Source organism: Lolium perenne, chromosome 6, assembly GCF_019359855.2.
Source record: "Lolium perenne isolate Kyuss_39 chromosome 6, Kyuss_2.0, whole genome shotgun sequence".
Lineage (NCBI taxonomy): Eukaryota > Viridiplantae > Streptophyta > Magnoliopsida > Poales > Poaceae > Lolium > Lolium perenne.
Window position 1 is genome coordinate 29,310,483 of NC_067249.2, and position 60,948 is coordinate 29,371,430.

Consider the following 60,948-nt stretch of genomic DNA (forward strand, 5'->3'; position numbering starts at 1 on the left):
ATGCTTTACAATAGTATTAATCAAGATTATGATAGTAGCATGTCACTTCAGAAATTATCCTTGTTATCGTTTACCTACTCGAGGGCGAGTAGGAACTAAGCTTGGGGATGCTTGATACGTCTCAAACGTATCTATAATTTCTTATGTTCCATGCTAGTTTTATGACAATACTCACATGTTTTATATAAACTTTACATCATTTTGATGCATTTCCGGTACTAACGTATTAACAAGATGTCGAAGCGCCAGTTCCTGTTTTCTGCTGTTTTTGGTTTCAGAAATCCTACACATGAAATATTCTCGGAATTGGACGAAACAAAAGCCCACAGTCCTATTTTCCACGGAGCCTTCCAGAACACCGAAGAGGTGACGAAGAGGGGACGCGAGGCGGCCACACCATAGGGGGGCGCGGCCCCACCCATAGCCGCGCCGCCATATGGGGTGGGCCCCTCGAGCGTCCCCCGACTCTGCCCCTTCGCCTATATAATCCTTCCGTCGCAAAAAACCTAGTACCGAGAGCCACGATACGAGAAAAGTTACTGAGACGCCGCCGCCGTCAACCCCATCTCGGGGGGTACTGAAGATCGCCTCCGGCACCCTGCCGGAGAGGGGAATCATCACCGGAGGGCTCTACATCACCATGCCCGCCTCCGGACTAATGCGTGAGTAGTTCATCCTTGGACTATGGGTCCATAGCAGTAGCTAGATGGTTGTCTTCTCCTCTTATGCTATCATGTTTAGATCTTGTGAGCTGCCTATCATGATCAGGATCATCTATTTGTAATGCTACATGTTGTGTTTGTTGGGATCCGATGAATATGGAATACTATGTCAAGTTGATTATTGATCTATCATATATGTGTATTTATGTTCTTGCATGCTCTCCGTTGCTAGTAGAGGCTCTGGCCAAGTTGATACTTGTAACTCCAAGAGGGAGTATTTATGCTCGATAGTGGGTTCATGCCTCCATTGAATCTGGGACAGTGACAGAAAGTTCTAAGGTTGTGGATGTGATGTTGCCACTAGGGATAAAACATCAATGCTTTGTCTAAGGATATTTGTATTGTTTACATTACGCACAGTACTTAATGCAATTGTCTGTTGTTTGCAACTTAATACTGGAAGGGGTGCGGATGCTAACCCGAAGGTGGACTTTTTAGGCATAGATGCATGCTGGATGGCGGTCTATGTTCTTTGTCGTAATGCCCTAAGTAAATCTCATAGTAGTCATCATGATATGTATATGCTTCTCTATTTGTCAATTGCCCAACTGTAATTTGTTCACCCAACATGCTATTTATCTTATTGGAGAGACACCACTAGTGAACTGTGGACCCCGGTCCATTCTTTTACATCTGAAATGCAAACTACTGCAATCATTGTTCTCTGTTGTTGTTTGCAAGCAAACATCATTCTCCACACCATACGTTTAATCCTTTGTTTACAACAAGCCGGTGAGATTGATAACCTCACTGTTTAGTTGGGGCAAAGTATTTTGATTGTGTTGTGCAGGTTCCACGTTGGCGCCGGAATCCCTGGTGTTGCGCCGCATTACACTCCTTCACCAACAACCTTCACGTGGCCTTCATCTCCTACTGGTTCGATAAACCTTGGTTTCTTACTGAGGGAAAACTTGCTGTTGTACGCATCACACCTTCCTCTTGGGGTTCCCAACGGACGTGTGCTTCACGCGCCATCACAAGAGCACATGATCGTCAAAACATAAATTTGCGGAAGTATTTTCTGAATTTTATATTGAACCCATTGGGAGTAAGAATGCAAGTATTATTGTTTTGCAATTCTGCCACACCCAAGCTATCATGTTTTTCCAGTGAGTTGACTACAAGTATGAAGGTGGAGGTGGTGAGTAGGAAGTAATAGTTGAAAAGTAATTGAGCATAAATAAAGTGTAGTTAGTAACGAAAACAAAGTACCCGATAATGTTTGGAGATTCCTGCAGATGAGAGTTCCGGCATGGAGAGGTTTAGTTCATGGAAATGGTGAGTGTGAATATTGTTGGATATGGTGCCCTTGAGGAAAATAAGAATATTTATTTTATATATCAATAGTTCATAATAGTTTCATGCCATGCTATAACTTTATTAATTGGAAACATTGATACATGTGTGGTATTGTAACCAAACCAGGGTCCCTAGTGAGTATTTGCAAACTAGTTCATTGAGGTCAATCGATGATCGAGGTTTCCCGATCATGGATACACACGTCAATGAAAATTGAGTCATATCATTTGGTGAATGATTGGTGGATATTCCCAATATATATGTATTGCAAAATGATCAAGTCACAATGTTCATGTTGCTACACTAGACCTAATCCTTAGACCGTGAGACCATATCTAATTATTGTCACCGACGGCTGCTTAGACATGCATCATCAACGACCACATAGTAACAGGGTGGTTATGAAGGTGCTGCTCAGGCATTCTAAAGGGATGGGTTGAGGCGTATGTGTCAATAGAGGGATTTGTTTATCCGCGTGACGGAAGATACTTTGGGCCCACTAGGTGATATTACATCCAAGTTGCAACACATGACTAGGTCATGAGGTTGGAATCACACGGGAATGAGTTGAATAGTCTTGTCGGTAATGAGATCGAACTAGGTATGATGATACCGGTGATCACATATTCAACAAGTCTAGTATCGAAGTAGCAAAGGGAATAGGACTCAACGTTTCTGGTTCAACGACTTTGTATTCATAGAATGCATCGGGATCGCAATTGTTTTACAGAACCCCCTGGTGATCATTGATCGCAGAGGCTTCTCGACCATGTTTTTGTTGTTCTCGGACCGTAGGGAAACACACTTAAGGGTTCAACAAAACTTAATATGGATTTGTATTCATTGGAAACACGAAGAATAGAGTAGAGAGAACCGGAAAGGACTCCGGGAGAATCTGCGCGATGTTCGGAGTGGTCCGAGAGGTGTCTCGGACCATCGGCGATTAAATAGTAGGTATTATGTATTAATTAAGGTAATTAAAATCTAATTATATTATATTTAATTAAAATAGGTGAATCCTACCTTAATGGGCCCCTCTCCGAGGGGAGCCCATCAAGGGGCATGCCGACCCCCACATAGGCTTTTATGGTGGGGCGCGTGGCTAGGGTTTTGTATGTGGGGGGAATGGGCCTGTAGTTAACTGCAAGCAAGGTAGTTGATGGAAAATACCATGAGTGTGAACCTTATTAGCATGCCTTGCACCTTGAAAGACAATTTTTCATATGTGTCGGAGAAAATCAGCTATCCTTCTTATGAATAAACTCTTTTATGTTCACATTTGGTTATGAATGATTTACTCTTATCATATTCCCGAGGATGATAGATTGAACATTTATGAAAATCTAAAATGTAAAAAAATTCCAAACTTGATAATGACATCATTTTCGAAAGACACTACCGTTTAATTCATATTGGCATTGTGTATGTTCAGATTCGATGAAACACCAAAGTAATTAGATGCATAATATTTTGACACATGTAAGTGATGCCTTATGAATAAAACTCTGCATTCTGGTAAAATCGAATGTGCACTAAAACTGTTTGAGTATCATACATAATGATGTATTGGTTTTCAACAAATAGTGGATATCATTGTCTTGCAAACTTCATTGTTGATTTAAGTAAATATGTGTATTTACTAAATAGAACATGAATCTAAAACCACTTGACGGGCTCAAGGAATTTAAGAATAAAGAATGGTTCAGTTAACAAGAAAAACGAGTCTTTGCGATTTGATTAAAGTGATATAAGTTTTGAGTTGTGGTTTTCTGCATAAAGACTTGTGAAAGATGTTCCACAAATTCCGATGTTTGAAATATATCAAGGTGTTGATATGTTTAAAATATTTCAATCATACTCTACTAAAATATTGTATGGTCATTATCTCTTATGGTGTTACCCTTATTATTAATTAGAGTCGTCATTTAAAAGAATAGCAAACACTGATTTAAATAGGGAACCATCTAAATTTCATGGAAATTTTGTGTTACGGGATAACAAATTAAATTAAGATGAATAAAGTCTTTGTAAAGTATTCTCAATTAATTATGAATTTTCAATACCTCTTTCGCAAAACTAAAGGTGCAAAGTTTGCATTTCTAAACATTGTACCTTCTCGAGAAAGAGGTTCTCGTGAAGTGTGTTGGTGGAAGAAAGTAATGCTAAAACCAGTGTAATTAACCTTACCTCCAAGTGTCAGAGTGGCACAACGGAAGTTGTTCAGGAATCAAAACTCTGCGAATAGAGCAGAGACAAAATGATAGTGATCATATCTTCTCAATTAAAGTTTTACTAAAGTGGGTAGGATTCAAGAATGTATTCTGCCTCTTTGCGGAAAGACATACCTTCGAACTAGAAAGAAGCGATGGTGGACCTAAATACGAGAAATGACTTAGAGTCATCAATACCTATATTAAGTTACATTTAAAGTTGCAAGATATTTTGATACTGGAGCTATTAAGTAAAGATGTTACTTGATCTTCCTATGAAGAAATGAAACTTTAGGAAATACATAAAGTTCGATTTGTCACAAAGGATGTTTTGACAAATTCAAAGGGTTGACTACAAAATGTAGTGATGCTTAAGTCATTAGGATTTTGACTAGCAATTACTTCAATACATGAACTGATAAAAACATCCACGATCAATGGGAGGTCGCGGAGTTGCTAGACAACAAGTGTTCATCTATGTAGATCTTTGGATCATGTAGTAATAATGACAATAGCTTGCACAAATGAATGAAAATAGTAATAGGCACATCGCATGTCACCAATTCCTGCATCTCCCACGCCAAGGAGATTTACGCACACATGACAGGGAAATTGCACACAGATATAATGATACTAGAAGGCATTGGCGCGGCGGCACGCCACGCCCGTAGCTCTATATTTGTAGGGAAGGTGGTTAACCTGAATAATTGGATCGTGGAGTTTGAATGAGAACCATTTGGTCAGCACAACATTTATTGGAAAAGGATCGTTGTTAGTGAATGAATAAATTGTGATGGAAGATGGGCTATCATCAGTGATAGCAATAGCTTATGCTGCCGAGTATAAACAGTCAATCGTATAGAGGGAGACTTCTATGTGGTGGAATTTTCACAATCCATTACATTAGATTTTACATATGTAATACATTACAGGACTGCTAGCCATCTAGACATGTGTGACGGCGTTTAACTCGCAGCTGTAGCAGCAGAATACATGCGACAACATCGGTCACTCACGGGGTAGTGGCCATGCAAGGCGAGGTGTCGACGCTGGTGGGGCACATTTTTTTAGTGGTTGTACATTTCGTAGATAGATTGTGCGGTGGGAGCAAGTGGTGTACACAGGTAAATCTGAAGATTCAGAGCGACGACACGGCTACCGGCTAAAATCAGTCATACTCTGTTTTAGGTTGTGGGAAAACGGAAAAAGTCCATTTCAAACCCTGAATTTGTAGAGGTTAGGCGAATCAAACCCTGAAGTCGAAATCCCTGTCGTTTGCACCCTAAACTTACCAATCCCGATCTAAATCAAACCCTGAAGCCGTTTGGAGCGACCGATCCCGGCCGGGATTACACCTACTCTCACTGACGGTAGGGCCCAACTATCATATTCATCTTCTTCTCTGGTTTCTTTCTTTTTATTCACCCCAAATCAATCACGATCTACTAGCTGCGTCGGCACATGGGGGCGCGCGAGAGGAGCCAGATAGTGCAAACGACGTGCGAGGACAGCAGCACGCCACCGCGTGACGGCTCGGCCCGGGCCGCATCGCAGCACTGCTTGCAGCTCGCAACAGGGGAGCTCGGGGTTGAGGTGGTGACTGGCGCGGGGTGGAGCTTGGGCTTAGGAAGCGACGAAGCGGCGGCGAAGCACAACTTGAGGAGGGCACAGGTCTGCTCGGTCGCGATGCACCTGGTTCCTTGGAGCTCCCGGGAATAAAGTATTCTGACGTGTGGCATGTCCGTCTATACTTTGTACTACCCATACAGACATAACAATTTGATCTTAACAACATTGATACGTACTCATTGGATTTGATCTTAACAATTTGTACTACCCATACAGAGTAAGTGGCAAGAGAAATCAATTAGGTATGTTTTTGGAGGTTCTGCAAGTGAGGTGATCTCTTGTGCTTCATGATTTTAGCCTGGGAAAATGCGTGACAAAAACTGCAGAGACAGTAGCTTTTAGACGCACCAGCGTGTGAAGGCTTGATGAGAACGTGGCGGGAACTAGACGCACTAGCTCGCACGTGTAGGTTTGGCTTAAAGGGACATGTCAGGTTGGATTTCCACAAATAGAAACCGCGGGTCAATCTTTTCTTTTTCGGGCGATGGCCGGGTTCGACTAACCAGCCATCGTTTGCTCCCGGACGTCTAGGGAGCAAACGGAGGCTAGTTTGTCTAATCAAGCCCTCACTCTAAATATGGAATGTTTGCACACGGACGAACATTAAATGCACATTACTACATGTAACTATTTAAAAAAAAGTCATAACTCATACACCGTATATCGGAATTGTGATCCGTTTTCACCGTTGGTCCTCTCGCGCCAAGATCTTCGAAACTAGATATCATTTACATATGTTTCGATAAATTTTTTTTTAAAAAGCAACTTAGTGTTGCGGCAAAAGCAACTTAGTACAAAGAGTTGCTTACATTATTATTTTTTGTATTTTGTAGTACACTTATTTTGTAGGGGACAATTTACCATTGCAAAGTGCAACTTAGCTCATGTGTGACAACAATAAAAGCACCCTCAGAATACAACTTAACACATGTTTGAAGCAATAATTTGCAGTCTTCGTGGAATCCGATGCCGCGAGGTACAACTCCACCTCGACCCAAAAATCATCCCTAGGGTATACAACTTAGCGCAAGTGTGAAGCAATAATTTACTATCTACGAACGTGCCTAATGAAATGTGTGAGAAAACAATTTATTGTATAAAAAATACAACTTACCTCCTACATGGAACAATAATACCGCCAAAAAAATACAACTTAGCACATGTATAAAGAAAAAAATTGTTGTATTTATGGAAGCCACCACCACGAGTAAAAACTCCACCTCGATCAAAGCACTGGTGTTTTCTTGTTTCAGCATACAATTTTGCTTTGTTTCAGTTACAACCTAGTTGGTAAATGGATGCAACTCGGGATAAAAAGCAACATGTTGCTAGTGGTGTTTTAATTGCAGCCATGCCGGGGTATGCAACATAGTAATAGGTGGTATACAACTTAGCAATAGCGGGGTATCTAACTTAGCACAAGGCGGTATATAACATTGCAATAACAAGGTATGCAACATAATAATAGAACCTACAAAACTATCCCCTCCAAAAAATACACTCCAGGGTTGTTCAACAAATTAATACATTTCAGTAAGCAACTTAACACATTTTCAGTACTAAGCAACTTATGTAGTAAAGGTAACCAAACTTAATTGAAGTTTATGAGCAACTTTAATTGAAGAGTAGTAGTACACTAGTACGTAAGTTAAGTACAATTGAATAAACAACTTGGGTCAGACTGGAAACACACAAACTAATAACAGAACATTCAAAAACTACCCCTCCGAAAAATACTCCATGGATAGTCAGCAACTGAACATATTTCAATAAGCAACTTAACTAGTAGAGCTAAGCAAACTTAATTAAAGTGTATGGGCAACTTTGATCAGTTAGGGAACACAGTAATGGATCATACTGCAACTTAAAATAAAAAGTGTAGTGAACTTAGTCTATATAATACATTTGAGGCTTAGCTAAAAGCTTGTTTAGCTTAAAAGTTTTGCGGGGGACCCTCGATTCTACCAAGCTGCACAGAAAATGGAATTGTCAATCTTCAGATGGTTTCGTACAAAACAACAACAAAATGTGAAGAAAAGAACAAGGAAAAAAGTCTACAGATGCAACTATAAGTAATCAACTTAGTTGAAATGGTGGAAAGCAATCTAACCAAGGTGACAAAGCAACTTAGTCTACTTAATGAACCTAACATACATTTGGAAAATCGCAAACTTAATTGTGTAGACAAAAACAAACTTGTCTAACTTCCAAACCAACTTACCAAAATACTGAAAATCAACTTTGTTATGGTAAAACCAACTTAATTCATTTCGATAGCTAACTTAGGCATGTTGAAAATACAACTCAATTAACCGAAAGTAGCAACATGTGCATGTTGCTCCCAAAAAAAAGGAAACTGACTAGACTAAAAAACATAACTTAAGCATGTCATTATAACAATGTTAATTCATTTCGGTAGCTAACTTCGGCATGTTGTATTTCCCCTTGGTCGGATTCTAGCATAATACCAGCGTTTGTCCTGGTAACCGTATTTTGCCGGTGAGGCCAGTAAATCTACTTGGTTGGATGCTTTATTTTTCCTTAGCTCTTGGTTTTACCGCGGAAAATATCGCACAACGAACGAGGTTCGTTTTATCTCCGGTTATAACTGTTGGTGACTAAGACCCCCCAAGCGGGGCCTTAGGGAGCAAATTTCCGAAGTTGGGAGAAATTATCTTAAGCTAAAGTAAAGGATGCACCTTCATAATTTTACTACTAGGCAAAAAAAAAAAAGAGGTTCACGTCAATTAGCATTGCATGTAGGGAAAAAAACCTACTGTTATGAAACTGGGTTTAGATTGCCACAAAAATTATCAAACCAAAGTGAAAGCAAAGCATAATATGCATAGACGAAAATGTACATGTAATTCACCATTGCAGTCATAGACCATCCAGTGCCCTTCAAGTTCATGCGCTCAGAACTCTGAAAGTGGCCTCAGTATCCCCATTGAGAATTCGTGGGACCGGAGCCACTCTGACTGCCGAGGGAACTCCTCATCATGGTCAACCACTACCCCATGAACTGCACCTGTGTGACCTTCCTCGTATTCTCTAATACAATTTTATTTCAGTTCAGTTCCAAATGCAATGGAAGTGGAAATCCTTTGCTATGAAAATTACTGCATCAAGCGTCTGATGTTTATGTTGTTTAACACTGATGCCAACTGAAACAATAAAGCAGGCATGGGCAGCAACGACTCTGTTTCAACTAGTCACTAACATGTGGACGGGGTGATCCAGATGTATCCCCATTTATCCCCGGTCGAAACAAAAGCAAGGCATGAGCAGCACTTATGTATGTCGCTAACAGAGATGGAAAGGAAACTGAATGCGTTGGAAATTAATGATTGATTGTTGCTCACCTACACGTAACACGAGTCGCTTGGGTCGTCGGATAGGTCCCCAGCAGGCCAGCACTAGGGCTGCTGGTTTGGACCGCTCCAGCACCAGACCTCCAGATCCGTGGGACTTCTTCCGCGATGAGGTAGTGCTCAACCTCATGGGGTGGGGATGAGCAGCACCAGGCCCGATACGTCCACGGGAAGCCGGAGGCGAGAGACGGAAGCGGCTGGTGCGGCAAGGGATTTGGGGGTAGCTTGCTAATGCTTGAATTCGGAGCGCGGCGCTTGATTTCGGGGCTTCACCGGTAGAGACTAGAACACTGGCGGCGGCGCAGCTCCTCGGAAGCGGCGGCGAGGGCCATGGCTGGCGCAGGCGAGCGGCTGAGAGAAAGGGGATCGACGGGAGGGATAGATGCGCGTGCGGGAGCAAGTGACGAAAGGGAGCGTTTCGTGGGACCCTCAGGTGGAAGCTGTCGGGGCGATCAGGCACAGGACGCGTCATTGAGAGTCGATCGGACGGACACAAATTGAGGGCTCGTTTTGACAAACTGGCCACCATGCACTTATTAGCACTTGGGATAAAAAAAGGGAACCAGAGGAGAGAGATGAATATGATAGTTGGTCCCACTCAATGAGAGTAGCTTGTAATCCCAGCCTGAATCGGTGCATTCCCGGTGCTCCAAACAGCTTCAGGGTTTGATTTAGACCGGGATTAGTAAGTTTAAGGTGCAAACGACAGGGATTTCGATTTCAGGGTTTGATCCGCCGAACCTCTACAAATTCAAGGTTTAAAATGAACTTTTTCCTGGGAAAACGCAATCAGGGCGTGTAGGCGCGTAGTAATCTGTGCACGCGCAGCACGAACAATGGGCTAGCTAGGCGGGCCGCGTCGACAGTAGCTCAGCCAGGCAACAATATAGGTGCTGATTATCACCGATGGACCGGCGTAGCGAATGTGGCACACGTGTGCAGATTAGTCTGATGACACCCTTCACTGTATATGACACGGAGATGGGACAACACAGAAAAGAAAAGCAGAGTGATCAATTTGGGAAAGCAAAATGGCAAAAACACTGTGAACGGGAGGGGGACGGAGAAAGCCGCCATGAGACGGTGAGAGTGGCCGGTCAGCAGCTCCCTGGGCGACAGGCCCTCGATCGCTTCTTGTTCAAGGCCGTGGTCACGGGGCGGGGTGTGATGGCGGACCGATCAGACGCAGCAATGACGCTCCGCCGTAGAGGTGCCGACACCGGCAGCGTGGGCTCCTTGTCAAGCTGGGGCGGATGGTGCTGCAGGAGCGGCGGTTTGCCTCCTTGCCTGCTGCAAAGCGGCCAGTTCGCTAGTAAAGCATCAGTGAGCATGGACTGAGATAACAACGGTAGGTATGGTATCTTTTCACATGTTGTCTTTTCAGTACTACTATTTTTGTTGTAGCTAAGTACGGTAGAATCAAAGTCACCGCCTCTAAGAACCTGAAGTGTAAATGGTAGAGGGTGAGAGTAGCTTCAGTATCTTGAAACCTGCCATTTGTTTGCTTAGCCTGGTGAATTTACTCGATAGCACCACAGCTGGTAACTAAGAACCGAGGAAGAACAAATGGTAATTTGCTCACTTGGGTGAAATTAGTCGACAACACCTGTGACGTCACAACCGTGAGGCACAAATTTACTGAACTGAACCCTACCAGCACCATTAATTTCCAATGATACTCAGCATAAAAAGAGCGAACATAAAAGCAAACTTTTCATGCATTTGGGTACCACAGATATGCAGGATAATAGACAATACGAAACAAACTGTCGGAAAAAGTCGTTCAGAGGTCATCGAATGCAAATGTACAGAAAACAAAAGAGTAACTGTGTACGTTTTGCACTCCCTAAAAGCAAACATGAAACTAAGCAATGGTTGTATCCATTAAACAACTTCAGGTCTTGAGCTTCTGCACATAGCTTTTGAACCGAGTAACATAAACAGGAACATCCTTTTCTTTAGATGGATCACTGAGTATGACCTTGAACCTGCAATTCACCTTGTATGGTCAATTCTGAACATGTGCATTTTAATAGAAATAACATAGGTCAAGTAGAATCTAAGAGGTAACCATAGCAGCACCTAAACATGAGGAGTTCCATCTATGGTAGCACCAACAACTTCATCATAAAACAAAACCTAACCACAAAAACCGCTTAGTTTCGACAAAGCACCATACGAACAGAATAGTACAACTAAGATAAATCATACATAGCTATATAGTAGGAATCAGCACAATGGAACTACTTGTTTGTGAAGGTCGCATGTAGATCAACTGTATTATATACATGTAATTCTCTTACAAAGATACAAATTAGAGTGTGCATTCAACTCTCCACTTGGTCAATCTATCTTGTATCTTGTAGCTTCTCTTCTCCTGTTAGTTCAGTTATTGTCGTCACCAGAACGCCACTTCAGGTCATCCATATGAAGGAAAACTGCATATACATTCTCTGAGAAATTCAGAAATTCACACGTTACATGTTCAAAAGCAAAAATAGGACATGTAATTTGCAAAACAAACCGCCAAGTTAATAAGATTTCTCTTCCAATAATTCTCTATTTTCTAGTGTAAAACAATCAGACAACCAATATAATTTCTATTGTTCATGATTACAGCTATGCCATGGCACATGTATACCGACTCTACTTATGAGCAAGCTACATGATGGCATCACTTCTGAGAAAAGGTTGATGTATTTTAAGTCTGAAAATATGAGATGCAAAGGATGCATGAAACCCAGTAGTTTCGAGTGAAATATCTTTGTTTGCGGAATCACTAATGCTCTAGTGGTAGCTTCCTAACAAATATATTTCATTTAAAATATATGTTGCTACAAAAAATAGAAATCAAACTTGATAGTTGTCTTCTAACCTATTTAGTCTACTTTATAATGCATTTTTTATTAAGCAAGGATCTGATCCTAGAAAAGGGGGAATGTCTAAATAAATAGTGGCACTGTAGAGTAATTTTGGCTGCATCATATTCTATCTTCTCCTTACTGCCTTTTTTTAAAATGAAAGTTAAATGAAATGTTGTATTGTCATTGTTCATGTGAAAATAGCCTACCAAAAAATATAACTTGTCACAGTATAAGAACCATGAGAAGATTCTATTGCATCAGAAACAAAAGATTCATTATTAGTGAACCATATAATGAAACCATTAGCTTCTCCCCGACCAATGAAAACAAGAAATTTGCTTTTGCTTATATAACAATAATTTCAGTTGAACAATAATTTTAGTTGATATAGAAGAGCAAGAATGTTAAATCCTGCAGCTCCAACTTCTTCATTTGGTTCTCTTGCTTCTGCCTCCTCTCATCTTGTTGGTGCCTCCTCTCCTTTTGCTTATTCAATCTACACACAAATAGGAGAAATAAAAAAAACAAAGAATAGCAAATACCGCGATGACATGGAGAAAGAGGTACTCACTTCTGGTGGCTCGTCACTCGAATCTCACATCCAAGGAAAGGCGCAGCAGAGGATAGTCCTTGTGGCAAATGGCGGGCATTTGAAGATATGCAGAGCTCAAGCTATGTTGTTCCAAGACAAAGGACATATCTCTTAGTTTCCTGCAGGTCCACAACCAAAAATAATTCAGCAATCTTAGTCAAGATAAATCTACTTGCAAGAAACCAAGGAAAAAAAAGAAAGGAAGATGTCCAGTAGAAGCCTGACTTCTATTCTAGACAAACGAAGCAGATCAAAGATTGGGAGGTGCCATGAGAGATGAAGAGAACGGCATCGGCGGAGAGAAAAAGGATGGCGACGGTTTGATGCAACCTGGGACGTCGGAGGAGGATCTGACCCATGCCACGGCCGCCGCCAGCGTCCACCGCTCGATGCCTTTCTCGTGTCGCTGGAGCCCATGCCGCCGCCATCGCCACCGTATCCTCTCCGATCTCAAGATTCGAGGCCCGCGACCTAGGGGCGGTGAAAATCGAGAAGATGTAGGGGAAGGGGCGGTGGAGATCGAGAAGATGTAGGGGAGACAAACTGGCACGAGAGTTTCCAGAGAATTCGTCTAGTCAAAGCGGTGGAGAGTGGGGTAAGATCTTTTCCTTCTCTTTCATGAGCCGTTCGTGGTAACCGGCAACCGGAAACCACCGGATGAAATAAACATGCAAAAAAAAAATCACGACCATGCAGTTACAGGGATAGATAAGAAAACTACCGTGGAGAGGCCTACGTGTCATCAAACATTTGAAGGAAGGTGAGCAAAATTAGGCCATCTACAGTGGCCAAATCAATATGAGATGGCCTAAATTGATTAGCTTTTATATAGGGTATAAGTTCATCTCCATATTACCGTAGAAAGTCACAAAGAAGATCAAACCAAATCCAATCTGAAGAGTCTCAAATGTGAATAGAGTTTACAACCTTAGTTCTTACAACGATGAAGCTCTCTCTCTCTCTCTCTCTCTCTCTCTCTCTCTATTTGGTGATGATGATGGTGAATGGAGGATCTTGAGGAGGACGATCACGACAAAGATCGAAGGATGAGTTCTTCTTCTCTGGATATTTTCCTCAATAGTTATGTACGAACTGTGGCATCTGCGAATGTTTTTTATGTATGTTGCCTTTACAAAAGTTGTTCCTTTTGAAGAGGTGGAGACGACGCTAGGTGCTACGGTCACGTGACCGTACCAATGATCGTTAAAGCGTGTGCCACCTGGGATGTCAATCTTCTCAATTAAGGACTTGCCCAATTTCCTCCAAACCTTCATATATGACTTTACTTCCTTCCTAAATCAGCTATTTCCTGAAAATATAAAAAAAACACATGGAAATGCAAAGTTCATTGTATTTTGGAACTTTGCTTGTTAGTTAGAAAGCGAAAACCAACGAATCTAAATAAAAACCATATAAAAGCACATCGGAAAACATGTCATTTTTAGGAGCTATCACCCAGCGGGAGGCCGAGACAACAAGGCTAGCCAGGAGGCTAGCTACCCCGCCGCATGCGCACTCCCCATGGGAGGAGGCGCTCTGGCTGCGAAGATGGCTCCCTGCGGCATCTTAGCCACCAGGTTACCTAGCGTGTCCTGTGTAAAAGCTGATTTGAACCTTGTCGGCTTCCCGCAGACGAGGTAACCGTGAGCTTCGCTTATGTGCGCCGCCCTCACCGGTTGCAGTGTCAAACCACGATGAAGAAGACGGGATGGAGGGCATCGCTTTATTTTTATTTAATTTCCCATTCTATATTTAGTCAAAGTCTAACTTTATCAAGTTTGATAAAAAAAATATAGGAAAAAATAGCAACAACAATAATATCAAATACATATAATATGAAACTTTATAACAATTATAATAGTACCTCCGTCCATAAAAGGATGTTGCAAATTTTGTCTAAATTTAGATGTGTCTACACTCTTTAGTGTATAACACTCCGACATGATCCTTTAATGGGTGGAAGGAGTATTATACATTGTACATCGTAGATGTTAATATTTTTCTTTGAATATTTGATTTGATTAAATGTAAAAAGGCAAACTAATTATGAATGGAGTGAGTAATAAGTTTGTAAAATGGGCAATCAGCATACGGAGACCGGCGCCATTTGGGGTCGTACTCATCCGAATCCGAACTGATATCCAGTAAGATAACACCATTATATATCTAGCAAGATATGTCGACCGTTCAATAGAAGACCTAGATAATCATCATAGCCTTACGCGCGATCGGAGGCGGCGGCCATGGAGAACGTGACAGCCTCGACGCACCGCTTGTCGACCATCACCGGCGTCCACCTGTTCAAGATCGCCGGGCACTCCCTAATCAAAAGGGACGATATCATGATCGAGTCCAACCTGTTCCGTGTGGGAGGGCACAACTGGGCGATCCAGTACTACCCCTACGGCAGCAAGGAAGCCGCCAGACAGCATACCTCGGTGTTCCTCTACTTGAAAGACGCCAGCGAGGTCAGGGCCAACTTCTCGTTCTGCCTCCAAGACCCCGCGCTGCCGTCGACGGGGGAGAAGCTCAAACGCAACTGCGCCACGCATGACTTCAAGCCATGTTCGGGATGGGGTTTCGCCAAGTTCATAAGTATAAATGACCTGGCCGCCTCCGGCTGCCTCAAGGACGATTGCCTCGTGATAAAGTGCAACATCGAGGTCATTACCGCCGATCGATTTGATGGCCTGGGACAAGTCCCCACCATCGTCATCCCACCCTCCGAACTGTGCCTGAATATCGGGGACCTCCTTGAGAACGGCCTGAAAGCAGACTTGACCGTCAAGATCGGCTGGTTCAGGAGGTTCAAGGTGCACGGATGCGTGCTGGCCGCGCGGTCGTCGGTCTTCCGTGCGCAGCTGTGCGGCTCCATGATGGAGAGCAGGCGAAGCAGTATCAGCATCAAGGACATTTTTGAAGCCCTGTTGTATTACATGTACAAGGACTCACTGCCGGCGTTCATGGATGACCGCACCCAAGAGGCTGCAAACATGACGGTGCATTTGCTCGTCGCGGCTGATCGCTACGCCATAGAAAGACTGAAAGTTATTTGCGAGAGTAAGCTGAGCAAGCTGATAGATGTCAACACAGTGGCTTTTACTCTTGATTTTGCCGAGCGATACCACTGCCAGCAACTCAAGGATTGTTGTGTTAGGTATATGGTACACAACGGAGAATGGTGCAGAGCTATCATGGAGACCAAAGGTTTCATGGAACTAAGGGAAAATCACAAATCCCTCGCGCGTGAGGTTATTGACAAAGCTTTTGGTACTTAACTAACCTGTTCCAAAGAGAAACAATCGATTAGCACTTTCATGTATGTATAACCGACGTCTTTCCTGGATCAGCTCACATTCTTTTTTTTTTTTTTGAAAGGGGGCAAAAGCTTTGCCCCATTCATTGAATAAGAAAGAGTTATGGTTTGTTACAAGCCGAGTACAAACTCGGAAAACAAAAGATCACTCTCGCGGCATGATAGAACCCAAGTGTGTAGCACCCGCCGCGCTCCAAAGAGCCGCCTCTCCTTTAATTTTAGCTACAACAACCATCGGCATGGTGGAAACCTTACGGAAAACCCTCGCATTGCACTCGTTCCAAATTTCCCAAGAGGTGAGCATGATGAGAGACGCTAAGGATTTCCGTCTTGTGCCATTGACGAAGATGAAGCTTAGCCACCAATCTTCGACCGTCATGAAGTTAGGCCAATTAGAGATGTCGACCGAGATGATCCCAAGCCAAGAAAGTAAAGAGTTCCAAATCCTCCGGGAGTAGCGGCATTTGAAGAGGAGGTGTGTTGCGGACTCGGGTTCCCTCATGCATAATTGGCAAACCCCGCAATTTGGCCATCCACGCTTTTGGAGCCGGTCGGCCGTCCAAACACGATCTTGCAATACGAGCCATGCAAAAAAGCTTGCACTTAGGAGGGGCCCAGTTGTTCCACATCAATTGGGGCATAGGGGAAAAGGTCATGCCCTCAAATTGGGCCTTGTATGCCGACGCGGCCGTGTAGACACCCGAGTTAGTGAACTTCCATTTGATGTCATCCGTAGTGCCCTCGGATAGGCGAACCTCATGAACCCTTGACCATAGATCCACAAACTCGGAGATGTTGTTTGTCGAGATGCCCCCGGCGGTGTCGATCTTATCAATCCAAAAATCAAGGTGTAGCCCTTTATTGACGGTGAAGTTCTTGCGTTTAGAGATGGCGAAAATGGATGGTGCAATGTCCTTAGGCTTCACACCATCAAGCCAAGGAGCATGCCAAAAACTCGCAATGCGCCCATCTCCGATGGTTATGGTGGTAGCCGCATAGAAGAAATTCATATCCGCGTCATCACAAGGGTGGTCCGCACCAATCAACGCCTTAGAGGGATCTTTCCAAACAAGCCACGGCCACCTAAGCCTCAAAGCTCTCGCAAATTTATCCAAGTCGATGATGCCGAGAAGTTGTACACCAAAACAGAAAGTAGAATAAATCAATGGGTTTCAGAGTCTACTATGTTTAGGCACACTTTTGTACTTTCGGCTATTTCTATAAGAAACAACAATTCGACAGTAACACGGCACTTCAATTCACTACGGGAGAGCCGGCATGTGCCGACGGCCACCCGATGTGCCGACGGCCAAATGTCGGGGCCGTCGGCACAGAAGCCCTCGTCGACCGGCGACGGAGTTGACCGTCGGCACAGGCCGGCCGTCGGTACACTGCATGTTACACCGACGGTCACCATCGGCGCAACGATGGCAGTCGGCACAAAAATATGGATCCCGAAGGTCACCGTCGGCACAGATTCACCCGTCGGCACAGGCACTGATAGGTGGGCCCAGCCGTTAGGCTGTCACGACGCCGTCTAGGCTGTGCCGACAGTGGCCCACGGCGCAACCGCGGCCGTCGGCCCAGAGCCTGACAACTGGGTCCCTTCTCCTACTGTGCCGACGGCTGCCCACGGCACAACCTCGGCCGTCGGCACAACAAATGATGCCCCACCTTTTTTAACATTTTTTACTACATATAATTGTTAATCCCAATCATTTTTATTTGTTTATTTCTTTCTTACTGCTAGTTTGGCGAACCCCTTTGCGGGAAACCTATATATGTATAAGGGCGGTATAAGGGCACAAAAGTGATATACTTAAGAACTTAAGACCCAGACACGATACAAAACACTTAAATAACTAGACTCACACACATACCAAAGCGCTTACAGAACTAGACCCACACATGAACCGAAACAGTTAAAGAACTACACCCACACACAGGAACCAAAACACTTAAAGAAACTACACCCACACACAGGAACCAAAACACTTAAAGAACTAGACCCACACACAAACCAAAGCATTTAAAGAACTACACCCACACACGAACAAAGCACTTAACACTGGGTCGACACATGACCCGCTAGACACACGGACTCGACACACACACATATTAATCAGAGAAGTCGAAATCTTCATCCTCGCTGGGGGTGTCCTCTGAAGCGGTGGTTGTGAGGTTCCACGACCACCGTTCATCATCCTCCCCCCATGTCGACGCCTCTCCTTTGGCGTACTCTGCTTCAACCTCGGCCTTCCTCTGCCGCTTTCCCGCCCCCCTCTCTCTCCTGTACGTCTGCTTCTCCTTCCAGAATGCGCGCGTTGCCTCGACGTCTCCGGGATGGTCTCTGCGCCACTGTGCCATGAACTGCTCGTCCGCCTCGGTGGTATCAATCCGCCGCTGGCCAGCCCTGTACCGCCGCGCTTCACCCTGTGAGCGAAGTAGCGGCTCAGTAGAGAGACTCTGGGCTTCCGTCAGAGACCTGACCTCCGGGAAGTTCATTCCGTGGCGCGGCCGGCCAAACCTCCAAGCCGCAACGTCGTATGCGAGGGCAGCAGCCTCCTTCGTGTAGAAGGTGCCGAGCCACACACGCGTACCACCGGCGGTGATTTCAGCCACGAAATGTCCCGCAGGCCGCAGGCGAACGCCGATGAAGCCCGTGTTGCTACGGCGACGAGGAGCCATCTCAGCGGCAGCTCAGCTCAGAGGATTTTGTGGTTCTATTGGATGAGAGAAGTGATGAAGGGAGAAATGTTGCTGGTGCTGTTAGTGGAGAAGACATGGCTATATATAGGCCGACGAGGGGCTGAAACAGCAGGAAAACATGGCGGGAGAGAATGGGCGAGAAAGGGTGGGCGGGAAAAAAGGGCGGGAGAGAAGCAGCGGGAAAGGGTGGGCGGGAAAAAAGGGCGGGAGAGAAGCAGCGGGAAAGGGTTGGCGGGAAAAAAAGGGAGAGAGAGAAGCAGCGGGAAAGGGTGGGCGGGAAAAAACGGCGGGAGAGAAGGAGCGGGAAAGGGTGGGCGGGAAAAAAGGGCGGGAGAGAAGCAGCGGGAAAGGGTGGGCGGGAAAAAAAGGGCAGGAGAGAAGTAGCACGAAAGGGATGCAGTCTCAGGGAATGGCCCCAAAAGTTGTGTGTGTCCAAATGGCATGCACAAAAGTGATTTGAGATGGTTCTATATCCAATGCTACCCCCTCCGGGTGTGCTCGGCTTCTCGGACATGGGGTTCCTACACTTAGGCAGATTCTGCATGTATAGGGGGGAACTCCCTCGGAGGTGAACCGGAGAGAACCTTGGGATCATATGGGATGATCCTTGTTTCCACATGTACCTATGACCTAACCAAGCTCAAACGTAGGCATACGCCCACCGGGGGAACCCCGATGGGATGCAGTCAAAGGGGTAGACGGCGCGGTCAACAGAACTAGGGTTTCATCAGAAATCGAGCATCAGATCTAGGGAATGGCCCCAAAAGTTGTGTGTGTCCACATGGCATGCACAAAAGTGATTTGAGATGGTTCTATATCCAATGCTACCCCCTCCGGGTGTGCTCGGCTTCTCGGACATGGGGTTCCTACACTTAGGCAGATTCTGCATGTATAGGGGGGAACTCCCTCGGAGGTGAACCGGAGAGAACCTTGGGATCATATGGGATGATCCTTGTTTCCACATGTACCTATGACCTAAACAAGCTCAAACGTAGGCATACGCCCAACGGGGGAACCCCGATGGGATGCAGTCAAAGGGGTAGACGGCGCGGTCGGGTTTCGTCAGAAATCGAGCATCGGATCTAGGGAATGGCCCCAAAAGTTGTATGTGTCCACATGGCATGCACAAAAGTGATTTGAGATGGTTCTATATCCAATGCTACCCCCTCCGGGTGTGCTCGGCTTCTCGGACATGGGGTTCCTACACTTAGGCAGATTCTGCATGTATAGGGGGAACTCCCTCGGAGGTGAACCGGAGAGAACCTTGGGATCATATGGGATGATCCTTGTTTCCACATGTACCTATGACCTAACCAAGCTCAAACATAGGCATACGCCCACCGGGGGAACCCCGATGGGATGCAGTCAAAGGGGTAGACGGCGCGGTCAACAGAACTAGGGTTTCGTCAGAAATCGAGCATCGGATCTAGGGAATGGCCCCAAAAGTTGTGTGTGTCCACATTGCATGCACAAAAGTGATTTGAGATGGTTCTATATCCAATGCTACCCCCTCCGGGTGTGCTCGGCTTCTCGGACATGGGGTTCCTACACTTAGGCAGATTCTGCATGTATAGGGGGGAACTCCCTCGGAGGTGAACCGGAGAGAACCTTGGGATCATATGGGATGATCCTTGTTTCCACATGTACCTATGACCTAACCAAGCTCAAACGTAGGCATACGCCCACCGGGGGAACCCCGATGGGATGCAGTCAAAGGGGTAGACGGCGCGGTCAACAGAACTAGGGTTTCGTCAGAAATCGAGGATCGGATCTAGGGAATGGCCCCAAAAGTTGTGTGTGTCCACATGCCATGCACAAAAGTGATTTGAGATGGTTCTATATCCAATGCTACCCCCTCCGGGTGTGCTCGGCTTCTCGGACATGGGGTTCCTACACTTAGGCAGATTCTGCATGTATAGGGGGGGACTCCCTCGGAGGTGAATGATACGTCTCCGACGTATCGATAATTTCTTATGTTCCATGCCACATTATTGATGTTATCTACATGTTTTATGCACACTTTATGTCATATTCGTGCATTTTCTGGAACTAACCTATTAACAAGATGCCGAAGTGCCGATTCTTTGTTTTGCTGTTTTTGGTTTCAGAAATCCTAGTAACGAAATATTCTCGGAATCGGACGAAATCAACGCCCAAGTTCCTATTTTCACCGGAAGCATCCAGAACACCCGGGAAGGACCAGAGGGGGGGCACTGGGCCCCCAGACCATAGGCCGGCGCGGCCCAGGCCCTGGCCGTGCCGCCCTATGGTGTCGTCGCCCCTTCGACCCTCCTGCGCCGCCTCTTCGCCTATTTAAAGCCCCTGGATCGAAAACCCTGAGGCGTTCGACGAAACCCACAGAAACCTTCCAGAGCCGCCGCCATCGCGAAGCCAAGATCTGGGGGACAGGACTCTCTGTTCCGGCACGCTGCCGGAACGGGGAAGTGCCCCCGGAAGGCTTCTCCATCGACACTGCTACCATCTCCACCGCCATCTTCATCACCGCTGCTGCTCCCATGAGGAGGGAGTAGTTCTCCATCGAGGCTCGGGGCTGTACCGGTAGCTATGTGGTTCATCTCTCCCATGTACCTCAATACAATAATCTCATGAGCTGCTTTACATGATTGAGATTCATATGAGTTTGTATCACAATTTATCTATGTGCTACTCTAGCAATGTTATTAAAGTAGTTTTATTCCTCCTGCACGTGTGTAAAGGTGACAGTGTGTGCACCGTGTTAGTACTTGGTTTATGCTATGATCATGATCTCTTGTAGATTGCGAAGTTAACTATTGCTATGATAATATTGATGTGATCTATTCCTCCTACATATGCATGAAGGTGATAGTGTGCATGCTATGTTAGTACTTGGTTTAATCTGTTGATCTATCTTACACTACAAGGTTACTTAAATATGAACAAATTGTGGAGCTTGTTAACTCCGGCATTGAGGGTTCGTGTAATCCTACGCAATGCGTTCATCATCCAACAAAAGTGTAGAGTATGCATTTATCTATTCTGTTATGTGATCAATGTTGAGAGTGTCCACTAGTGAAAGTGTAATCCCTAGGCCTTGTTCCTAAATACTGCATTACTACTGCTTGTTTACTGTTTTACTGTGTTACTACTGCTGCAATACTACCACCATCAACTACACGCCAGCAAGCTATTTTCTGGCACCGTTGCTGTAATATCCCAGGATTTGGGGTTACAAAAAGAGAGAATAGAGAAGTGTGCATTGCATTCATGCATAGAAAATCCGGGGAATTTTCGCGCTTTCGTTTAAAACTGGCAAAGTGATCGAGGTTTCTCTTGCATCGGTGGAATTGAGTTAGTCATCGATGTGAGTGCGATAAATCTCGACAAGCTTAAGCTCTTAAGACAATTGAAATATCAAAGATGGGTAAGACAAATACTTCAACTTGATAGTCATCAAAAGTTAAATTGAACCTCATATTGGAAATTTGAATTGAAAGAGCAATCTACATTTATTGTGGTATTTAATAATACTAAATTAAGGAATTAAACTATTAAGAACCATAGAATTCTTGGAATACCAAAATGGGGAAAACTCAAATTTCCAATATTATCATATAGAACAATGTTCCATAATACAAGTTATGATTAAACAATAGGGATTAAAGACAAGTAAATAAAAATAGGAACTAAATATTACAAATAATAAATACTCATATGAGTAATCTTGCAACAATTATCAAAGTATCACCATTCACAAATGAATACAATTACTAACAAGGAAATTAGAGCTTTATTGATTGACACACAATTATACAATGTCTTCACAAAAGAATAGTGAAAAATGAATATAAAATACAAGTACACAGATAATAAAAGTAAATCAGATCTTAAACTAAATCTTGAAGATTGCTATCTTCAGCATTTCTCATTTAACTTGATCACCTGCAAAACAAACAAAGATAACAAAAAAGAAAAGTAAAGCCAAGTGGCTGGAAAAAAAATGGAAAAGGAAGATCTTTCTTGGCCGATCTGATCCACAAGGAGATGCACTCAGTCACGTCCAGCAGCCATGCAGGCTAACAGCACAGTCACCATTTGCATGTGTGTGCTGTCCACCCAGGACACTCCTTGGGCAGGGTATTAAAGCCATGCCGTGTTGTTCAAAACACTCTAGGAGCATACCATTTTTCACAGCCGACGTTCTACACAAAGAACCAAGAACATGTCTCAGTTCTTTTGTCCAAAACACTGAAACGTCCTAGAATTCAAACCAGAGAATTCCAACAGCCAAATCAAATCATAAACCAGAAGCTGAAGCAAGAAGATCATGGTGACATAGCTGGATCTAGGAGGAGAAGAACAAGTTCGAGGAGGAGAAGCTCATCAAGATCAGAAGCTAAACAAGATCAAAACACACTTTTTATAGGAGCTGGAGTGAGGTATAAATCTCACACTTGAAACAGATCATACATGAACTCTTTCCAGCAAAGCATATAGATAGACAAGTAAATCGGGGGAAAGCATCAAACAGCAATGTTTGAATGTTTTTATCATCACTTGGTATTGAACTAAATAAACCTGGCAACTTAAACAGAGCAGAATAAAAAGATACCAAGCCAGCTCAGCATCCAGCCGTATGCATAGTTACAAAGAATAAACACACAGCAAGAAGCAAAAGTGACTAGCACCAGATTATTTCACAGCTACAAAAGCTATCAAGTTTAACCCAGTTTAAAACACCATCAGACTTGGGTTAAGACAAAGGCATCAGATTTTAACCCATAAGATTTTTCTACATCTTTCACATGTTTTGATAGCACTACAGTGGCAATCAGAGAGATCACCTACTGCAATACCATCCAAATACATCAAGCCCACAAGTAAGCCATGTCCTGGAAATGGTCAAGCACCCACTTTGCATGAGCACATCAATCAGGGGGGGAAAAAAGGAAATAATACACAGACAACCAATCCAACTACCCTTCCACCAGATTCTATCTAGGAGGATTGGAGGGATTATTGTTTTCTCTCAGTCTTGAATAGAAGTGCTATTCAAATTCATCACAGAGAACTGAAGGCACAAGCAGTATCTGTTCTGATCAAATAAATTGTGCCTCAGCCTTTGCATCATAGGCCGGGCCCAAGATATCAAGCTCAACATCTGTTCTTATCAGCAATAGATAGAAAGAAATATGCATGAGAGAAGGGAGCTAGATCACCTAGCTATAGCTAGTGATCCCTGGTAGAACCAGGAGCTCTTAACCTAACCACATACAGAGAGGATAGCAAGGTCCCTGTGAGTAAGCCAACAAATAAATCATGTCCAGGAATAATCAAGTATCTACTTTGCTTAGCACATAAAAGTATCTGTTACATAACACATGGTAATAATCAGTGGATCAATGAAGCATCTTGATCCAATAGCCAAGCCATTTTGAATCAGCATACTAGCCACAAGCATACACCAAGTAAATTATTCAGCAACACATAAATTAGATTAACATTTAACAAGCTTCAGAGAATTGCTTGGGGTCCAGGAAATGCTCCGAGGCCAACCAAGAAATCTCCAAGAAAAGCCATAATCAAATCAATCATTTATTTGCCACCCAGCCAACCAGTATCATGATATTGCCAAGCAACACAAGTACCAACCATGAATTGCTTCTCCAGCATAATTGAGCTCAATAAGGATTTAATAATAGCAGAACTGAACTTCTTCAGTTAACAATACCATGTATATGCAGCAGCTAGTAGTTGCAGGTTCCATCTTAAGCACATAATGTAATACAACACACTAGAATCAGCACTGGACTGACAAATTTACAAGTCATACAGCACAGGAATGGCACTCACAAGCATATGCAATAATCAGGCCAAGCACACACAAGCTCATGGCCAATAAATTCATCGTTTTAGAGCAGATAGAGAGAGAGGGAGAAAGGGGAATAGCTCATAGTGGTTCGGGCGAATAGAGGAAGAGGTCGACGCCGGGGTTGCGCCTACAACACCGTCCAGCCGGCGTCGAGAACGAAGTAGCCGCCACGCCACCAGTTCACCGCAGTAGGCGTCGAGGCGGTGGGTGGCAGCAGCAACTCCTATGGCGGAGCCACGCGCAGGAGCAGAGAGCATCCAGGTGGTGGGGGCCGACGGCGAATATCTTGTCGGGGCGGCGCCGACAGACGGCAACGCCAGGATCGGCCGGCGACGGCCGTAATAGGAGGCGGCTAGGGTTCACAGAGGGGCGCCTGGGCGTGGGCGACAGGGGCACCGCAGCGAGGGAGTTCTGGTGGACAAGAAGGAGGAAGGCGGCGAGGCCTCATGGGCGAGCGGCGGCGCCGGAGTCGGCCAGCAGCTGGCCGGGCGGTGGCGGCCGGAGCAGCATAGGCGCCATCGCCAGGAAGGGAGCGAGGCCTCGTGTACGAGTGCGGGTGAGCGAGGAAGCGTGGGGATCGGGTTGGGTTAGACCCAACCGACTCGGGCCATTGGGCCAAACCCAACAAGCCATTTGGTCTATATTTTCTTTCTAGGAAACTTTACCATTTAAAAAGAAGTTAATTACATAACAACCAATAAATAAAAGTGGGTAACAGAAAATTACCTTAATAATAATAATAATATTAAAAAATACTTTAAAGTTAAAGGAACAATAACTAGAAGTTTTCTCTAAATTTTAAAAGGCCTAATTTAAAATCCTAAACTAATAAGACCTAAATACTAAACATATAATTATATGGTTTCTATTCTTCACATAAATAAAATATTACTTTGCATTGAAATGCCATATAAAACAACAAATAATTATTGATGATTGTGTTTAACCAGATGACAATCCTAACTAATCATTACTTCAATTATTAATTCAAAACCCTAAACCCTAATAGTATTATCATATTTTATTAAGTCTTTTGACATAATATAATGTTAAATCTATTATCATTTTATTTCAAAGTAATTAATCACTTTAACTCCGTTACCAATTATTGTTTTAGGAATTATATCACAAATAGGAAAACTTAGTTCAATTATGAAATCACAACTTCATAATTTCATGAGAATCATAAACCCTAAATCCTTTTTAAAACCCTAACTCTATTATTTTATGTGAAACCTAATTTACTTTTAACCCTAAACCCTTAGAATGATAAAGTATGATCATGTTAAATTCCTTTGACTTATAGATCCATAATTAGCAACTAAGTACTTGTTCTTGTTTCCATAAAATAATAGACGCCATAGAACTAATAAATTGGTAGTTTAAGTGTTCATACTAAATGTAATCTAGTTAATCAAGTAAGTTCAACCAAGTGTAAACCCTAGTTACTATTACCAAAGCCATCATCCTTAATTAACCATGCTTAGCATCACACCATTGTGATGAACCCTAATAGTAACCATGACTGATGTTTACCTTACATACCATACTCCACTAAACCCTACTAGTGTTGGATACTTATCAACCATCCTATTTAGGAGCCAATTATTCCTTACTTAATAGAATCAACAGTAAAATCTAGACCACCTCAACCCTAATTGATATACTTCTTATTACTTAAGAAGTATGTTCTTCAAAAGTTATTCTTTTGAAGAAAATAAGGAATCATCATCAACCCTGCTTATAAGGACCTATAAACCCTAGCTAGCTATCACCAACAAGATGAACCAATCTTGATAGCAACCTTGTATGAATAATTGCTTAGAATGCCAGGCTTAACTCAACCTTACAAGCCCTTGGTGTTGATGAATCCAACTAGGTTGGGATCCATCTAATATTTACTCCAGCAACTACATGAAACCATAGTCAACCATAGAAACCCAACCTAATTATCATACTTGTTCTTTATTAAAGAACATGTTCTTCCAAAGTTATTCTTTTAAAGTATATGATAATTAATCATCAACCATGCCTTATAGTACTAAAACTGACTACTGTTCTTTACTTGTTAACATTATGCCAATTATCATTCTTTGTCTGCTCAGTTGATTATTATGCTGTATTAACTACCTGTTTATAATACCAAGTAATCACACCTGAATAAGAACCTTGTATGTGAATCACTCTAAAAGTGCAACACACCCTGAACCAATCATTACAACTCACTGATCCTAAATCATCGGGGTTAGGTCACGCTTAGAGCGATTGCATCTCATACTTATGCATTATTGCATTCTTGCCAATCTTTTAAACATCGTCCTTACCGGACGATGATGCTATTTCAGAATTTGGAGTTACTACGTATCGAAGACCTTGCCTGCATAATCTTGCAGTCAAGAAAGGCAAGTTCATCGCTTGCTCATGTCATTTGAGTATTTTTACCAAATTACTTGTAAAGTACTATGTTTATCACTATCGCATAAAAAGCAAAACCACTATTTTCATAACTATGAATATGACTATGTGGTGGGCAATGGAACCATGGATTGTGTTGATATGATGGAGGTTCCATTGCAAGGGTTAATATCCATCTAGGATTAACAACAAATGTCGTCCAGTGATTCTTGTGCCGTAATACCCGTGTTAACCATAAGATCCGGAGTGGGACGGAGTAGTCAAAAGTGTTTCCACCTCTCGTTCATCAACGGATGCGCTTTACCGTAGTACACTTGTAATCCAAGGGGGCAAGCGGTGAGGCTGGGGAGTCCTAAGTCCCCACGGCATAGTCCGTAGTACACTTGTCGCCCGAAGGAGCAAGCGGTGAGGCTGGGGAGTCCTAAGTCCCCACGGTATTGCGGTCTAGGATGGGTTGCAGCTACCGGCGTAGGAGTGTATGGTAGAGCCCAGCACTGACGTCGTGGTCGGGGTCCACCTTGAAATCTACAGGAATAATGGGACCGACGTGGACCCAGGGTCGGGGCATGCAACAAAGGGTGGGTGTTCGAGGTAGCGGAGGAACATGATTGGCTAGACCTTATACCGGGCCTCACACCAAAGGAAGTGTGGACGGGAACATATGCCCGGTTGGCACCAAGGTTAAGATCTCTTATGGGTAAAGCAACACACCTCTGCAGAGTGTAAAGAACCGTGACCTGTCACTCCCTGTTCCGGGATATGGAACTGCGAACGCGGCCGGAAAGGAGCTCCATGAAGTTCTAGTAAACCGGTGAAGGCTGACGGACATAGTTCTTCTCAATAAAAGCAACCTTTTGAAGAAATGATTATGAAAACCTGCATTGGTATTAGACTTTCTGGTCTAATGCCGTAGCTAGTGCATTAAACACCTCTTTCCTATAATGAACTTGTTGAGTACGCTCGTACTCATCCCACTCTTAAATCCCCTGCTTAGATATGGAGGCATCGAAGGAGGATCTACAATGCAACTCGAAGGCCAAGGAGCCAACAACTACTTCACAAGACAGGACCCTGTCAACGGAGTCAGATACCACATCCATCAAGGAGAAAACCTAGTTTAGTCATAGAAGTGAACTAGCTTCCTAAACCTAGCTCCTATTTAGCTAGAATCTATTCTTAGCCTCTATAGCTAGGTAAATACTCTACAAATATTCGTGATAGGATTAGACTACGAGTCGTTCTTCTGGAGTTTATTTGCAGATTTACCTCATTGTAAAGTAGGAGGCTGTGTTGATCTTATGTAATAGAGTCAGAATTGTAATTCTATAGACATGCCTTGGACCCGCATATGTTTCTGTTGTACCACTCTGAGCGATATAATACTAGTGGAACGGTGTTTCATTGGTGTTATATCAGACTTCCATACTACACCATGCAGTGGTATGCCGGGTCACCACAGTTGGTATCAGAGTAAATGCTTTGACCCTAGGATTAAAACCCTTTAAAGGAGACCTATAGGATTGGTAGTGTCTATAGGAAGTTGTCCTAGGCAAACCAAATACTTCTTATGACTTAAGATGGATATTCACTTGAGAATAATCCTGACACACTTGAGTCAACATTTCTTACCTATCTTTCCTAAGTAAAGTTAGATAGTTAATCCCAAGTAGGTAGTATACCATTAAGTCCTTAAAACAATAGATGAGTAGATCACAGTTGGTATACAATACATGGTAGTCCAAAGAGAGGATACAACCATAAGGAAGATATCCTATTGGAAGATGTGTACCAGCACATGTTATAGTTAAATAAGAATTACTCAGACCTGCACTAAAAGTAATATCAAGTGATGAAGATAATTATGATGTCCTAATAGAAGAGGTAGACCAAGTTAAGTAATGGGTAAGTAAAATTTATCTAAAAATTGTGAAACAACTGATAGTAAGGGATGAATATAAGTTATACGAGGTAGTATAAACCATGATGAGTCAATCATGGGAGGTAAGGAAGAGATATAGGAATAAAATATGTCTACTTCCATGGTAGGGATAGTAATCATATAAGATTCACCTGAGAATCATTATGTGATGGAGTAGAACATCATAAAGATTTAGGAGGAAAACAATAAGAAGCCAGTTGTTCAACAATAGTGCAAGAATTGTGTTCCAAAACCATGGGAAGTGTGCCAAGCATATCATGAACATAGTCTTATGATAGGAACACTAGGAAGTATAGGAGCTACATCCCAATAGTTATGTGTTTAGAATAACCATGTTAGAACCCAGAGATATTATGTGAAGTAGTCCACAACCAAATGGAAGTTAAGTTAGTACTTCCAAAGGAAATTAGGTTAACCTTAGCTATCCTAGACCACTTTGTTTCAAGTTTATCTCATTGCAAATGTGCAATTAAGGTAAAGGGTGAGACAAATAGTAATATTCCATATACTCGTGCTAAGTATCACGATATAAACCTATCTTATGTGGTGTTATATATTACACATCAGAGCCTGATGTTTAGAGATGTCTTACTCAACAATCATATTCAGGCTTATGATGGTGTGTATTATATGCACAAAGCTGAATCTTCTTGGATTTTATTGGAATTTCATTGTTTGACTAGATCCATACATGAAGTTTGACTTTGATATGCAAATGCATGTTGTTATATCAAGTCCTTACTTGGTGCTATAGATCTAGAGGGTAATGGTAAACGTGTGAGGAAGTGACGAACTCTGAAGGTCTTAAAGACAAGATGAAGGTTCATCAGAAAAAAGGAAGTAAAGTTGTGGGAAGTAACCACAATACTCTGAAGGAAGTACAATCAGAAACTCATGCTTTGCCTCAACAGAGGAGTACTTTAGTACATAAGAGACATGAAGGTGAGAAATATAATGATTATGGTGAAGCTGAAGCAGATCCATAGTTAATATAGAAGAGGGAATGCATGGGAAATCACTTAGGATACTATATTCATAGTGTCAGCTAGTGGTTTTCTTGCAAAATAAACCCTGAATGAAGGAAGATGATATATGAAACCATAGCAGACATAAGAAGACCATAGTCGATATCAGAAGACCACAATTGGTGTAAGATCAATACTGCGAGATGGAGTAGAAGATGTCTCGTCCAGTTGATCAAGACCTATAATAGAGTACATTTTTAAATATCAAATAGCCACAGTTGGTATAATAATCACAGCTGGTATCAGTTGGTATTACAAATAGTCCACGATTTAATTGTTTGTAAACAAATAAAAATCTTGTCAGCCAAATAACACTGACCTATAATCATTTAGTCGAAGGATTCATATTGGATGTCCACAAATTAAGTGGATACACCATAGATATTCTTCGTGAGACCTTAGAAGAATACAAACCATAAACTAGAACCTAGACCAATATTCTAATCATAAGTCCAATGGTTGGAAGAAAAGGAGTTGAAGACCATAAGAAAATTCTAAGGGGTAGAGTAAAGATTGAGTTGGATATACAAGTACTCAATACTTTAAGCTAGATCGAAGCAGAAGGTCTGAACTGAGAGGAAGTTCGATCTTATTTTCATAAGATTGTTGAACATTACTTTCAAAAGGATGTCAGACCAGAAGCTGAGGTTTATACCTTGAGGAAGTAAGAAGTGGACTATAACTTGAGAAAGTGAGTAATAATTACTCAGAAGTCCAGAAGCTCAAGTAAGCCAAGTTTAATGAAGTTGGACGAAGGAAATACCGTAGACCATTAAAGCCCAAGATGGTCAAAGAATGAAGAAGATTGAACATACCAATATCAAAGACTAATAGAATGATTCCTTTCATGGAACCTAAAGAACACAAAATAGGTATAGGTATCAACCATAAACCATGATTGGAGGGACTAAATGAGTCTAATCCATTCTTAGAGGAATAAACCACCATGATCATTTCCATGTTAAGTACCTTACTTAGTACCATTATTGCAGTTTTGGTAGTAAGGGAAAACAAAGACCTATTTACCAATTAGGAGTATGTTATCAAACTAGTCTTCAGTTCAGACTAGCAGCATCAGAAGAAGTCTTAACCATTGAATCTTCAATGAGAAAGGAAACAAGCTTATAGAGTTGGAAGAAATCAATGAATCAAAGTAAGAACCATGGTTCAGAGACAAACCCTAATGGATTCCAGGAAGAATCTGGACAAGGGATATATTCAATTATATCCAGTGACATTACCACGGAGTTCAAGAAAAGATGTAGTCTCTACAAGTCAGATCCACACTCCGAAACGTGAGAGAGATCAAACTTCGAGGACGAAGTTTAGTTTAAGGGGTAGAGACTGTAATATCCCAGGATTTGGGGTTACAAAAAGAGAGAATAGAGAAGTGTGCATTGCATTCATGCATAGAAAATCCGGGGAATTTTCGCGCTTTCGTTTAAAACTGGCAAAGTGATCGAGGTTTCTCTTGCATCGGTGGAATTGAGTTAGTCATCGATGTGAGTGCGATAAATCTCGACAAGCTTAAGCTCTTAAGACAATTGAAATATCAAAGATGGGTAAGACAAATACTTCAACTTGATAGTCATCAAAAGTTAAATTGAACCTCATATTGGAAATTTGAATTGAAAGAGCAATCTACATTTATTGTGGTATTTAATAATACTAAATTAAGGAATTAAACTATTAAGAACCATAGAATTCTTGGAATACCAAAATGGGGAAAACTCAAATTTCCAATATTATCATATAGAACAATGTTCCATAATACAAGTTATGATTAAACAATAGGGATTAAAGACAAGTAAATAAAAATAGGAACTAAATATTACAAATAATAAATACTCATATGAGTAATCTTGCAACAATTATCAAAGTATCACCATTCACAAATGAATACAATTACTAACAAGGAAATTAGAGCTTTATTGATTGACACACAATTATACAATGTCTTCACAAAAGAATAGTGAAAAATGAATATAAAATACAAGTACACAGATAATAAAAGTAAATCAGATCTTAAACTAAATCTTGAAGATTGCTATCTTCAGCATTTCTCATTTAACTTGATCACCTGCAAAACAAACAAAGATAACAAAAATGAAAAGTAAAGCCAAGTGGCTGGAAAAAAAAATGGAAAAGGAAGATCTTTCTTGGCCGATCTGATCCACAAGGAGATGCACTCGATCACGTCCGGCAGCCATGCGGGCTAACAAAGACAGTCACCATTTGCATGTGTGTGTCATTCCACCCAGACACTCCTTGGGCAGGGTATTAAAGCCATGCCGTGTTGTTCAAAACACTCTAGGAGCATACCATTTTTCACAGCCGACGTTCTACACAAAGAACCAAGAACATGTCTCGGTTCTTTTGTCCAAAACATCAAACGTCCTAGAATTCAAACCAGAGAATTCCAACAGCCAAATCAAATCATAAACCGAGAAGTGAAGCAAGAAGATCATGGTGACATAGCTGGATCTAGGAGGAGAAGAACAAGTTCGAGGAGGAGAAGCTCATCAAGATCAGAAGCTAAACAAGATCAAAACACACTTTTTATAGGAGCTGGAGTGAGGTATAAATCTCACACTTGAAACAGATCATACATGAACTCTTTCCAAAGAAAGCATATAGATAGACAAGTAAATCAGGGAAAGCATCAAACAAAGAATGTTTGAATGTTTTTATCATCACTTAGTATTGAACTAAATAAACCTGGCAACTTAAACAGAGCAGAATAAAAAGATACCAAGCCAGCTCAGCATCCAGCCGTATGCATAGTTACAAAGAATAAACACACAGCAAGAAGCAAAAGTGACTAGCACCAGATTATTTCACAGCTACAAAAGCTATCAAGTTTAACCCAGTTTAAAACACCATCAGACTTGGGTTAAGACAAAGGCATCAGATTTTAACCCATAAGATTTTTCTACATCTTTCACATGTTTTGATAGCACTACAGTGGCAATCAGAGAGATCACCTACTGCAATACCATCCAAATACATCAAGCCCACAAGTAAGCCATGTCCTGGAAATGGTCAAGCACCCACTTTGCATGAGCACATCAATCAGGGGGGAAAAAGGAAATAATACACAGACAACCAATCCAACTACCCTTCCACCAGATTCTATCTAGGAGGATTGGAGGGATTATTGTTTTCTCTCAGTCTTGAATAGAAGTGCTATTCAAATTCATCACAGAGAACTGAAGGCACAAGCAGTATCTGTTCTGATCAAATAAATTGTGCCTCAGCCTTTGCATCATAGGCCGGGCCCAAGATATCAAGCTCAACATCTGTTCTTATCAGCAATAGATAGAAAGAAATATGCATGAGAGAAGGGAGCTAGATCACCTAGCTATAGCTAGTGATCCCTGGTAGAACCAGGAGATCTTAACCTAACCACATACAGAGAGGATAGCAAGGTCCCTGTGAGTAAGCCAACAAATAAATCATGTCCAGGAATAATCAAGTATCTACTTTGCTTAGCACATAAAAGTATCTGTTACATAACACATGGTAATAATCAGTGGATCAATGAAGCATCTTGATCCAATAGCCAAGCCATTTTGAATCAGCATACTAGCCACAAGCATACACCAAGTAAATTATTCAGCAACACATAAATTAGATTAACATTTAACAAGCTTCAGAGAATTGCTTGGGGTCCAGGAAATGCTCCGAGGCCAACCAAGAAATCTCCAAGAAAAGCCATAATCAAATCAATCATTTATTTGCCACCCAGCCAACCAGTATCATGATATTGCCAAGCAACACAAGTACCAACCATGAATTGCTTCTCCAGCATAATTGAGCTCAATAAGGATTTAATAATAGCAGAACTGAACTTCTTCAGTTAACAATACCATGTATATGCAGCAGCTAGTAGTTGCAGGTTCCATCTTAAGCACATAATGTAATACAACACACTAGAATCGACCTTTGGGTGACAAATTTACAAGTCATACAGCACAGGAATGGCACTCACAAGCATATGCAATAATCAGGCCAAGCACACACAAGCTCATGGCCAATAAATTCATCGTTTTAGAGCAGACAGAGAGAGAGGGAGAAAGGGGAATAGCTCACAGTGGTTCGGGCGAATAGAGGAAGAGGTCGACGCCGGGGTTGCGCCTACAACATCGTCCAGCCGGCGTCGAGAACGAAGTAGCCGCCACGCCACCAGTTCACCGCAGTAGGCATCGAGGCGGTGGGTGGCAGCAGCAACTCCTATGGCGGAGCCACGCGCAGGAGCAGAGAGCATCCAGGTGGTGGGGGCCGACGGATAATATCTTGTCGGGGCGGCGCCGACAGACGGCAACGCCAGGATCGGCCGGCGACGGCCGTAATAGGAGGCGGCTAGGGTTCACAGAGGGGCGCCTGGGCGTGGGCGACAGGGGCACCGCAGCGAGGGAGTTCTGGTGGACAAGAAGGAGGAAGGCGGCGAGGCCTCATGGGCGAGCGGCGGCGCCGGAGTCGGCCAGCAGCTGGCCGGGCGGTGGCGGCCGGAGCAGCATAGGCGCCATCGCCAGGAAGGGAGCGAGGCCTCGTGTACGAGTGCGGGTGAGCGAGGAAGCGTGGGGATCGGGTTGGGTTAGACCCAACCGACTCGGGCCATTGGGCCAAACCCAACAAGCCATTTGGTCTATATTTTCTTTCTAGGAAACTTTACCATTTAAAAAGAAGTTAATTACATAACAACCACTAAATAAAAGTGGGTAACAGAAAATTACCTTAATAATAATAATAATATTAAAAAATACTTTAAAGTTAAAGGAACAATAACTAGAAGTTTTCTCTAAATTTTAAAAGGCCTAATTTAAAATCCTAAACTAATAAGACCTAAATACTAAACATATAATTATATGGTTTCTATTCTTCACATAAATAAAATATTACTTTGCATTGAAATGCCATATAAAACAACAAATAATTATTGATGATTGTGTTTAACCAGATGACAATCCTAACTAATCATTACTTCAATTATTAATTCAAAACCCTAAACCCTAATAGTATTATCATATTTTATTAAGTCTTTTGACATAATATAATGTTAAATCTATTATCATTTTATTTCAAAGTAATTAATCACTTTAACTCCGTTACCAATTATTGTTTTAGGAATTATATCACAAATAGGAAAACTTAGTTCAATTATGAAATCACAACTTCATAATTTCATGAGAATCATAAACCCTAAATCCTTTTTAAAACCCTAACTCTATTATTTTATGTGAAACCTAATTTACTTCTAACCCTAAACCCTTAGAATGATAAAGTATGATCATGTTAAATTCCTTTGACTTATAGATCCATAATTAGCAACTAAGTACTTGTTCTTGTTTCCATAAAATAATAGACGCCATAGAACTAATAAATTGGTAGTTTAAGTGTTCATACTAAATGTAATCTAGTTAATCAAGTAAGTTCAACCAAGTGTAAACCCTAGTTACTATTACCAAAGCCATCATCCTTAATTAACCATGCTTAGCATCACACCATTGTGATGAACCCTAATAGTAACCATGACTGATGTTTACCTTACATACCATACTCCACTAAACCCTACTAGTGTTGGATACTTATCAACCATCCTATTTAGGAGCCAATTATTCCTTACTTAATAGAATCAACAAGAAATCTAGACCACCACAACCCTACTTGATATACTTCTTATTACTTAAGAAGTATGTTCTTCAAAAGTTATTCTTTTGAAGAAAATAAGGAATCATCATCAACCCTGCTTATAAGGACCTATAAACCCTAGCTAGCTATCACCAACAAGATGAACCAATCTTGATAGCAACCTTGTATGAATAATTGCTTAGAATGCCAGGCTTAACTCAACCTTACAAGCCCTTGGTGTTGATGAATCCAACTAGGTTGGGATCCATCTAATATTTACTCAATCAACTACATGAAACCATAGTCAACCATAGAAACCCAACCTAATTATCATACTTGTTCTTTATTAAAGAACATGTTCTTCCAAAGTTATTCTTTTAAAGTATATGATAATTAATCATCAACCATGCCTTATAGTACTAAAAGCGACTAATGTTCTTTACTTGTTAACATTATGCCAATTATCATTCTTTGTCTGCTTTCGATTGATTATTATCTTGTATTAACTACCATTTATAATACCAAGTAATCACACCTGAATAAGAACCTTGTATGTGAATCACTCTAAAAGTGCAACACACCACAGAACCAATCATTACAACTCACTGATCCTAAATCATCGGGGTTAGGTCACGCTTAGAAGCGATTGCATCTCATACTTATGCATTATTGCATTCTTGCCAATCTTTTAAACATCGTCCTTCTGGGACGATGATGCTATTTCAGAATTTGGAGTTACTACGTATCGAAGACCTTGCCTGCATAATCTTGCAGTCAAGAAAGGCAAGTTCATCGCTTGCTCATGTCATTTGAGTATTTTTACCAAATTACTTGTAAAGTACTATGTTTATCACTATCGCATAAAAAGCAAAACCACTATTTTCATAACTATGAATATGACTATGTGGTGGGCAATGGAACCATGGATTGTGTTGATATGATGGAGGTTCCATTGCAAGGGTTAATATCCATCTAGGATTAACAACAAATGTCGTCCAGTGATTCTTGTGCCGTAATACCCGTGTTAACCATAAGATCCGGAGTGGGACGGAGTAGTCAAAAGTGTTTCCACCTCTCGTTCATCAACGGATGCGCTTTACCGTAGTACACTTGTAATCCAAGGGGGCAAGCGGTGAGGCTGGGGAGTCCTAAGTCCCCACGGCATAGTCCGTAGTACACTTGTCGCCCGAAGGAGCAAGCGGTGAGGCTGGGGAGTCCTAAGTCCCCACGGTATTGCGGTCTAGGATGGGTTGCAGCTACCGGCGTAGGAGTGTATGGTAGAGCCCAGCACTGACGTCGTGGTCGGGGTCCACCTTGAAATCTACAGGAATAATGGGACCGACGTGGACCCAGGGTCGGGGCATGCAACAAAGGGTGGGTGTTCGAGGTAGCGGAGGAACATGATTGGCTAGACCTTATACCGGGCCTCACACCAAAGGAAGTGTGGACGGGAACATATGCCGGTTGGCACCAAGGTTAAGATCTCTTATGGGTAAAGCAACACACCTCTGCAGTGTAAAGAACCGTGACCTGTCACTCCCTGTTCCGGGATATGGAATCGCTGACAGCGGCCGGAAAGGAGCTCCATGAAGTTCTAGTAAACCGGTGAAGGCTGACGGACATAGTTCTTCTCAATAAAAGCAACCTTTTGAAGAAATGATTATGAAAACCTGCATTGGTATTAGACTTTCTGGTCTAATGCCGTAGCTAGTGCATTAAACACCTCTTTCCTATAATGAACTTGTTGAGTACGCTCGTACTCATCCCACTCTTAAATCCCCTGCTTAGATATGGAGGCATCGAAGGAGGATCTACAATGCAACTCGAAGGCCAAGGAGCCAACAACTACTTCACAAGACAGGACCCTGTCAACGGAGTCAGATACCACATCCATCAAGGAGAAAACCTAGTTTAGTCATAGAAGTGAACTAGCTTCCTAAACCTAGCTCCTATTTAGCTAGAATCTATTCTTAGCCTCTATAGCTAGGTAAATACTCTACAAATATTCGTGATAGGATTAGACTACGAGTCGTTCTTCTGGAGTTTATTTGCAGATTTACCTCATTGTAAAGTAGGAGGTTGTGTTGATCTTATGTAATAGAGTCAGAATTGTAATTCTATAGACATGCCTTGGACCCGCATATGTTTCTGTTGTACCACTCTGAGCGATATAATACTAGTGGAACGGTGTTTCATTGGTGTTATATCAGACTTCCATACTACACCATGCAGTGGTATGCCGGGTCACCACAGTTGCTACTGCTCATATATATTCATACCACCTGTATTTCACTATCTCTTCGCCGAACTAGTGCACCTATTTGGTGTGTTGGGGACACAAGAGACTTCTTGCTTTGTGGTTGCAGGGTTGCATGAGAGGGATATCTTTGACCTCTTCCTCCCTGAGTTCGATAAACCTTGGGTGATCCACTTAAGGGAAAACTTGATGCTGTTCTACAAACCTCTGCTCTTGGAGGCCCAACACTGTCTACAGGAAAGGAGGGGGAACGTAGACATCAAGCTATTTTCTGGCGCCGTTGCCGGGGAGGAAAGGTAAAAGGTACTCACACTCCGTATCTCGGCTACTAAGCTATTTTCCGGCGTTGTAAGTACTCGAAGCTATTTCCTTTAGATCCTGCAATTGCAACTTTTTGTTTCTTGTTTACACTAGTAAGGCATAATGGACAACATCTGTGAGCTTTTTATTCTATTTCCTGAGTCAAGACATGAATGGTTTAATGCGAAAATTAAAAAACCCATGGAATCTTATTTGCATGCTAGTAGCAATGATATTAGTATGAACGCTTTGAACACCATTGTTGCTAATGATATGGAAAATTCTAAGCTTGGGGAAGCTGGCTTTGATGAGCATGATATTTTTAGTCCCCCAAGCATTGAGGAGAAAATTTTCTTTGATGATACTTTGCCTCCTATTTATGATGATTATAATGATATTGGTCTTTTAGTGCCGCCTACTATGGAGAGTAATTTTTATGATGATAATACTATGCCTCCTACACTTGATGAGAATAATAATGATAGCTACTTTGTTGAATTTGCTCCTACTACAATTAATAAGAATAACTATGCTTATGTTGGGAGTAGTAATAATTTTATGCATGAGACTCATGATAAGAATGCTTTATGTGATAGTTATATTGTTGAGTTTGCTCATGTTACTACTGAAAGTTATTATGAGAGAGGAAAATATGGTTGTAGAAATTTTCATGTTACTAAAACACCTCTCTATGTGCTGAAATTTTTGAAGCTATACCTGTTTTATCTTCCTATGCTTGTTACTTTGCTCTTCATGAACTTGTTTATTTACAAGATTCCTATGCATATGAAGCATGTTAGACTTAAATGTGTTTTGAATTTGCCTCTTGATGCTCTCTTTTGCTTCAAATATTATTTCTTGCGAGTGCATCATCAAAACTGCTGAGCCAATCTTAATGGCTATAAAGAAAGAACTTCTTGGGAGATAACCCATGTGCTATTTTGCTACAGTACTTTGTTTTATATTTGTGTCTTGGAAGTTGTTTACTACTGTAGCAACCTCTCCTTATCTTAGTTTTGTGTTTTGTTGTGCCAAGTAAAGTCTTTGATAGTAAAGTCAATACTAGATTTGGATTACTGCGCAGAAACTGTTTTCTTGCTGTCACGAATCTGGGCCTAATTCTCTGTAGGTAACTCAGAAAATTATGCCAATTTACGTGAGTGATCCTCAGATATGTACGCAACTTTCATTAAATTTGAGCATTTTCATCTGAGCAAGTCTGGTGCCATTTTAAAATTCGTCTTTACGGACTGTTCTATTTTGACAGATTCTGCCTTTTATTTCGCATTGCTTCTTTCGCTGTGTTGGGTGGATTTCTTTGTTCCATTACCTTCCAGTAGCTTTGGGCAATGTCCAGAAGTGTTAAGAATGATTGTGTCACCTCTGAACATGTGAGTTTTTGATTATGCACTAACCCTCTAATGAGTTTGTTTCGAGTTTGGTGTGAAGGAAGTTTTCAAGGGTCAAGAGAGGAGGATGATATACTATGATCAAGAAGAGTGAAAGCTCTAAGCTTGGGGATGCCCCCGTGGTTCACCCCTGCATATATCAAGAAGACTCAAGCGTCTAAGCTTGGGGATGCCCAAGGCATCCCCTTCTTCATCGACAACATTATCAGGTTCCTCCCTTGAAACTATATTTTTATTCAGTCACATCTTATGTACTTTACTTGGAGCGTCTGTTTGTTTTTGTTTTTGTTTGTGTTTGAATAAATTGGATTACATCATGCTTGTGTGGGAGAGAGACACGCTCCGCTGGTTCGTATGAACACATGTGTTCTTAGCTCATAATATTCATGGCGAAGTTTTCTCTTCGTTAAATTGTTATATGGTTGGAATTGGAAAATGATACATGTAGTAATTGCTATAAATGTCTTGGGTAATGTGATACTTGGCAATTGTTGTGCTCATGATTAAGCTCTTGCATCATATGCTTTGCACCTATTAATGAAGAAATACATAGAGCATGCTAAAATTTGGTTTGCAAAATTGGTCTCTCTAAGGTCTAGATAATTTCTAGTATTGAGTTTGAACAACAAGGAAGACGGTGTAGAGTCTTATAATGTTTTCAATATGTCTTTTATGTAAGTTTTGCTGCACCGGTTCATCCTTGTGTTTGTTTCAAATAAGCCTTGCTAGCCTAAACCTTGTATCGAGAGGGAATACTTCTCATGCATCCAAATCCTTGAGCCAAACAACAATATGCCATTTGTGTCCACCATACCTACCTACTACATGGTATTTCTCCGCCATTCCAAAGTAAATTGCTTGAGTGCTACCTTTAAAATTCCATCATTCACCTTTGCAATATATAGCTCATGGGACAAATAGCTTAAAAACTATTGTGGTATTGAATATGTACTTATGCACTTTATCTCTTATTAAGTTGCTTGTTGTGCGATAACCATGTTCACTGGGGACGCCATCAACTATTCATTGTTGAATTTCATGTGAGTTGCTATGCATGTCCGTCTTGTTTGAAGTAAGAGCGATCTACCACCTTATGGTTAAGCATGCATATTGTTAGAGAAGAACATTGGGCCGCTAACTAAAGCCATGATCCATGGTGGAAGTTTCAGTTTTGGACAAATATCCTCAATCTCAAATGAGAAAATTATTAATTGTTGTTACATGCTTATGCATAAAAGAGGAGTCCATTATCTGTTGTCTATGTTGTCCCGGTATGGATGTCTAAGTTGAAGAATAATCCATAGCGAGAAATCCAATGCGAGCTTTCTCCTTAGACCTTTGTACAGGCGGCATAGAGGTACCCCTTTGTGACACTTGGTTAAAACAGTGCATTGTGATGATCCGGTAGTCCAAGCTAATTAGGACAAGGTGCGGGCACTATTAGTACACTATGCATGAGGCTTGCAACTTATAAGATATAATTTACATGATGCATATGCTTTATTACTACCGTTGACAAAATTGTTTCATGTTTTCAAAATCAAAGCTCTAGCACAAATATAGCAATCGATGCTTTTCCTCTATGGAGGACCATTCTTTTACTTTCAATGTTGAGTCAGTTCACCTATTTCTCTCCACCTCAAGAAGCAAACACTTGTGTGAACTGTGCATTGATTCCTACATACTTGCTTATTGCACTTATTATATTACTCTATGTTGACAATACCCATGAGATATACATGTTACAAGTTGAAAGCAACCGCTGAAACTTAATCTTCTTTTGTGTTGCTTCAATGCTTTTACTTTGAATTATTGCTTTATGAGTTAACTCTTATGCAAGACTTATTGATGCTTGTCTTGAAGTGCTATTCATGAAAAGTCTTTGCTTTATGATTCAGTTGTTTACTCATGTCATTACCATTGTTTTGATCATTGCATTCATTACATATGCTTTACAAATAGTTTGATCAAGGTTATGATGGCATGTCACTCCGTAAATTATCTCGTGTTATCGTTTTACACCTCTCGGGACGAGCAGTAACTAAGCAGGGATGCTGATACGTCTCCGACGTATCGATAATTTCTTATGTTCCATGCCACATTATTGATGTTATCTACATGTTTTATGCACACTTTATGTCATATTCGTGCATTTTGGAACTAACCTATTAACAAGATGCCGAAGTGCCGCTTGTTGTTTTTATTGTTTTTGGTTTCAGAAATCCTAGTAACGAAATATTCTCGGAATCGGACGAAATCAACGCCCAAGTTCCTATTTTCACCGGAAGCATCCAGAACACCCGAGAAGGACCAGAGGGGGGCACTGGGCCCCCAGACCATAGGCCGGCGCGGCCCAGGCCCTGGCCGCGCCGCCCTATGGTGTCGTCGCCCCTTCGACCCTCTTGCGCCGCCTCTTCGCCTATTTAAAGCCCCTGGATCGAAAACCCTGAGGCGTTCGACGAAACCCACAGAAACCTTCCAGAGCCGCCGCCATCGCGAAGCCAAGATCTGGGGGACAGGACTCTCTGTTCCGGCACGCTGCCGGAACGGGGAAGTGCCCCGGAAGGCTTCTCCATCGACACCTCTGCCATCTCCACCGCCATCTTCATCACCTTCTTTGCTCCCATGAGGAGGAGTAGTTCTCCATCGAGGCTCGGGGCTGTACCGGTAGCTATGTGGTTCATCTCTCCCATGTACCTCAATACAATAATCTCATGAGCTGCTTTACATGATTGAGATTCATATGAGTTTGTATCACAATTTATCTATGTGCTACTCTAGCAATGTTATTAAAGTAGTTTTATTCCTCCTGCACGTGTGTAAAGGTGACAGTGTGTGCACCGTGTTAGTACTTGGTTTATGCTATGATCATGATCTCTTGTAGATTGCGAAGTTAACTATTGCTATGATAATATTGATGTGATCTATTCCTCCTACATATGCATGAAGGTGACAGTGTGCATGCTATGTTAGTACTTGGTTTAATCTGTTGATCTATCTTACACTACAAGGTTACTTAAATATGAACAAATTGTGGAGCTTGTTAACTCCGGCATTGAGGGTTCGTGTAATCCTACGCAATGCGTTCATCATCCAACAAAAGTGTAGAGTATGCATTTATCTATTCTGTTATGTGATCAATGTTGAGAGTGTCCACTAGTGAAAGTGTAATCCCTAGGCCTTGTTCCTAAATACTGCGTTACTACTGCTTGTTTACTGTTTTACTGTGTTACTACTGCTGCAATACTACCACCATCAACTACACGCCAGCAAGTTGTTTTCTGGCACCGTTGCTACTGCTCATATATATTCATACCACCTGTATTTCACTATCTCTTCGCCGAACTAGTGCACCTATTTGGTGTGTTGGGGACACAAGAGACTTCTTGCTTTGTGGTTGCAGGGTTGCATGAGAGGGATATCTTTGACCTCTTCCTCCCTAAGTTCGATAAACCTTGGGTGATCCACTTAAGGGAAAACTTGCTGCTGTTCTACAAACCTCTGCTCTTGGAGGCCCAACACTGTCTACAGGAAAGGAGGGGGAACGTAGACATCAGTGAACCGGAGAGAACCTTGGGATCATATGGGATGATCCTTGTTTCCACATGTACCTATGACCTAACCAAGCTCAAACGTAGGCATACGCCCACCGGGGGAACCCCGATGGGATGCAGTCAAAGGGGTAGACGGCGCGGTCAACAGAACTAGGGTTTCGTCAGAAATCGAGCATCGGATCTAGGGAATGGCCCCAAAAGTTGTGTGTGTCCACATGGCATGCACAAAGGTGATTTGAGATGGTTCTATATCCAATGCTACCCCCTCCGGGTGTGCCCGGCTTCTCGGACATGGGGTTCCTACACTTAGGCAGATTCTGCATGTATAGGGGGAACTCCCTCGGAGGTGAACCGGAGAGAACCTTGGGATCATATGGGATGATCCTTGTTTCCACATGTACCTATGACCTAACCAAGCTCAAACGTAGGCATACGCCCACCGGGGGAACCCCGATGGGATGCAGTCAAAGGGGTAGACGGCGCGGTCAACAGAACTAGGGTTTCGTCAGAAATCGAGCATCGGATCTAGGGAATGGCCCCAAAAGTTGTGTGTGTCCACATGGCATGCACAAAAGTGATTTGAGATGGTTCTATATCCAATGCTACCCCCTCCGGGTGTGCTCGGCTTCTCGGACATGGGGTTCCTACACTTAGGCAGATTCTGCATGTATAGGGGGGAACTCCCTCGGAGGTGAACCGGAGAGAACCTTGGGATCATATGGGATGATCCTTGTTTCCACATGTACCTATGACCTAACCAAGCTCAAACGTAGGCATACGCCCACCGGGGGAACCCCGATGGGATGCAGTCAAAGGGGTAGACGGCGCGGTCGGGTTTCGTCAGAAATCGAGCATCGGATCTAGGGAATGGCCCCAAAAGTTGTGTGTGTCCACATGGCATGCACAAAAGTGAGTTGAGATGGTTCTATATCCAATGCTACCCCCTCCGGGTGTGCTCGGCTTCTCGGACATGGGGTTCCTACACTTAGGCGGTCTCGCATGTATAGGGGGAACTCCCTCGGAGGTGAACCGGAGAGAACCTTGGGATCATATGGGATGATCCTTGTTTCCACATGTACCTATGACCTAACCAAGCTCAAATGTAGGCATACGCCCACCGGGGAACCCCGATGGGATGCGATCAAAGGGGTAGACGGCGCGGTCAACGTAACTAGGGTTTCGTCGTAAATCGAGCATCGGATCTAGGGAATGGCCCCAAAAGTTGTGTGTGTCCACATTGCATGCACAAAAGTGATTTGAGATGGTTCTATATCCAATGCTACCCCCTCCGGGTGCTCGGCTTCTCGGACATGGGGTTCCTACACTTAGGCGGTCTGCATGTATAGGGGAACTCCCTCGGAGGTGAACCTGAGAGAACCTTGGGATCATATGGGATGATCCTTGTTTCCACATGTACCTATGACCTAACCAAGCTCAAACGTAGGCATACGCCCACCGGGGGAACCCCGATGGGATGCAGTCAAAGGGGTAGACGGCGCGGTCAACAGAACTAGGGTTTCGTCAGAAATCGAGCATCGGATCTAGGGAATGGCCCCAAAAGTTGTGTGTGTCCACATGGCATGCACAAAAGTGATTTGAGATGGTTCTATATCCAATGCTACCCCCTCCGGGTGTGCTCGGCTTCTCGGACATGGGGTTCCTACACTTAGGCGGGTCTCGCATGTATAGGGGGGACTCCTCGGAGGTGAACCGGAGAGAACCTTGGGATCATATGGGATGATCCTTGTTTCCACATGTACCTATGACCTAACCAAGCTCAAACGTAGGCATACGCCCACCGGGGAACCCCGATGGGATGCGATCAAAGGGGTAGACGGCGCGGTCAACAGAACTAGGGTTTCGTCAGAAATCGAGCATCGGATCTAGGGAATGGCCCCAAAAGTTGTGTGTGTCCACATGGCATGCACAAAGGTGATTTGAGATGGTTCTATATCCAATGCTACCTCCTCCGGGTGTGCCCGGCTTCTCGGACATGGGGTTCCTACACTTAGGCGTATTCCCGCATGTATAGGGGGGAACTCCCTCGGAGGTGAACCGGAGATAACCTTGGGATCATATGGGATGATCCTTGTTTCCACATGTACCTATGACCTAACCAAGCTCAAACGTAGGCATACACCCACCGGGGGAACCCCGATGGGATGCAGTCAAAGGGGTAGACGGCGCGGTCAACAGAACTAGGGTTTCGTCAGAAATCGAGCATCGGATCTAGGGAATGGCCCCAAAAGTTGTGTGTGCCCACATGGCATGCACAAAAGTGATTTGAGATGGTTCTATATCCAATGCTACCCCTCCGGTGTGCCCGGCTTCTCGGACATGGGGTTCCTACACTTAGCGGTCTGCATGTATAGGGGGAACTCCTCGGAGGTGAACCGAGAGAACCTTGGGATCATATGGGATGATCCTTGTTTCCACATGTACCTATGACCTAACCAAGCTCAAACGTAGGCATACGCCCACCGGGGAACCCCGATGGGATGCGATCAAAGGGTAGACGGCGCGGTCAACAGAACTAGGGTTTCGTCAGAAATCGAGCATCGGATCTAGGGAATGGCCCCAAAAGTTGTGTGTGTCCACATGGCATGCACAAAAGTGATTTGAGATGGTTCTATATCCAATGCTACCCCCTCCGGGTGTGCCCGGCTTCTCGGACATGGGGTTCCTACACTTAGGCAGATTCTGCATGTATAGGGGGGAACTCCCTCGGAGGTGAACCGGAGAGAACCTAGAGATCATATGGGATGATCCCTGTTTCCACATGTACCTATGACCTAACCAAGCTCAAACGTAGGCATACGCCCACCGGGGGAACCCCGATGGGATGCAGTCAAAGGGGTAGACGGCGCGGTCAACAGAACTAGGGTTTCGTCAGAAATCGAGCATCAGATCTAGGGAATGGCCCCAAAAGTTGTGTGTGTCCACATGGCATGCACAAAAGTGATTTGAGATGGTTCTATATCCAATGCTACCCCCTCCGGGTGTGCCCGGCTTCTCGGACATGGGGTTCCTACACTTAGGCGGTCTCGCATGTATAGGGGAACTCCCTCGGAGGTGAACCGGAGAGAACCTTGGGATCATATGGGATGATCCTTGTTTCCACATGTACCTATGACCTAACCAAGCTCAAACGTAGGCATACGCCCACCGGGGGAACCCCGATGGGATGCAGTCAAAGGGGTAGATGGCGCGGTCAACAGAACTAGGGTTTCGTCAGAAATCGAGCATCGGATCTAGGGAATGGCCCCAAAAGTTGTGTGTGTCCACATGGAATGCACAAAAGTGATTTGAGATGGTTCTATATCCAATGCTACCCCCTCCGGGTGTGCCCGGCTTCTCGGACATGGGGTTCCTACACTTAGGCAGATTCTGCATGTATAGGGGGGAACTCCCTCGGAGGTGAACCGGAGAGAACCTTGGGATCATATGGGATGATCCCTGTTTCCACATGTACCTATGACCTAACCAAGCTCAAACGTAGGCATACGCCCACCGGGGGAACCCCGATGGGATGCAGTCAAAGGGGTAGACGGCGCGGTCAACAGAACTAGGGTTTCGTCAGAAATCGAGCATTGGATCTAGGGAATGGCCCCAAAAGTTGTGTGTGTCCACATGGCATGCACAAAAGTGATTTGAGATGGTTCTATATCCAATGCTACCCCCTCCGGGTGTGCCCGGCTTCTCGGACATGGGGTTCCTACACTTAGGCGGTCTGCATGTATAGGGGGAACTCCCTCGGAGGTGAACCGGAGAGAACCTTGGGATCATATGGGATGATCCTTGTTTCCACATGTACCTATGACCTAACCAAGCTCAAACGTAGGCATACGCCCACCGGGGGAACCCCGATGGGATGCAGTCAAAGGGGTAGACGCCGCGGTCAATAGAACTAGGGTTTCGTCAGAAATCGAGCATCGGATCTAGGGAATGGCCCCAAAAGTTGTGTGTGTCCACATGGCATGCACAAAAGTGATTTGAGATGGTTATATATCCAATGCTACCCCCTACGGGTGTGCCCGGCTTCTCGGACATGGGGTTCCTACACTTAGGCAGATTCTGCATGTATAGGGGGGAACTCCCTCGGAGGTGAACCGAAGAGAACCTTGGGATCATATGGGATGATCCTTGTTTCCACATGTACCTATGACCTAACCAAGCTCAAACGTAGGCATACGCCCACCGGGGGAACCCCGATGGGATGCAGTCAAAGGGGTAGACGGCGCGGTCAACAGAACTAGGGTTTCGTCAGAAATCGAGCATCGGATCTAGGGAATGGCCCCAAAAGTTGTGTGTGTCCACATGGAATGCACAAAAGTGATTTGAGATGGTTCTATATCCAATGCTACCCCCTCCGGGTGTGCCCGGCTTCTCGGACATGGGGTTCCTACACTTAGGCAGATTCTGCATGTATAGGGGGGAACTCCCTCGGAGGTGAACCGGAGAGAACCTTGGGATCATATGGGATGATCCCTGTTTCCACATGTACCTATGACCTAACCAAGCTCAAACGTAGGCATACGCCCACCGGGGGAACCCCGATGGGATGCAGTCAAAGGGGTAGACGGCGCGGTCAACAGAACTAGGGTTTCGTCAGAAATCGAGCATCGGATCTAGGGAATGGCCCCAAAAGTTGTGTGTGTCCACATGGCATGCACAAAAGTGATTTGAGATGGTTCTATATCCAATGCTACCCCCTCCGGGTGTGCCCGGCTTCTCGGACAGGGGGTTCCTACACTTATTGTTTAGGGTTAGGGTTAGGGTTAGGGTTAGGGTTATGATTTGAGATGATCTATTCTGTTCTTATTTTTTTGTAGTAAATAGTGACAATATTTATTTTTAAAAATAAAAAGGAAAATAAAAATAAAAAATAAAAAAAACTACCTGTCACCGTCGGCACAACCTAGCCGTCGGCACAGGTGGGTCGACCATAATGGTCAGACCCACACAACGCGCGCCACATCCACACACAGAGCCCCCGCGCCTTACCTCTCAACCACCCACCGCCGCCGCCACCCACCGCCACCCGCCGCCGCGCCATCCCCGCCGAGCTGCTCCGCCGCCGCCGCTCCAGATCCCGCCGAGCTGTTCCGCCACCACGCCATGCGCCATCCCCGCAGCAACCCGGCTCGCCCGCCGCCGCGCCATTTCCCAAGAGCCAGCCCGCCCCGCCGCCGCGCCTCCCCGCAGAGCCTAGCCCGTCCCCCGCCGCCGCGCCTCCCCGCATGACATCCCGCCGCCGCGTCCGCGGCTTGACCCTGCCGCCTCACCAGCCCCTCGCCCGCAGCAGCCGCTGCCCCCTCAACGGCCGGCCATGGTAAGGCTCTTCTTACATTTTGTTTCTTTTTTTAGCTTTTTAGTAGTAGGAATTAGCTAGGTATATTGATGAAATTAAAATGGAAGAGAAAAGGCAAATACGTATATGTGTGAAATATAAATGGAAAAGGTATAGGAATTGGCAAAATATTGAAATGAAATTGAAATGGAATAGAAATAGGAAATAATTTGAAAGAAACATGAATAATGTAAATAGAAATTGAAATGATATTTAAAATGGAAATTGAAATGAAATAAATTAGAATTTTGTAGAAATGCATTTGTTTTATCAATTGATGAATTTGCATTGACAAATTTTTATTATTCTAACTAGGTCCCGTAGTGAGCATCCCGCGTGACGATCCCGGATCTTGCGGCGCATCTCTACGGCCGTCGACATTGCCGGTTGTTCGACTACTTCCTCTACAGCCGAGGGTGAGCTGAATTGCCGACTCCCCCTCCGCATTTTTTATGTCACTAGATTTAATTTCTCCGTCAAGTCGCGTAACCTAGGTGTCAATTCCCGTCCGCAAGCGTTACGCGGATAAATATGCATTAGTGGTCAGCATATTTTGAACCGTAACGCTTGTGGCATTTACGGGTCAGTCACCGGACCCGTAGTTGGGTACGTTTTCCATGTTCTGCTCGGGTGCGAGACAGGATTTCGTCAGCGCCTCCCTGTTGTTCTCCGGATGCACATCCTCTCGGCTTTTTGCCGAGACGTGTATCGGGAGAGCAGCGGGGAGGTGCTGCCGAAATTCTGTCTCGCACCCGAGCAGAACGTGGAGAACGTACCCAACTACGGGTCTGGGGGCTGCTAGGAGCCCACCTAGTAGAGATGTAGGTTGATGCACGCGTTTTCGCCGGTAGAAAAATAAAAATATGATGCATTCAATTTCATGCTACTATTTGTTGTTTGTCACGCAATAAAGGAGGATGGCTGATAATGAGTGGATGTACAGTGGCCGTGTTAGTTCGACTCAAGTGACAGATGAATGGAAATGGAAGACCGATTTGTTAGTGAAGGAGTTAGCTCTTGGTTCGAAGGGGGTCGTTCGTCCCCGTTGCCCTTGCAGTGTCTGCAGGAGGCGTCATCCTAAGGATATTCTAGAGATGACTAAACACCTTTGGTGGAATGGGTATATGCGTGACTACGACCCGCCGGTCGACTTTTCTCGGCATGAACGTGATAGAGGTGAGGTGATGCGGCAGCGGATCGATGGCAATGAGAACGATGGCATCTTAAACTTGCTAGATGATCTTCGGGATGTTGACATGCCAGAGTTACCATGGGACGAACAGTCTGAACCGGAGGAACCGCCTGAACCGGAGGGACCGCCACAACCGGAGGAACTTCCAGAGGAGGAACCTGAGCTAACCGCGAGGGCCTTCATTGATATGATGGCCTCAGCTAGGAGGCCTCTATACCCGGGTGCAAAAATGTCTCAACTTGATGGCATCACGCAGTTGCTAGCCGACAAGTGCATGTTTGAGAGTACTCGAGCATCCTTTGAAAAGACTCTGAACACAGTAGGTAACATGTTGCCTGAAGGTCATTGCTTGCCCAAGACCATGTACGAAACGAAGAAAATCTTGAAAGCATTGAAAATGGATTATGTAACATATGATGTCTGTCCAAAATTTTGCCTTTTGTTTTGGAAAGACTATGCGGATGACAAGTACTGTGCCAAGTGTGGTCACTCTAGGTATCATGAGGTAGATGTAGGCAATGGTCAGAAGAGGCAGACAAAAGTAGCCATAAAGATTCTTCGTTATCTCCCATTCATCAAAAGAATCCAGCGGCTTTACATGTTCGAGGAGCGCAAGCAGATGACATGGCATAAGACCGGGATAAGATTGCAGGACGAGAAGAAACGGGTACCCATGGTACATCCATCTGATGGTCAATCATGGAAGCACTTCTATGAAAAGCACCCAAATGAGGCAAGTGAGGCTCGGAATGTTAGAATTGCGATAGCAACCGATGGATTCAACCCATATGGTATGTCGACTGCCACGTACAGCTGCTGGCCCGTGTTTGTTATTCCGCTCAATCTCCCTCCTGGAGTCGTAATGCAAAGGAAGAACATATTCTTGTCGATGATCCTTCCAGGGCCTGAATATCCAGGGAAGAAATTGAGTGTCTTAATGCAACCACTTGTGGATGATTTGCACCACTCGTGGCATCACGGTACATTGACATACGACCGAGCATCAAAGAGAAACTTCATCATGAAAGTTTGGTTCCACTATTCGATGCATGACCTACCCGGGTACGCCCTATTCTGTGGGCATAGTACAGCTGGTAAGTTTCCATGCCCAGTGTGCAGGCACGAACTAGAATTCAGGCACCTAAAAGCTGGACACAAATATGTTGCCTTTGACAAACACCGCAAGTTCCTCGATCCGGGGCATCGGTTCGGATCGACAAGAAGAACTTCACGAAAGGCGTAGTTGTGCTTGAACATAAAGAAATACCAAAGTTCGATGATGCAACTGTTGATGCTGAGCTACGTGCTCTCCAGCCTAGTAAGGAACCCGGCCACCAATTTGAGGGATATGGTAAAACGCACAACTGGACTCACATAGCAGGCATAACAGAGCTCGAGTATTACAAGGACCTTGAACTTCCCCATAATATCGATATGATGCCCACCGAAAAGAATTGCGGGGAGGCATTCCTTAACACCTGCTGCAACATACCAGGCAATTCAAGGGATAATGTTTCAGCTAGAGTCGATATTGAGGAGATATGCGACAGGGTGGCTCTACACATGCAGCCTCCTGAGGGCAATCGAAAAGGTTGGTTAAAGCCGCATGCCAAGTACTGTCTTGACAGCGCCGACAAGAAGGAGGCATTTACGCGGCTCAAATATGACGTGATGTTCCCTGATGGTTATTGTTCGAATATGAGTAAGGGAGTCAATCTTGCTACAGGAAAAATAAACGGGCTCAAGAGTCACGACTATCATATATGGATTGAGCAGCTGATGCCGGTGATGCTTCGAGGGTATCTACCCGATCATGTCTGGCGAGTGCTTGCGGAGGTGAGCCATTTTTTCCGCACGGTCTGTGCTAAGCAGATATGTACCGAGGTGATTGAGAAGCTGCAGGAGCAAGTGCCGGACATGCTATGCAAGTTAGAGATGATATTCCCCCAGGCTTCTTCACTCCGATGTTACATCTCATCGTGCATCTCGCCAACGAGGCACTCTTGGGGGGACCGGTGCAGTATCGTTGGCAGTTTTGTATTGAGAGGGAGTTCAAGTATATTCGGTACAAATGTGGAAACAAAAATAAGATTGAAGCATGCATAGCTGAGGCAACTCTCCTCCATGAGATGGCAGACGCCACGACAATGTACTATACCAATGATGTGCCCACTAAGCATAACCCGGTCGCTCGGTACAATTCCGACGAGCCCAAGCGTGACCCAAAGCTCTTGCTCTTCCAATATCCCGGTGGCAAGGCCAGTGCCTCAAAAGTGGAGAACATTTCGCCAGAAGAGAAGGATTGCATAATGCTTTACGTGCTTATGAACATGGAGGAAGTGGTCGATTTCATGAGGTAAAATGATGAACCAATTACTTTGCAACCAGTAACTTGGTTTTGGTCTAATACGTATTTTCTCCTTTCAGCCAATTCCATGATGAAATGTGGTCAGGAAGAAATGGTCCCACTCCCACGCAGTGGTACACTCTTCTGAAAGAGGGTGCCCCGCCCTTAAATAAAAGCTTCGTGAACTGGTTCCATGAAAAAGTAATTTCTCAAATGTTCCTCTTTGCAATCCGTGACTTGTCTTATTACACGTAACTAATGCACAGAATAATCTGAACTGAACTTGTAGGGAGCTGATCCCAACGTTGAGATGACAGACGAGTTGAGATGCGTTTCCCAGGGTTTTAACCGTAGAGTCCATACGCATGAGAAGTATGATGTAAATGGGTATCGCTTCCATACGGAGTTTCACCAGAAGAACCGGCCTAATGCAAAAAACAATAAATACTGGGGTCTACACCCGCGGAGCCGATGATCTTGATTACTATGGAAGGTTACAAAAGGTATACGAGTTGACGTTCAACAACGCAAACATAGAACTCAAGCTCTTTGTGTTCAAATGCCACTGGTTTGACCCACACGGTGGAATGAGAAGCACCCCCTCCATTGGTTTAGTTGAAGTTAGGCCTACAACCACCTACAGCGGATCCGACGTCTATGTTGTGGCTCACCAAACCAAGCAAGTTTATTATTTGTCCTACCCATGTCAGAATGAGGAACTCATGGGCTGGGAAGTCGTGTTCCAGGTATCGCCACATGGTAAGCTACCCATCCCCTCCGAGGACGATTACAACAACATTGACCCGGTAACATATGAGGGAATTTTCTATCAAGAGGAAGAGCAGTTCGGGGACCTTCAAATAGACATAGGTCTTCAGGAGCTCCACAAGGATGTACAAATGCGTGGTGAGACCGTGGTGGACCTGAAGGACATAGCTATGCTCACCAAGCGCCATGCGAACAAAGACAACATTGTGGAGACTCAACCGGAACCCAATGCCGACCATGAATACTCATATGATACTGATTTTGATAGTGAGGCTGAGAACCCAATGCCTAGAGATGAGAGTGGTTATGAATGGTGAGGGTCTTTTATGCTTAGTACCTACATTATCATTATGCTTAATACATACATTTGTCATTATGCTTAGTACCTACATTATCATTATGCTTAATACATACATTTGTCATTATGCTTAGTACCTACATTGTCATTATGCTTAATACACTACAAGAAATGTGTTGACTCGTGACCTTCTCTCCGTGACCCTCGGGAAAATCGTCATGATTCAATGACGATTCCACACTTGATGGTCGCTAGCTATTTGGGGTGGTTAAAACAGCAGAAAATTACGACAATTTAAGTAAAAACGTCATTATTTCCTAGCCTAAAATCGTCATAGTCAGATCCATGTGATATATGTCATTATTTGTAGCCTATTACGACGAATTAGGATCATCATAACTGCATATAAGATTTTATTTTATGATTAAAAATGATGACTGGACTAGCACATAAGAATTTCGCATGGACAAGTGAAAGCTTCCCATGGGGCTACATAGACACTGACATGCGGGCTAGGTGAGGCTGCAAAGAAGGATACAATATTTTTAACCATGCCATAAATCTTTGCATATAAATGTGTGTGTCGTATATGATAATTATGCGTATATACAATAGTACAATTCAACTTATTGTGTCCAAAAATTAGAGACCAAGCTTCAACAAACCCATTGCTATATGGGATCCTGAAACTTAGGGCCCGATGGCAGTCACACTGTTTATCCAGTCCAGAGTGAAACTCATGAGCGAAAACATGCGCGCGGGATCGGAAATTGGGCGCGCGCGCCCCCGCCCACTTTCCCGGCACTGCCAAACGAAAAATTAGGGTGATGAAGTACCGTCCGTCCACTGCCACCGCAACACATCTCCTGAACCCTAAACATCTCCTCCTCCTCCTCCGCCGCCACCCCTCTTCTCCCCCCTCCCCCCCCACACCATGTCCGCTCTCCTCACCGCGCCGCACTCAACACCCTCCCATCTCCCATCTGCTCCTCTCGCCCTTGACATTCCATCACTCTACGCCCCCGATGCCTCGCTGATTCTAGACTGGACACTAACGGATCTGATCTGGCCACTCGGAGCTCGTCCACCACCACAGCAACTAGCAAACGCAAGAGACGTGCAACTCATTGAGATTCATCTTGATTCCGTGGTGTGTGCATATGTGGCGTTCTAATGGAAATTTCGGTGTGATTTCAGGACCCATCACTCTCGATCGCATCTTGTCCCACGCTGGCCTTCGCGATAGGAGACCCCCTCTCGCTTCCACCTCCTTCGCAAGTGAAGCGCCTCCTCCAGCCGAGGAGGAGCACAACGACTGGGTCATCGCAGATCGCCTCTGCCCACTCCCGTGATGGTAATCCCCATCCCCTTCCGTTCCCTCCCATCCCCTGATCCCTCACTCCCTCTGACTATTTGTTCTATCCACCACAGGGACGGCCACTAAGGTATCGACCACGCCTCCTCCGACAAGAACGATCACAAATTGATTTGGTATGGATCGGGATCTAGCTTTACTTCAGATCTTGCATCGCATGTATTCTTGATCATCAGATCTTGGCTCACATGTATTCTTGAACGGACTACATGATTTGTTCTTTCTTTTAGTATTCTTGTAGAATCACAGCTGCATTATATTTGGAGAAATGTTGATTACAACATGCTTGTTAATTTCCTATCTTGTTTGTTGCTGAGGATGATCGAGTATTTGTGCTTTAGCTTGTTCTGTGATCTACAAATGAAAACTTTCGAGATATATTCTCTTCTTTATGTGACAATGATGTTGTGAACAACAAAATGCTATTCTGGTAGTCCAGATTTCGGTGTCTGCTTGCATGCTTAGCTTTGAGAAAATGCTCTTATTTTTTTCACACAATGAAAATGCTCTTATTGGTCCAGTAGTCCTGGGAATATGACCCTCTAGTAGCTAGATGAGGATGAATTATTCAGCAAGATAATAATCATATGCCAATCTGCTTTTTAGATACTTAGCTATATTAAAATGAATTATGTTGAAGACAAGTTTTGATAAATTGCATTGTCTATCATGATAGGGGTGGGCATAATAAACCGAACACCGAATTAATCGGAACCAAAACCAAATTATTTGAGACTAATTTTGGTGCGTAAGTGTGATAAACTGATTTATTAATTACTAAATTCGGTTTTAACACTTAGTTAACCGAAATTTAGAGGTTAAATGTAGTACGTCCTTACTAGTTTCTCTGTCTCAAAAGGCAAAATCCCATCAGGCCATCCCCATGAATGCATGGTATACATCATGTTTGCCGATTAGTGACTTATGGCCACCCACACACTTACACCAGCATGGATTTATTTGCTACACGCGTTGTCATGTTACTTCAGCTAGACATGTACTACTTAATTAGTGCATGGACGTATAGTTTCAAGATTCCAACACACTAGGTGCACGACTGCGTGATCACTAGTCCTGCTGTGGGAATGGCTGTAGCCTGCAAGCATGCCATTGTACATACAAGATGTTTACTTGTCAGTCTTGTCACATTTGGTCATATATGTCGCTTAAAAATGAACTCCGAACCGAATTATCACTATGTAAATTTAGTAATGTCCACGTCATGCAATCCTAAACTAGTACATGATTATATTTGAGTGAAAGATTTTAACCAATGCAGTAGACTAGCAGTCCTATGCAATGGATTATGTTTATTCTCGTATTATTTGTTGTATACATTGGGGATGTGATATACATTATATTTTCCTCTAGTAGAAGTAGTATTATTACTGGTTTATGTATAGCCATATAGGTATACCACTTGTATAACAGTTTTCGTTTCTATGATCAATTTGACAGTCCAGTTCGTCTAGTACTTATTTTTAATACATCATGAGCTTTTCTAATTGGTTTAAATGCTTACTATCACTACAGACCCCAAAGATTTCTCATGTGTACCTTCTGTCTGGTTCCTCTTCCGCTAGCTCTTCTGAGTGTAGGGCAGAGTTCTGCATGGACACCTGCAATGGCCAGGGTCAACAATGATGCAGAGTTCTGCATGGACGAGTACCTGCAACGGCCAGGGTCAACAATGATGCAGATCAGATGTTCAACTACAGCCCCATCTAGCCAAAGTCAGGTATTTACTTGTCTTGTCCACACATTAGTGAACTGATTTGACTTCGACATGGTTGCCCTGTTAGATTAACTTGGTTAATATTTTTGCCATAGTCCCAAGTTTTTGTTGGTTTTTCCAACTAGTTCATTGATATTGTTCTGGTTTTTATGTATGGAACATCTTGAATGACTATCTAAATTTTTTCAAGCTAGTCGGTTGTCATTCCTGCTCAGCTTAATAAACCTTTATAGTTTGGGTTTCTAGGAAACACAAAAAGAAAGTAAATCTACTATATCCTAGCGTTACTAGAAGAAGTAATACTATTTTTCCTTTTAATTGCAAGTGCAAACACAACTTTTACTATCTAGGTACAGCTACCCTGATATGGGCATTCTGTTTCCAGGATCTTGCACTAACACATATTCATTAATTGTTCTACTATTATGTATGTGCAGATGCTTTCTAGAAATTAGCATGTTGTAGTTGCCTTTTATTTTGTTCCCAACTAATCTGAATGTTAACTCTCAGATGTTGGTTGCAAGAAGGGGCTCTGTAGGTTGCGAGAGCTTCTGGTAATGCAACAACAAGAATCGACATGGAGGTCTAGCCGTCTGGAAGTTAACGACTGATATTGTCCTGCTTGGGTTCATTCTGGGCTTAATTTTGCTGTATATATGTGATTTAAGCCGTGGAAGTATTGTAATAGACTTAATTGTTGCTGTTGTGAAAACATGTTCATGTATTCTTCGGTTCTGATTATTTGTTATTCAATTAATACCAAATCATGGGAAAATAAAATCTGAGAAGAGAAAACGGTAACTGATAACTAAAAGGGCCAAGACCCAAGAAAGAAAATGGTTGTAATAATCTAAGGCCTAAAAATCAAATGGACCAAAAAAGACTGTTAAAAGGCTTAGGCCCAAGAGGTGAACGGATTAAAAAAAGGCTAGAGCTTAGAATGTAAGTGGACCATAAAAAGGCTGGTATTAATGGGCTTGGCCCATGTAGACCATTAAATTGGACTGGGCTGATTTTGGGTTACGACAATTTGATTTCGTCACAATTTTGCCACGTCGGACTAGCCACGTCGGATCTGTTGTGGCATGGGCCGATTGCCCGTGACGATATTAGATCGTCATTGATGTTATGACGATGAAGTATTGTCATAGACGATCATGACGATTACAAGTAGAAGGTCATGTTGGTTGATTTCTGACGCTCCATTTTTGACAATTTATTTTTTGTCATAAAAATGTCATAGATTAAAAATAATGACGATTCTATGACGAAAATGGAGTGTCGCAAGTCAACATATTTCTTGTAGTGATACCTACATTTTTCATTATGCTTAGTACCTAAATTTGTCATTATGCTTAGTGTTTACTCATTTTCAACATGCTTATTAATTATTTTCTCTTTTCTTATGCAGGTAATTGCCCAATATGAGCGGACGGAAGGCATCATCGAGCTCCTTGCTTGATCAGATGCATCAGCGGAAGCCAGGGCCGGGTGCTTCCAGACGGAGTGAAAGACCCATTGTTCCCACCCGGCGTTACAAAGACGCAGACGGGGGACGGGGAGGACGAGGGGGTGGACGAGGGGGTGGACGAGCTGGAGGACGAGGGGGAGGACGAGCTGGAGGACGAGGGGGAGGTCGAGCTGGAGGACGAGGGGGGGATGCACAGCTCCTTCTAGCTGACATTCTCTCTGCTTCTGGCTCAGTGGCTTCACAGTCTATGGACGAGGAGGAGGACACTAGGGAGGAGGAGGAGGAGGACACTAGGGAGGAGGAGGAGGAGTCTAGGGACGAGGAGGCTTCAACGGATATGGCTCCGAAGAAGTTGCGGATTCGTGGGGAAGCGCAGGTTCCCGATGAGAGTAAGGAACCTGCTACGGAGGATGACAAGTGGCTCCTTGTCCCAGGAAAGATAGAGTAAGTAGTAAGGTGATTTCATTTTCGTTATGACACTTAGCATTTTCTAATGTTTGATATTTGTGCAGAAATTTCACATATACGGGGAAGAATGTCCGCGTGCCAGGGAGTCTGATTGGAGCTGCTATTAGGAAGTACTGGCCGGGGATGTACACTCCGGTCCTTGGAGGCGAGTCCAAGCTAGCCTACACTTGGGAAGACTTTGAGATAGCGCCTTACCCTGGCTTTACTTCCGCCGCCGACGCCGTGATCAAGAAGTTTTGGGTACGTAATGCATACTCTTTGGGTTTCGTTCATATGTAGTTGATAACCCCACTGTGATAACTCATGCCTCTCACACTTTCTGTTATGCTTGATTGCAGCGCAATTATAGGGTGGCGACTGAGCATAAGGAGAGGGCGGACGTGATCCTCCGTAACATGTGTCGGAAGTTGACACGGCAGCAGTGGTACAACCAGAGGATCACGTGCATCGGCCACTTCTATGCTGAGCAGGGCGTAAGGTACACAAAGCTTCGAGATTGTGCAGGACTCGCCCGGCTATGACGATAGAGGACTTCATGTCGGTAAGTAATTGTCAATGCGATTCTATGTACTGCGGCTAACTTGCAACTATATTGTTTGTTCTTCAAATGAGTTTTGATTTTGCAGGTTGTACCACATTGGGCTGATAATAATAAGAGGGCCGCCTTCATGGAGTTGGTCAAGAATTGGGTCGGCGAAAACCCCGATTTCAAGGCAGTGAGCGACCGGAACAAGGCCAACCGTGGGCATCAGGGAACACACAGTGCGGGGAGCAGCAGCACCGATCGCTATCGGGACCGTCTGGTACATATAAAAATGGAACAAGCTGCATTTTTTTGATTTTCGATGATATGCATAACATTTGTTTTGTGATGCAGGGGAAGAAGCTCGGGAGGGAAGTTGGTGAGATGGAACCGTGGACGCACATGAAGCTGGTGACGCCCGGTCCGAACGAGCCTCGGCCCGCGCCTGAGATGTACTACGGCAAGGCCAAAGAGAGCAAGGAAAAATACTGCGAGGAGTACGCCAAGCTCCATCCAGAGGTGGAGGACCCTATGACCGAGCCGGTCGACGAGGTGGCGATGATGCTGGCGGGGTCCGGCCAGCCGCATGGACGTCCTGCCTGCCTTGCTGGGGGTTTCAAGCCTCACAGGAACTTCACGCAGATCAAGGCTACCCTCCCCTCCGGCAGCTACGCTACCTCCTCGCGGACTACATGCCGTTCTCGGGTAGAGGCAGATGTAAGTCATCCACACTTTCATCCTCTGTTTTGACTCTTGTTCCTGAATGGCTATGTTGATGAGACGCATTATTTCTGAAATTGTAGACTCAGCTCGAGGAGGCCTATGCAGTAGCTTACGAGGAGTATCTCGAGAAGATTAAGGAGCATGACCTTGTGAAAGATGCCTATGTCCAGTGGACGAGCAACCAGATGGCGGTAAGTTTCAATCTCTATGGTTGCAAAACATCATAAGTCCCCATGTTTGAATCTGAGCTATCTCTCCCGTTTCTTGCAGAGTTTCACTCGGTTCATGATGACTGGAGTGCGAGAGGAACCACTCCCAGAGCCACCTCATCCGGGGCCGACGCCAGTGTTCCCGTCCAAGGAGGAGTTCTATTGCATGTACAAGCGTCAGCGTCAGTTGACCCCGGTAAGTTGCTAACTTGGTGTGACATGGCTAAGTTGCTAACTCCCTCCAACATGTAGGGATTGGGAGAATCCGGGAACGACGCTCCTGATGGTACGCCGATGCACCCCGGTCGCTGTTCTCCTGGTGCTTCTGCCGAACCTCAGCATGGTTCTGCTTCCGGTGGCTCTCGTCGTGGTTCTACCTTCCCGAGCACCGTCGAAAAACTGCGGCCTCACTTCACCCACTCGGAGCTAGATCGTCTCTAGGGTGGTGCACCACCATAGTTTCTACATTGTACTAGCTACATGACACATGCTATATGTGTAGAATGATCTATGTAGGATGATTATATGTACCGTATTGCTTGTGTGCTATATTTGTACTAAATTTGGGATTTGGTGCCATATTTGTGCTATATCTGTGATGTGAGCTATATGTGTGCAATTCATATATGATACTGCTATTTTATATGCAATTGCTGTGCAAATGGAGCAAAATTAGGAAAATAAAAAAAACTGGGCAGCAGCTGTGCCGACGGTGTCACCGTCGTCACAGGCCCATAGCTGTGCCAAATGGCAGGGTCTGTGCCGACGATGACACCGTCGGCACAGCTCGGCCGCTTCGCGCGTTTTTTTCCAGTTTGAATCGTCACGGTTTCCCGCCGGTTCTGGGAAAAAAGAAGTGAAACTGTGCCGAACAGGTGGCGACGTTGACGGCGGCCGGCGTGATGGCAAGGTGGGGTGTGCCGACGATGGAGCGGCCGACGGCCACCGTCCAGCCGTCGGCGTACTCCTGTGCCGACGGTGCCCTGCTACGCCGACGGTGCCTGCGCGAACCCCGACGCCAACTGTGCCGACGACGAGACGCCGACGGTCACCGTCGGCGGAGCCTATGCCGACGGTGAAGTACACTGTGCCGACGGTGCGGGGCCGTCGGCCCAGAAGGTTGTTCCCGTAGTGATTTCGGATCGGCCAAGATTTGTGCTGTGCACTCAATCATCTCGTCGAGAGATTTTTCGGTCTACCAAGATCATACTGCTCCATACAAATGTTGCAGACATTAAAGGAGGAAGAAAAAGAAAATAAAACTGACTATGGTGAGTTGGTGTTTCACCATCGAGCCCTACATGCGCGTGGCAGAGATATATAGGCTGATTAGCTAATAGAGAAATCAAAATTTGTGACAGAAATTGCCTCTCGCCGTCTCTTTTGAAATTATACG

The 60,948-nt window shown here is 43.8% G+C and overlaps 1 protein-coding gene and 2 long non-coding RNA genes across 4 annotated transcripts; 2 read left to right on the plus strand and 1 right to left on the minus strand.

Moving 5' to 3' along the window:
• Positions 1-7,455: 7,455 nt before the first annotated feature.
• On the minus strand, positions 7,456-9,723 carry LOC127308457 (uncharacterized). Its single transcript, XR_011746600.1, has 2 exons — positions 9,223-9,723; positions 7,456-7,829 (listed from the first exon to the last, which is right to left on the minus strand). It is a non-coding gene; the product is annotated as an uncharacterized lncRNA (long non-coding RNA).
• A 5,207-nt stretch (positions 9,724-14,930) lies between these two features.
• Positions 14,931-15,965, plus strand: LOC127310647 (BTB/POZ and MATH domain-containing protein 2-like). Its single transcript, XM_051341300.1, has one exon. The coding sequence runs from the start codon at positions 14,931-14,933 to the stop codon at positions 15,963-15,965; it is 1,035 nt and encodes a 344-aa protein (XP_051197260.1).
• A 37,966-nt stretch (positions 15,966-53,931) lies between these two features.
• On the plus strand, positions 53,932-56,938 carry LOC127308456 (uncharacterized). Of its 2 annotated transcripts, none has more exons than XR_007856599.2 (5): positions 53,932-54,156; positions 54,246-54,402; positions 54,480-54,539; positions 55,957-56,161; positions 56,669-56,938. It is a non-coding gene; the product is annotated as an uncharacterized lncRNA (long non-coding RNA). The 2 variants fall into 2 exon arrangements; XR_007856600.2 differs by having other exon boundaries at positions 53,934-54,156; positions 56,007-56,161.
• Positions 56,939-60,948: the final 4,010 nt, after the last annotated feature.

Coding starts and splice junctions, on each gene's coding strand:
- LOC127310647 (XM_051341300.1), top strand. CDS start 14,931: ATGGAGAACGTGACAGCCTCGACGCACCGCTTGTCGACCATCACCGGC.